At 34.7% G+C, this 72,089-nt stretch overlaps 3 protein-coding genes, 1 long non-coding RNA gene and 1 other non-coding gene across 5 annotated transcripts in view; 4 read left to right on the top strand and 1 right to left on the bottom strand.

Moving 5' to 3' along the window:
- Positions 1-25,961: 25,961 nt before the first annotated feature.
- Positions 25,962-27,977, bottom strand: LOC108488692 (S-type anion channel SLAH3-like). Its single transcript, XM_017792980.2, has 4 exons — positions 27,597-27,977; positions 26,745-27,515; positions 26,639-26,670; positions 25,962-26,567 (listed from the first exon to the last, which is right to left on the bottom strand). The coding sequence occupies exons 1-4, from the start codon at positions 27,915-27,917 to the stop codon at positions 26,213-26,215; spliced, it is 1,479 nt and encodes a 492-aa protein (XP_017648469.2). The 5' UTR covers positions 27,918-27,977; the 3' UTR covers positions 25,962-26,212.
- Positions 27,978-39,802: 11,825 nt separating this feature from the next.
- Positions 39,803-40,687, top strand: LOC128290420 (uncharacterized). Its single transcript, XR_008280258.1, has 2 exons — positions 39,803-39,854; positions 40,480-40,687. It is a non-coding gene; the product is annotated as an uncharacterized LOC128290420 (long non-coding RNA).
- Positions 40,688-57,226: 16,539 nt separating this feature from the next.
- Positions 57,227-57,333, top strand: LOC128290867 (small nucleolar RNA R71). Its single transcript, XR_008280649.1, has one exon. It is a non-coding gene; the product is annotated as a small nucleolar RNA R71 (small nucleolar RNA).
- Positions 57,334-69,927: 12,594 nt separating this feature from the next.
- LOC108489563 (small acidic protein 1) lies at positions 69,928-70,393 on the top strand. The gene has a single exon (XM_053025947.1). It carries the CDS (start codon positions 70,010-70,012, stop codon positions 70,190-70,192), a length of 183 nt encoding a protein of 60 aa, XP_052881907.1. The 5' UTR covers positions 69,928-70,009; the 3' UTR covers positions 70,193-70,393.
- Positions 70,394-71,013: 620 nt separating this feature from the next.
- The window catches only part of LOC108489562 (BI1-like protein), a 2,579-nt gene continuing 1,503 nt past the window's right edge, over positions 71,014-72,089 (top strand). The window contains exon 1 of the mRNA XM_017794201.2: positions 71,014-71,506. Within this exon, the coding sequence (XP_017649690.1) occupies positions 71,239-71,506 (268 nt within the window). The 5' untranslated portion in view covers positions 71,014-71,238. The remainder of the gene's footprint in view (positions 71,507-72,089) is intronic.

The raw sequence follows: 72,089 nt of genomic DNA, 5'->3' as shown, positions 1-72,089 counted from the left end.
ATTGCACAAGAGTAAATACTCAAAATTTGAGGGGTTAAAGTGTAAATATGAAAATTTTGAAGGACCAATAGTGTAAATATTTTAAGGGTGGAATGATCTAGAAACTAAGAAAAATGGATGAATTAGGACCAAATTGAATAGATGAAGAACTATGAGGGACTAAATTTAAATTTTACCAAATTAAATGATGACTCAAGTATGGAATTTTAAAAGATAATAAAGGGCAAAATGGTTAATTGAAAGAGAGAGAAATCTAGAAAGTAATAATGATGCTAGAGATATTTTGATATTTTATAATTATTTAATTAGATAAATATTATTTTATTAATATTTTAATAAGATATTTTATTATCATTTTATTAGTATATAAAGAAAGAAAGATGAGCAATTTTCATCCATCTTTCCCATGCACTAACGTGAGAGGAAGAGAGAAAGAAAAATTTTTGCTATCTTTTGTAGCACCCCAAACTCAGCCCAGAAGTTATGGCCGGATCCGGCATGCCACATCAAAAACGTAAAAAAAAAAAAATCCATTCTAAGTCCAGAAAATCGTACTTAATGTTCAAAAGATTAATTCATTAAGGGTTAAAGTGAATGGAAGCTGTGCACCAGGTAGGAAACCGGAAAAGAGGTGGTGAGTCCATCGGATTTCGCTAATACCAAGCTCCTTCGGATCCAATCCTAGACATGCATATCGCCATTGGCACACCTTAACGTCATGGATATTTCTAGGAAACCGATTTGATTAAGTCATTTTTAGGAAAAGTGATTAATTTTGGAAAATACTTTCATTCGGAAGCTTTGCTTGTTGTCGTGTTATTTTGAAATCAACTGTTGTTTTTGAAAACGCGCCTAAAGCTATCCAGTTTCAACAGTTAAAATAAGTAATACCTATCTTAGTAATACATATTAAAACCATCAAAATAAATAAGCGGCCTTATTACATTTAAAAGCCCAAAACCTCAAACGTAATTAAAAGGATGTCCAGTTCACGGAAGAAAATCAAACTTTCGAGCGGGTGGCCACTCAATTCCCTCACGACTCCAAGCCCACTATGGTTGGGGATTTCTGCGTGGATGAAAATAAAAGGGTGAGTTTGGGAAACTCGTGTGTAAGGAAAACCCATTCAAAGCCCAAGTCACTCAAGCTTATTGGGCCTAAGCCCATTCAGTAGCAGTGGTCTTGGGCGAGCCCTTTTCAGATTACAATAAACGGGCCTTAGCCCTTATTCAGATAATGATATGGCCCATAGGCCCATTTCAAAATACATGCAACATCAGTAAACATATGCAAGCCCATTTGGGTAAGCAGTGGTCTGGGCGAGCCCTTTTCAGATTACAATAAACCGGGCCTTAGCCCTTATTCAGATAATGAGTATGGCCCATAGGCCCATTTCAAAATACATGCAACATCGGTAAACATATGCAAGCCCATTTGGGAGACTACTCAACCCACCAACCACTACACTCCACCGTACCAGCCATACACTCCATGTGGGGAATAGCTCAACCCACCCATTTAACACTCCACATTTGACCTTTGCTGCTCGATTATCGAAGAATTGAGGCAAAGCCTCAAAGACGTGGACAAGCCACTTTCAGTACTTCCTCCGTCAATATCCCCGGTCCATGCATCGATAATAACAACATGGCATGCAGTAAATAACAACATCAAACATGCATTTAGGTCAATTTAACCCTAGGGATATTTCGGTAATTTATCTACTAGGGGTAAAGCGTAAATTTTCCACTTTTAAAGGTATTTCAATAATTTATCTATTTTAGGGTTTTTCATGCATATTCCTACTTTTCACGTACTAATGTAATCACTACCGAGGGTTCTTACGAATTGGGTGCATTGGCCCATCATTCAATTTTGGCCCATTAAGCCCAAAATATCGAGGCACGTAAATCATGCACTTTGCAGTCCAAATTTTGCAGTTTACCAAAAATATTAATCGATTTACCTTACGAGCATTCGACACTCATAAATCTACAAAATACGGTTTTCGGCATTTTGGCTTTTCGACTTTTGTCGGTCCAGACTAAGAAAGAGGGTGTTAGTTACACACACTGCTTTTGCGACGATATCTTGTGAGATCCACACACGAACCGCCTACAATTGGATTACTAACACGTTAATCTAACTATTCAAATACAAACTACGTATTAACCCCTTACAATATTCGGTCAACCACACCTACAGATCATAGTAAGCTTATAAGAAATCAATAAGCAACTCATTAACAAATTTTTGTCAATGTTTACCACATAATCATAATTTCACTGCAAGCTGTCTTTCTGAGCAACAGTCACTAAATCATTTATAACTAGACCTACGAAACTCCAAATCAAGTGCCGTTAATTTTCCCTGAAAATAAACTCATATATCTTCTATCCATAAAATTTTCAGAATTTTTGGTTTATCCAATCAATACCAGAATTTTCTCAAATTTTCCCATGTTTCACTGTTTGACTAATCTGACCACCCTTCATTACGAATCAAATTTCTCATTGTACAGAATTCGAAATATGTTCTTGTTTATTTCATTAGAAACTAGACTCAATAAGCTTTAATTAAATAATTTATTCAGCTTCTAATTCATCTCCCACAATTTATGGTGATTTTCCAAAGTCACGTTACTGCTGCTGTCCCAAGCAGATTTATTACCAAATCACTCTTTCACATCTAACTTGCATGCATGTTATTTAAACATGTATATCACCAATCAATCATCACATATCTATGATTTTACTTAAGTATAATCTCCATTTCATCATTTTAAAGCACAACATGTTAGCCGATTTTTCCTTTAGCATCTAAGGCACATGCATGTTCATTTGTTTGGCTCAACTTCACCTATCTTCCATTTTTCATCAAAAGAACATGAAACAACAACCATTTCCTTCATTTTAATTCATGACTAAATGCTCACAACACAACTAAAAATCAAAATATACTTCAAGAGTTAAGGTAGAATCAAGAAGAACTCATGAACCTCAAAATAGAAGCAAGGTACCAAGAACTTACCTTCAATTTTCCTCCTCCTAATGACCGAATACTCAAGAGCTTTCTCCTCTCCTTTCTCTTCTCTAACTTTCAGCTATGATGAACAAAGATGGACAAAACTTTGTTCTTTTCACCCCTTTTCTTTTAATAAAACTTCATATTTCATCCATTTAATTCTTTAATACAAAAGACATGATATTCTTATCATGAAACATTTACCTAACCCATTATCATGAAACATTTACCTAACCCATTATCATGGAACATTTACCTAACCTATTATCATGAAACATTTACCTAACCCATTATCAAGGAACATTTACCTAACCTATTATCAATTTGTATCAATTTGTACCATAAATTATGGATATCAAGTGTACATTTTGTCTACAACAACATGATGGTTGGCCACTTCATGTAAAATGGGAGGTTTATCATGCAAATCCTCCTATTTTGCACTCCTATTTATTTGGCCACTTCAATTTAGCCTATAGCATTTTCAAACATTTTCACATAGGTCCTATTTCATAATTTCACTCACAAATGACAAAATCAAAGCATGAAATTTTGTCAACATTCACAGAATTCCCGAAAATTGGGGCGTTACATCTTTACAATTTGGTCCTTTTATTAAAAATTCACCATTTTCACCCAAAAATCAAAAGAATTTCTCTAGCTACCAAGAGAGAAAAATGTTAAGGAGACTATGGGAAGTTAGAATATCAAGTTGGATTCAAGAAATGGAAGCTGAAGCAGAGAGAAATCAAGATGAAGATTGAAATCAATAGAACAAGGTAAGAACACAATGATTTCAATATATTTTTAAATTTGATATTATTGAAAAAGCATGGAATTAATATTAATGTAGAGTTTCCTTACATATGGTCCTATGTTCTTGATATTTTAGTGAAGAGAAAACAAGAGAAAGTGATAAGAAATAGTGTAGAGAAAGAAAATAAGGGTGTTATAAACATGGTAAATAATATCTTGCACTAAAATAGTTTTGGACGGCAGCAGTAGTCTAACTTTGAAAAATCACCAAAAATTTTAGAAATCGAATTATAGGATGTATAAAATGTGAAATTAAATATTATTGAGTCTAGTTTCTTATAGAAGAAATTATGCAAGCAATGGAATTTTAAATCATGAGATATAATAAATTTTGTGAGACAAGGTCAGAAAGATTTTGGGTTCCCCTGTTCTGACTTTGGAAAATCATAAAAAATTGGAGAAAAATAATTATGGGCTTAAATTTATATTTTTAGAATCCTGAATGAGTCTATTTTCAATAGAAATAAACAAGAACATCATTTTAATTCTGTACGAGAATATAATTAATTTTTAGTAAAGAAGGATTAGAACTATCAAACAGTAGAACAGGGGTAAATTTAAAGAATAAACTGTACTTATTGGCTAAACCAAAAATTGTGAAAATTTTATAGTAAGAAGATATATGAGTCTAGTTGCAGGGAAAATTAGAGGATCTTAATTTGGAGTTTTATATCTCCAGATATAAATAATTTAGTGACTATGACACAGATGGACAGCTTGAATATTTATAAAAGTAAATAATAAAAATTATAGATAATGTTACTTACAAGTGTGTTATATACATTAAGGATGTGGAATGGAGAGGAGGAGGAGGAGGAAAATATATATGAATATTCAGCTAGCATGGCTAATGTGAATGTTTTAGGCTTAAGGACTAAATTGAATAAAAGTAAAACTTTAGGGGGCAATTTTGTAAAAATGTCAAAAATGACCAAATTGAAGGGAGTAAATTATTTTATTATCTAAATTAATAAATTGAATGAAATTGTCAATTTAAGATCGGGTGAAACTTGGAAAAATGGTAAATTACCAGAATGCCCCTAAATTTTGATATTTCTACAATTTTGTCAGGTAAGTTCATGTAACTTGATTTATATTTTTAAATGCCTGAAATGTATGTTATTTATTTGAATATTCATTGTATGAAAATTGATGAAACATTGATATATTTGATAAAAAAGGGGAAGAAATCCCGGTTGAATGAAAGGAAAATTCGATGGATCTCTGAAAAGGAATTGATAGTAAAAAGGATCTAGCCCGGACAGGTGATCCTATCCTGATATAGCCCTCCCAAAGAATACGTGTAAAATGGATTTAGCCCGGACGGGTAATCCGAATTAGGGTCTGAATTTAGCCTGGGCTGGTAATTCAAATCCAAGCTCATTATAGTAATTGTCGTTCTAGGGGATTTAGCCTGGACTGGTAATCTCGCTGTAAGGATGAGGTTCGCGGGAGTGTGTTTTCTGAAATGAAATGTGTAAGACCATGGTTGAAAGTTACCATGGCAGCATGATATGAAATGTGTAAGACCATGGTTGAAAGATACCATGGCAACATGACAGGAAATGAATAAGACCATGGTTGAAAGATACCATGGCAGCGTGACATGAAATGAATAAGACCATGATTGAAAGATACCATGGAAACGTGATATGAAATGAACAAGATTATGGTTGAAAGACACCATGGCAACATGACAGAAAATGAGTAAGACCATAGTTGAAAGACACTATGGCATCATGTCAAAGATAAATAAGACCGTGGATGGGAGGCTATGACATCTATTGAACAATTGATTTTCAGGTAATATGTATCAGATGACGAATGGTTATATGAAATAGTTGTGTGAAATGTTTATAAGAACTGGTCATATGGAAATATATGTACAAAATAGTTGTATGAAATAATTATGAAGATAGATAAACGAAATAAGTATAAGTACATGGAATATAATTTATGTTAAGTTTGATATAAACTAATACCGGAATAAATATACATAAAATATATGGAAAAGATGGAGCACGAAATATTGATATAATGAAATGAATGATATATACTTATGAAGAAACGGTAAGAGCATGATATGTTTCAGGACATGTACATATATGATTATCTTTGATATGTTGATATAAGGAAATTATGTAAGTAAAGACAATTATTAAACTCAAGTGTGACATGTCGAGAAAATAAGTATATAAATGTTGAATTTATATGAAATATGTACTAGTGTACTAACTATGTTGTTGTTTGATGCTTATACAAGTGCCAAGCTGTTTATTGAATAGTAATATATTTATTTATATGATGCATTGAATCAGTAAGTATTTAATTGAATTTTTTTAGGTGATTTGAAAATTCTAGTAATGCTCTGAAACCCTGTTTTGACGGCGGATATGGGTTAGGGGTGTTACACTACATGTCCCAGAAATGTCACTTCCTGAAGCCAGAACTCACACTTGCTGAACTTTGCATACAACTGTTTCTCATGAAGAATTTGTAGAACCACTCTAAGATGCTCATTGTGCTCATCCTCTGTCTTAGAATATACCAAGATGTCGTCAATTAACACCACCACAAACTAATCCAGGTAGGGCTGAAATACTCTGTTCATTAAATCCATAAATGTCCCAGTGCATTAGTCAAACCAAAGGGTATAATTAGGAACTTGTAATGTCCATATCGAGTCCTAAATGTCGTCTTATGCACATCTGCCTCCTTGACTCTCAACTGATGATAACCTGAACTCAGATCAATCTTAAAAAACATAGAAGCCCCTCTAAACTGGTCGAATAAGTCGTCTATCCTCAGAAGTAGGTACTTGTTCTTAATCATTAGCTTGTTCAGCTATTGATAATCAATGCACATCCTCATTGTCCCATTTTTCTTCTTTACAAATAGAACATGTGCTCCCTACGAAGATACGCTAGGACGAATGAACCCACGGTCTAACAGCTCCTGAATCTGAGCCTTAAGTTTCGTTAGCTCTTTCGATGCCATTCGGCAAGGGGCGATAGACACCGAAACTATGCCAGGAAACAACTCAATCCCAAATTCCACCTCACCTCATATGCTAAGCCGTGTGGATAATTTTGAGTATTCTGTTTCTAAATTTTAAGATGCAGGAGACATACGGCCAGACCACACACCCATGTGCTAGGTCGTGTGTCACACACGGTTAAGACACACGCCCATGTCTCTGTCCGTGTGGATGAAAATAGGCCATTTACAAGGCCACTTTTCTCACCCCATTTGTCATCAACCTAACTCAACATATTTACACATCAACAACCTATATCATAGTATTCAAATCAAGCTAAAACCCAATTTTATACATGTATTATCATCACATATATTCTAGTATTCAAACTTATCAAATTAACCAAATTCACTTATATGCGTACTTGTACTAAGTATTAACATACTTATAAGTTTATCATCATTCAACCATAACAAACACTCACATCTAACATGATACTATATGCACAATAAAACATATCCATCATAAGCCATCCTAATGGCTAATTACTACAAAGCATTTATAAGCTAACATTGGCCAAATTAACCTATACATGCCATTATAAACAGAATCAAATCATCCAAAATTACCGATAGAATCGATGGATAGTGTGATATAGCTCTGACAAGCTTCCAACCCAATTGAGCTTCCGATAATCTATAAAGTAAATAAAAATAAACACGTAAACAATGAATGCTTAGTAAACTCGTGTAATCTTTCATCATATCAATTCATTTCAAATATGAAATATATACACATCAAGAATAATTCAATATTGATATACAATACTCATGAAGCTATATTCATCAATTCACGAGGTGAATTAATTCACAGTATCACTTGTACATATTATCCCAAGCTTAGTAGGATTTTAAATAACTTTAACTCTTCTAAATTTCTTAATTTTCATTTGCTTTTCTTTACTTTCAACACTTATTCCATATGCATGACACACAAGTCATAAACATATTATTCAACTCTAGTCACAAGCTAGTTCATTTAACTAAAGTCTTTTTCAAATTGATCACATGATAAGTCATTTCATAAAAAATTGCATAATTTAAACCTTACCACTCTTTGATGAACACTAGCATATTTTCACTTAAATACTTGCTAATTTAATGCATCATATAAATACTCATATTACCATTCAACCAATAGCTTGACACTTGCCTAAGCATCAAGCAACAACAATGGTTAGTGTACTTGCACATATTACTTATAAATTCAACATTGATAAACTTAGTTTCTCGACATGTCACACTTGAGTTTATTACTCATGTCAACATACATAATTTCCTTGAATCAACATATCAAAGATAGTAGCATATTTACATGTCATGATACATATCATTCTCTTGCCGTTTCTTCATAAACATATATCATTCATTTCATTATATCAGTATTTCATGTACCATCATTTTCATGAATTTTGTGTATATTTATTACGGTAACAGTTCATAATCATGAATATACATTATTATTAGGCAAGTTTCACATACATGTATTTTCTATGTCATGTTTCAATATATCAAATAAATAACATTTCTATGTATTTTAGGTATATACCGATAATAGTTTATTTCGAACTCATGTTATCTCATATCAAAACTTTACCCGTTGAATCATTTAAAATATCGATAGATACAAAAGTAGTACACATGAAGTGTACGAATCAAGAATCCGTCAATTCATATTCGGAGGTGCTTATTTAAGCACATAATCGGGAAGCCCTCTCTCTAACCATAGAACAGGAAGCTCATGTGAGCCATTGACGGGAAGCTTATCCAAGCTATATAACGGGTAGCTCCGAAGAGCCATTAACAGAAAGCTTCGGACAACCATATATCGGGGGGTTCTAGTGAGCCATATCGGGAAGCTTACAAAGAGCCATATATTAGGACACTCATAAAGAACTGCGGTATGTCCGCAATATATGTAGGATCAATACCGATCATATAACAAGACACTTACAAAGAGCTGCGGCATGTCCGCAACATATATAGGATCAATACCGATTGGGATGCTTGCAGGAACCATGTAACGGAAAGCTCGAGAGGGCTTAAACAAGACACTCAGAAGAGTTATAGTGTGTCTGCAATATATGAAGAATCACAATCAATCGGGAATCCTGTATCCATCGAATTCTATGTATTCAACGGGACTTAACATTTATCGGGCATTGTCAAATATGTGATTAATTTCATTTATATAGTAATTATACAATTTACATATATAACATTCAATTCAAACATATAAATATACACAATTTAGTTACACGAACTTACCTAGCTAAATTGCAGAAATACCAAGATTTAGGAGCATTTTGATAATTTTCCATTTTTCTCGATTTTTCACCCGATCTTGATCTAAATTAATAATTTCATTCAATTTATTAATTTAGACGATAAAACCATTCATTTCATGCAATTTAGTCATTTTAGACATTTTAAAAAATTTCTCATAAAGTTTAACTTTTATTCAATTTAGTTACTGAATTCAAAACATGCAAATTAACCATTGTTAATACAAATTAAAGCTAGCCAAATATTCGTGACATTCAATACAGCCCATTTTTGCAATAATTTCACAAAAAACCCTTGTATTTATATTATTTCAATAATTTAGTCCCTAATCAGAAAATTCATTAAAATTACTTAATAAAATACTTTTAAATAACAATTAATATCTTAAATTCATAATTTAATATAAAAATCACAAGTTTCATCAATGGCAACTTTCAAAATCTTTAACAATTTCAAAATCAAAGATACTGATTAATTAGACTTAATTGTAACGATATTAAAAATAGAAAAACTATTGAAAACAGGGCTAAACTAAATTTACATGTAACACCCCAAACCCGGCCTGGACGTTATGACCGGATCTGATGCGCCACATTGATGCGTTCAAAACATTCCGTATTACTTAGTTTGGAAAAGCTGAGTTGGTGTTGTAAAGACACTTTTAAAGGTAGGTTAAAGTGAATAGAAGTTGTGCACCGGTAGGAAACCGGAAAAGAGGAGGTGAGTCCGTCGGACCGCTTAAGTACCAAGCTCTTCCCGGATCCAATCCTAGACATGCACACCACCATTGCCACACTCTAACATCTCGTATAATTTTGAGAAAATCGTTTGATTATGTCCGTCTTAAGAAAATGTTTAAGTTGAAAACGTTTGTTTAAAATATTTATTTCCTTGGAAAAACATTTACTTTATGGAAACTTTGCGGCGTCATCGTGAACTTTTAAAAATCAAGTAGTTTTTATAAAACGAACCCTAGTGCTAACCAGTTTAATAATCCCCAAAATAAAAATAATTAAAAGAGCGGCCTTATTACAACTTTAAACATAATAAAAATAAAATAATCCAAATTAAATGCTAAACTTATTTAAAATTGGCAATCCATCTTCATGGCCACTCTGAATCCCGCCTAGCTCCAAGTCCACCAACTAGGGCTCACCTGCAAGGAGGGAAGAGGAAGGGGTGAGTTTGGAAAACTCGGTGTATCTGAGAAACCCATCCAAAGCCCAATTCAACTCGAGCCCATTGGGCCTAAGCCTATTCAGATAACGAAGACACAGAGGTCAAGCCCTTTTCGAATCTGAGAGCAAGGCCTTAGCCCTTTTTACATAACAGTATGGCCCATAGGCCCGTTCAAGAACATGAGTAACAACAGTAATAATGAATGCAAGCCCATCTGGGAGACTACTCAACCCACCAACCGCTACACCGCCTGCACCAGCCCTACACACCTTGTGGGAATATCTCAACCCACCCAAATTACACACCACATCAAGAAAGAACGCTGCTCAAATTTCAGTCAGTTGAGGCAAAGCCTCCAGTATGTGGATGAACCACTTTCAGTACTTCCTCCATTAATACCCCAACCCCATGCAACAGATATTAATAAAAGCATATCATGTAAAATACAACATTGATCAATCATGCAGTTCAGCCAATTTAAAACCCTAGGGGTATATCGGTAATTTTGCTCTTTAGGGGTAATTTCGGTAATTTTGCTCTTTAGGGGTAATTTCGTGATCTACGCTACTGCACAAGCTAATTCAGTAATTTTTATCAGTTTTATGCAATTTGATTCCACCATCTACCTAACAGGCTAATTTGCCCATCTCTTACCCATATTGGTCCGTAAGCCCATTGGGCCCAATTTTGGCCCATCAAGCCCCTTTTTTCGAAATACGCTAAAGCATCACGCTGAACGTGCTTACCACCTTGCGGTGCGGATCTAACAATTCCTCTATGACTTGAGAGCATTCACATACTTACATGACCATGAAATGCCTGGAATTTGGCATTTAAACTTTTTAATTGAACTAAGAAAGGGTGTTGGTACACACCGATTCATGACGATCGCTTCGAGATCCCTTTCGATGTCCTACAATTTATTAGCACAGTTCTTATTTACAAACCATAATCACTAAACCCCAAAACTTACTTATCCATGATCGAACCATATCCCTAAAACCTTTGAAACCTTACCTTTTGCCAAAATCGATAGTTAGCTCGAATCCGATTGCTCCAATGAACCACGCCTTAGATTCAACGCTTAAGAAGACTCTAGTCACCGAAAGAAAACATCGTTAAAGACTCTTAGAGCCATATGCCCAAATCGACACCTCCCTAATTTTAGGGACTTGACTTTTCTTAACTTTGCAAAATAAGAACAGATCGAGATGATACGTACTTACCCCTTACTCCCACTTGATTTCCACGCAATCTAGTGTAGATTTATCTATCAAATGACGGTAGAACTCGATTCCCCAAAGTCTTGAAGTTTCGCTATAAGCCCCAAATCTATGGTTTTTCGGCTTTTGTGTGATGAAGAAAATGATAATGTGGCGCTACAACCTTGAAGTAGAATTGCGGTCAGAGATCTAGGATTGAGAAAAGATAATTGCAAATTAATAAAAACAAAAGAACATAGGAGAACACGGCTTTGAAGAAATCGGCACAAGCAATGATCACGGATTTGGCTTTTATGGATTCGCAAAAGTATTGATGAATAGCAGGTATGATGAATAGTTTTGAAGAAGAAGAAAGAAAAATAGAAGAAGAAGAATAGGGAGGTGGTAGTTTTGGTTAGAGAGGAAAAAGAGAGGAAAAACAACCCTAAGGTGTTAAAGCAGAAGAAAAACGGCACCACTCAATACCCTAAGTGCGAAATACTAACAACATAGCCCCTGCCGATTTTTCCCTCTTCAATTCCCATAATTCGCCAACTCCTAGCCTCATCCAAATCCTTAAATCTCTCCCTTATCCCTCCTTAATCCAAGCATTTAAACCGATCCAACTCTCCTTTAGCGTAATCCACGAACTCCAACACTTACCCTCCTCGCACTAAAAAATAAATGCATCTATTTGCCAACACAGGAATTGATCCCTTGCCTTCCCAAAGCTCCACACGCCACTTTTCTAGGAGCCTAGTGGCATCACCCTTGCCACTTAACCAAGGCTCTTTTGTGATGCAATTTACCCATCACTCCACTTAAGGCCACTTAGCCGAACCCCTAACTCCTAAGTCTAAAATTCCAAAAATTCAACTGGTTTTGGCCAACTCATGGGCCTTCTATAAGCCCATTTACCTACTCAAAATACTAATTCCACATCCAAATACAAAATTTTAAAAATCTTTACAAAATATTGAAAATCGCGAATAAACCCGAAAATCGGATGTTACAACTCTACCTCCTTAAAGAAATTTCGACCTCGAAATTTTACCTTATCGAATAGTTGAGGTATTGTTTCTGCATAGCCTCCTCGCCTCCCGGTAGCTTCCTCCTTGCCATGGTTTCTCCAAAGTACTTTCACTAGTGGAATTGATTTCCTTCTCAACATCTTGACGTCACGATCAAGTATTTGCACGAGTTCCTCTTGAAGGTTAAATCTGGTCAGTACTTCAATTTCAAAGAATCGGTATGATATGAGTTGGGTCGATCGATACCGCCTCAACATGGATACATGAAAACGTCGTGGATACGATGCGATTCAGTGGCAACTCTAGTTGATAAGCCACTTGGTCCAACCCGCTTAACAACTCGGTAAGGCCCAATAAAGCGTGGGCTCGACTTACCCTTCTTACCAAATCTCAAAATTTTCTTCCAAGGGATACCTTCAAGAAAACCATATCCCCACAAATAACTCAATCTCTTTGCGCTTCAAATCGTGATACGACTTACATCTATCGGACGCCTCCTTTAACCGACCCTTATCGCCTTAACCTTGCTTTGATTATCCGCCACCAATTCGGTCCAAGCACTCGTCGTTCACCCAACTCGTCCAACACGTCGGCGTCACGACATCTTCGCCCATAAAGCGCTTCATATGGTGCCATCTGAATACTTGCTTGATAGATGTTATTGTACGCAAACTCCGCCAATGGTAAGTAGTCCTCCCAACTTCCACAAAAATCGATGATACAACCTCTCAACATATCTTCCGAACACGAATAACCCTTTTCGATTGTCCATCTGCGTGGGTGAAAAGCGGTGCTAAAATCCAATCGTGTTCCCAACGCTTCTTGCAACTTCCGCCAAAACCGAGGCGTAAACCTAGGGTCTCGATCGAGATTATTGACACGGCACCCCATGCAAATCGCACTACCTCCGCCACATATAGCTTAGCCAACTTTTGTAGTGAGTAGTCGGTGCGAACAGTATGAAATGAGCGATTTTGTTAACCTATCCACAACTACCCACACCGAATCTTTCTTGGTGGGTGTCAAAGGTAACCCACTCACAAAGTCCATTGTTACTCTTTCCCACTTCCATAGTGGAATTTTCACTTTGGTTGTAGTAATCCCGACGGCAGTTGGTGCTCACCTTAACTTGTTGCACGCCGACATTTCCCAACAAATTCAGTCACCTCTCGTTTTAATCCGCCACCAAGACACCTCTCGCAAGTCTCGGTATAACTTATTCCCTCCAGGATGCATGGCACGAGTCCACCATGAGCCTCTTTTAGAATTAATCGCCTCAATTCGGGATCCTTTGGAATACAAACCCTTCCACGAAAACACGAACTCCTTCATTGTTCAACCCAAAATCCTTGTTCTCACCACTCTTAACTTCTTGGAACCAAGAGCTAATGAATCGTCCTTCAACTGTTTTTCCTTAATCTGTTCGGTCCAAGTAGGCCTTACTTGCAGTTCTGCCAACAAGCTTCCATCATCAAATAGACTTAATCGTGCGAACAAGGCTCTCAAATCCGTAACAACCCTTCGACTCAATGCATCCGCCACCACATTAGCCTTTCCTGGGTGGTACTCTATCGAATAGTCGTAGTCTTTAAGCAACTCCACCCACCTTCGTTGCCTAAGGTTCAACTCCTTCGAGTCAACAAATACTTTAAGCTCTTATGATCCGTGTATATGATGCACTTCTCCCATATATGTAATGTCTCCAAATTTTAACGCAAAAATCACCGCTGCTAGCTCCAAATCATGCGTAGGGTAATTCACCTCATGAGCCTTAAGTCGTCGTGATGCATAGCGACCACCTTGCCCTCTTGCATCAAGACGCAACCTAACCCCACATGCGACGATCGCTATATACGGTGAAGTCCTTCCCGCACACCGGTTGAATCAACACCGGCGCTTTGGTCAATACCTTTTCAACCGATCAAAAGCTTTTTTTGTTTCTCGGTCCGCACAAATGGTACTCCTTTCCTTATGAGTTTTGTCAAGGCGCCGCCATTACCGAGAAACCCTCCACAAACCTTCTGTAGTAACCTGCCAACCCTAGGAAACTCCGAATTTCTGATACTGACCTAGGTGGCTTCCATTCCAGAATAGCTTCAATTTTACGAGGATCCACCTTAATCCCCTCGGAAGAGACCACATGCCCTAGGAAGGTTACCTCTTTCAACCAGAATTCACACTTGCTAAATTTCGCATAGAGCTCCTTCTCCTTAACACTTAAAGACAATACGGAGATGCTCATCATGCTTCGCCTCCGTTTGAGTATACCAAGATATCATCGATAAAGACGACTACAAACCGATCCAAGGAAGGTTGGAATACTCGATTCATCAGATCCATAAAAGCTGTAGGTGCGTTCGTTAGCCCAAACGGCATGACCACAAACTCATAATGTCCATATCGAGTTCAAATGTTTGTCTTATGAATATCCCTTCTTTTACCCTTAGCGATGGTATCCGAGCGAAGATCGATTTTGGAGAATACCGAAGCTCCCTAAATTGATCGAACAGTCATCAATCCTTGGTAGTGGATACTTATTCTTAATCGTCAGTTTGTTCAATGGCGATAATCGATGCACATGCGCATCGTTTCGTCCTTCTTCTTTACAAACAGGACCGGTGCTCCCCAAGGAGACACACTAGGCCTAATGAAGCCTCTATCTAATAGCTCTTGAATTTGAGCCTTCGCCCACTAACTCCTTCTTGCCATCCTATAGGGTGCAATAGAGACCGGAGTGTCCCACAGTAACAAATCGATTCCAAACTCAACTTCCGATTGGGAGGTAATCTAGGAAGCTCTTCAGGAAAACATCCGGAATTCCCTAACAGTTCTGATGGTCTCCACAGTCAGATCCTCAGTTTCAGCTTGACTTACCAAAGCCAGATATGCCTCGCATCCCTTGCGCATCAGTTTCTCAGCCCTCAACGCCGATACTACATTGGATAAGTAATCCCTTCGTTCTCCAATGATCATAACCTCTTCATCATTGACAGTTCTTAACACCATCCTCTTAGCTGCACAATCTAAAGTTGCCTTATGCTTGGTCAACCAATCTATCCCTAAGATCAGATCGAATTCTTCAAACGGTAACTCCATCAAATCCCCACAGAAAACCTTGCCTTGAATCTCCAGAGGCACCTCCTTGAAGAGTTTCTCTACCTTAATCGAATGTCCTAAAGGACTTATCACGAGACACCCACATACGGTCTCCTCGAAGTGCACGCCCAGGTGCCCGAAATGTTATATGCCACATACGAATGGGTTGATCCCACATCAATCGAGCAAATATAAGGTACACCATAGATAAAAACGCGTACAGTTATGACATCGGTCGTCACCCTCCTCATGGCGACGAAAGCAAGATATACCAAAGTCGGCCGACGAGCATCCGCGTTACCAATACCCTATTTGGGTGCCCCACGCCCACGGCCATTACCTCGCGACCTTGTCCACGACCTCTTGGCGCGGTGGTCTATCCTCACTGAGTTGAGCGGTCGCTCACCCCTTGTTCGACCACTTGAGTGGAGTGGCCCTCCTAGGACAATCCTTAATCCTATGCTCCTTAGACCCACAACGAAAACAAGCCCCGAACGCTTCCAAGACTCTCCTTGATGCATTCGCGCCAATCTCCACAAGCTTGCGGTCTACTGTGTTCACCGGAATCGCTCGAACCGGTTCCCCATCCTAGCTCTCTTAACATTTCGATTCAAAGACCCTGGTCCAAGATCCCTCCGAACCGATTCGGTCCTTATCACGATTCCTCCGTTCGGTTTGCTTCACTTCCTCGGCTATCTTAGCCTTCTCTACTAGTCAATAAATCTCGCTCCCTCTGTGAGCTATGAGCACCCTTAACTCATCTCTAAGGCCATCCTCAAAACGTGACGCTGCGCTCATATTTGAGTGGAAACGATGCCATTAGCATACCGACTCAATCGTAGAAACTCCGCCTCATATTCAGCAATGGTCTTATTTCCCTGAGTCAGATTCAGAACTCCTTTCTGCGTGCATCTACATAGCTAGCTCCAACATATTTCGCCTTAAAGGTCTGTTTGAACAGCTCCCATGTTACCCTCTCAGCTGGGGTACCTTCTCTCACAGTAATCCACCACTGATACGCTTCATCCCGCAGCAACGACACTGCCCCTTTCAACTTCTGCTCTCCTGAGCAGTCCAGGTCGTCCATGATCCGCTCTGTGGCTTCCAACCAGTACTCAGCCACATTTGGGGCCACTCCAGATACGCCCCTAAAAATCTCAGCTCCGTTGGCCCGAAGTCGTTCAGAAATGGACCCCCTATTCATGGGCCCGACGTTAGCTCCGGCCACCCTTTCCAAAACCCTCAACATGGCACGAGACAAAGCGTCATCCCCGCGGCCCGGTCATCGGCCCATTTTCATTAATCGGTGGTGGGCGTACCCCCGCCACCGGCACGTGTTCGAGATGACGCCGATCCAGCTTGAGTGCTACCTCGGCCTCGACCACGGCCTCTTCCTCGAGTAGCCCTTGTACTCATAACGATTTATCGACACGAATTTTATGACATTAGTTTCTTGGTTTCTTTGTTTAATACCGAATGTCTTATGAGCAGATAAAGTTTTAAAGTTATTTCGCATAATCATAATTTAGCTATGGTTCCGATCTTGTAGTCCTAATACTACATCATCAATAGCTCTATCTCTAAGGCTCAATACTATCTACGAGATTATTTACAAGACAAGACAAGATATATATAGAAGCGAAAGATACTTACAGACTTGGTGTCGGGATTGATGTGCCACTCATTTATCGGTCTATTTAAAATTTCAAATACCATGTTTTTGTTTACCGAAAATAAAAGATTTTATTTGAAAACACTTTTATTTTAAAACTATTGATTTAACCCGTTTAACAAATAGAAAAAAACTTGAACATCTTGAAAAACTTACCATTTCTAAAAATACCCTTCTTAGGCCCAAGTTTTTGAAAAGATTTTCGGACCGATCCACGTAGAGTTGTTGCAACCTAGGCTCGATACCACTAAATGTAACACCCCAAACCCGGCCGGACGTTATGACCGGATCGATCGCCACATTGATGCGTTCAAAACATTCCAGTATTACTTAGTTTGGAAAAGTTGAGTTGGTGTTGTAAAGACACTTTTAAAGGTAGGTTAAAGTGAATAGAAGTCATGCACCGGTAGGAAACCAGAAAAAGAGGAGGTGAGTCCGCTTGATTGCTTAAGTACCAAGCTCTTCCGGATCCAATCCTAGACATGCACACCATCATTGCCACACTCTAACATCTCGTATAATTTTGAGAAAATCGTTTGATTATGTCCGTCTTAAGAAAATGTTTAAGTTGAAAAGCGTTTGTTTAAAATATTTATTTCCTTGGAAAAACATTTACTTTATGGAAACTTTTGCGTCATCGTGATCTTTTAAAAATCAAGTAGTTTTTATAAAACGAACCCTAGTGCTAACCGGTTTAATAATCCCGAAATAAAAATAATTAAAAAGAGCGGCCTTATTACAACTTTAAACATAATAAAATAAAATAATCCAAATTAAATGCTAAACTTATTTAAAATTGGCAATCCATCTTCATGGCCACTCTGAATCCCGCCCAACTCTAAGTCCACCAACTAGGGCTCACCGCAAGGAGGGAAGAGGAAGGGGTGAGTTTGGAAAACTTCGGTGTATACAGAAACCCATCCAAAGCCCAATTCACTCGAGCTCATTGGGCCTAAGCCCTATTCAGATAACAAGACACAAGAGGTCAAGCCCTTTTCGAATCTGATAGCAAGGCCTTAGCCCCTTTTACATAACGATGTGGCCCATAGGCCCGATTCAAGAACATGAGTAACAACAAGTAATAATGAATGCAAGCCCATCCTGGGAGACTACTCAACCCACCAACCGCTACACCGCCTGCACCAGCCCTACACACCTTGTGGGGAATATCTCAACCCACCCAATTTACACACACAGTCAACAAGAAGCGGCACTCAAATTTCAGTCGATTGAGGCAAAGCCTCCAAGATGTGGATGAACCACTTTCGATACTTCCTCCATTAATACCCCAACCCCATGCAAGAGATATTAATAAAAGCATATCATGTAAAATACAACATTGATCAATCATGCAGTTCACCAATTTAAAACCCTAGGGGTATATCGGTAATTTTGCTCTTTAGGGGTAATTTGGTAATTTTGCTCTTTAGGGTAATTTCGTGATCTACGCTCATGCACAAGCTAATTCATAATTTTATCGGTTTATGCAATTTGATTCCACCATCTACCTAACGAGCTAATTTGCCCATCTCTTACCCATATTGGTCCGTAAGCCCATTGGGCCCGATTTTGGCCCATCAAGCCCCTTTTTCCGAAATACGCTAAAGCATCACGCTGAACGTGCTTACCACCTTGCGGTGCGGATCTAACAATTCCTCTATGACTTGAGAGCATTCACATACTTACATGACCATGAAATGCGGAATTTGGCATTTCGGCTTTTTGAATTGAACTAAGAAAGGGTGTTTGGTACACACCGATTCATGACGATCGCTTCGAGATCCCTTCGATGTCCTACAATTTATTAGCACAGTTCTTATTTACAAACCATAATCACTAAACCCCAAAACTTACTTATCCATGATCGAACCATATCCCTAAAACCTTTGAAACCTTACCTTTTGCCAAAATCGATAGTTAGCTCGAATCCGATTGCTCCAATGAACCACGCCTTAGATTCAACGCTTAAGAAGACTCTAGTCACCGAAAGAAAACATCGATTAAAGACTCTTAGAGCCATATGCCCAAATCGATGACCTCCCTAATTTTAGGGACTTGACTTTCTTAACTTTGCAAAATAAGAACAGATCCGAGATGATACGTACTTACCCCTTACTCCCACTTGATTTCCACGCAATCTAGTGTAGATTTATCTATCAAACGACAGAGAACTCGATTCCCCAAAGTCTTGAAGTTTCGCTATAAGCCCCAAATCTATGGTTTTTCGGCTTTTGTGTGATGAAGAAGATGATAATGTGGCGCTACAACCTTGAAGTAGAATTGCGGTCGAGATCTAGGATTGAGAAAAGATAATTGCAAATTAATAAAACAAAAGAACATAGGAGAACACGGCTTTGAAGAAATCGGCACAAGCAATGATCACGGATTTCGGCTTTTATGGATTCGGCAAAAGTATTGATGAATAGCGGTATGATGAATAGTTTTGAAGAAGAAGAAAGAAAAATAGAAGAAGAAGAATAGGGAGGTGGTAGTTTGGCTAGAGAGGAAAAAGAGAGGAAAAACAACCCTAAGGTGTTAAAAGAAGAAAAAGCGGCACCACTCAATACCCTAAATGCCGAAATACTAACAACATAGCCCCTGCCGATTTTTCCTCTTCAATTCCCATAATTGACCAACTCCTAGCCTCATCCAAATCCCTTAAATCTCTCCCTTATCCTCCTTAATCCAAGCATTTAAACCGATCCAACTCTCCTTTAGCAGAATTCACCGAACTCCAACACTTACCCTCCCGCACTAAAAAATAAATGCATCTATTTGCCAACACAGGAATCGATCCCTTGCCTTCCCAAAGCTCCACACGCCACTTTTCTAGGAGCCTAGTGGCGTCACCCTTGCCACTTAACCAAGGCTCTTTTGTGATGCAATTTACCCATCACTCCACTTAAGGCCACTTAGCCGAACCCCTAACTCCTAAGTCTAAAATTCCAAAAATTCAACTGGTTTTGGCCAACTCATGGGCCTTCTATAAGCCCATTTACCTACTCAAAATACTAATTCCACATCCAAATACAAAATTTTAAAAATCTTTACAAAATATTGAAAATCGCGAATAAACCCGAAAATCAGGATGTTACATTACATGTAAAAGAATAAAGCCAAAAACGGAAAGCTCCCCATGGCTATGGCGTTGGCTGGAATGTTGGAGAAGAAATGAAATAAAAATGTTCTACTTTCACTTTAATTTATGTTAATTTCTATTTAATTACAAAATTGCCATTGGTTTTATATTATTTTATCATTTCCATTCAAGTTGCCGTCCAACTATATTAGTTTAGGCATACCACCTAAGTACTACTTTATTTATTAATCATGCCATTTAATCACTCAATTATTATAGTTAGTAAGTTTTGCACTATTTTTAATTTAGTCCTTTTAATTAATTAACTGTCAAAATGTTAAAATTTTTTAACGAAACTTTAATACTACCTTAATGACATTCCGTAAATATTTATAAAAATATTTACGGCTCATTTTATAAAAACGAGGTCTCGTTACCTCATTTTCTAAAACTACTTTAACTAGGGTTTTATCACTCAAACGTAATAATTCATTATAAGACATAAATTATTAATTCAAAAATATTTTTAAAACCATATTTTACTCGTAAATATTAAATAATAAAATTTACGAGCTTACTTACCAGATTTGGTGGTCTCGAACCACTGTTTCTGACACCATTGAAAAATCAGGCTGTTACATGTATACTCTTTACAAAAGCAATTCATCCAATTGTTTTGTCCAATGACTTCGTCATGTGTGTGTTACCCTTATATGATATCCTTAATTCCTTTGAGTTAAATTCGTTTACTTAATATAATCCCATTTTATCTTAATGTCACCATTGTGTCTTCTTAATGATTAATATGATCACTTTCTACAATTGACTGTGATAAATTGCTTATTCGAGAACTAGAAATCCGTGGCCACATTCTATATTTTATCAATTCACATAATGCCAATGAGAGTATATCATTAACTCTTTAATTGAGCTATAAATTCCACTGTTGCTAGTAAAGCCATGCCATACATAAGTCATGTACCCAACATACCGGCTATGGGCTCGACCATCTTTAGAGCATAAGCCTCCACTTATATCAAAGCACATGAGTTACATATGCATGGGTAGTGACTAACTCTAGATTTAGGTAAATCACACCATAGACGTCACAAGTGAATTAATTCACAAACGGATTCAAAATTAATTCTTCTTGGGTCTAGTCCAATGTATCATTCTACTAATGAATACATCTATGACTCTACTTGTGGAGTCAACTGCTTCGATAGTCAAAACTAGTCATCTCCCCAATTAGAATTGTAGGCGACATAATAATCCTTTTTAGTATTTGAAACCAATACTCACTTTGTTTCTTTTACGGGATTACAGACTCATTTAGATTATCTACTGAAGTAAGTTGTCTTTCTCACAATGTAAATATTATTACAATGCCAGTTATCTTTAACTTGAACTTAGACAATCAATGAGCTAATATTTGTTTGTCACAATCTTGCTATGCATGCAAAATATGAAAGATAAAAAAATAAAAAAGACATAATACTGAAATGTGGAATTAATTTTATTTATTTATTCATATTCAAATAAATATGGGCACATTTCCCAACAATAATTGCATAAAATAATGCACTAAAAATAGTTTGGGAATCATTCAAGGACTAATATGCACAAAACATAAAATTCTAGGTAAAACTGTAAAATTTAAGAAACAGGGGCACATGGTCTTGTGGCCAGGCTGTGTGGAATGGCTCAAGCTATGTGGAAGGGTTACATGGTCGTGTAGCAAACTGAGGCCGTGTGGAAAACGCAAAAATTAAGCTACAGGAGAGACACAGCTGTGTGGCCAAGCTGTGTGAGAAGTGAAAATCCTAGGGTTTCAGTGGCACATGGTCATGTGAGAGGCCATGTGATCCACACGGGCAGCCCACATGCTCGTGTGGCCTGGGCTGGGTTTGATTTTGACTTGATTTTCTCGTAAAAAGAACACACCTGACTTCCGAGGTCTCATACTATGATCCTCACATCCAAACCTATCTTGGGATACCTACAACAAGTCTTTCAATCGATAAATTCGCAAGAATTAATATCAACTTCCAAGATTTATCGAAATTACCAAGATTTTCAGGAAAACTTGTTAAAGATTCAAAATCGATTTGAAAGATTGTCAAGAATGATGTTATTCTAGAATTCTAGGGTTCTACGAAATTAGAAACAAGAATGCTTACCGATCTTGGAATGTTAGAAATGGAATTGACGACGTTACACTTAAATCGACATGAAAAATGGATTGAACAGGGTTGATTTCTAGTTCAAGATTCAAATGTAAAATTTCCAGTAAAAAAAGATTCTTTTTGAAAAAAGAAAGGAGGAAATAAAAAAAATGTATTTAAAAAAGAGAGAGGAAAAAAAATTCTAAATAGGGTTGAAAAAATTAACCAAGATTCTATTGTGATTAGGAAAGGGGATCAAATGGCAAGTTTAGGCAAATTTTAGAGGGCTAATTTGGTAAATTACCCATTCTGCCGAAATTTAATAAAAATGGAAAGAATTTGACGTGATTTGAACCTAGGTATAGGGAGAAAATATACTAAAACCTTACTGCTAAACTAACAAATTTATTCTAAATTACTTTTTACCATATTCAATACATAGACTAACTTAAATTTATTCCCTAATTGCTGGAAAAAAAAAAGAAACTAGGAGTAATGGAATTGGATCCTTGATTCTCTAAAAAAATATCCAAAGCTCTTAATCATCAATACTCTCGGTTCTTTGGTATTCATTCCATCTATCCCCTATATTATGGGTGTTAACCCATAATTGTAATAAAATTTTTGCTTCCAATTAATAAATAACTTTCCAATTTTATTCCAACCTTTTTAACTTAATCACGATGGATTGTTGACTAATAACCAAAGCCCTAGAATTACATTGAATTTGCCACTTGCCAGCAACTTCAGTAGCAGGTATAGCTTTGTGTTTTCGGTTTGCCCACTTTTCTATCACCCCTTTTTAAGTACTCATATTATTTTGCAAGCAACGGTTTAATAATTTCAAATAAGATTGTCAATGTCCAATATGTGAAATAATATGTGATTAATGCATGAAAAGTCATTAATTATGTACTTATTAGTATATTTCTTGTTTAGTAATGAAACAAAACCAAATTTTAGTACTACAAAATTATTTTAAAGCACAAAAAGAATTGATATAATGTTACTCTATGTCTACTGCAATAAAAATATGTAAATATTTCATAATACAAAATTAATTCAATGCTCTAGAAGAGTTAATATATTATTATTCAAAGAAACAAATTGAACATGAACTATGTTCTAATCAGTCTCAAATAAATTATTAATTTTAGAATTAATTCACTATAATGGATATCATACTAAAACCGTGAATGAGAAAAATATTAATTTTGATTGGTTAAATCTATTATATTCGGTAAAAATTTTGTATTAAAAGCTATCTTTTTTCTTTAGGTACTATTATACATATATTAGTATAGTTAAATATATATATATATATATATATATATATATATTCATAATATTATTGTGTTGGTTGAAATATATTGGGTTGGACTTAGAAAGTTTAAAGGGTAAATTATTCAAATATTATAAATATTGATTGAACCAATTTTTATCATATTATTCAATTGCTAAATTAATGGCTTAAAACTTTGTTATAATATGTAAACTAGTTTCTATTTATGTATGATGTACAGGTTGAATGTATATATTAACATTTAGAATATAATATATTTGTAATATTTTGAATATATTTCGTACATAAATATTGCGAGTATAAGGTATTAAAAGAATGATATTACAATTATTATTTTGCAAAAGAATTTAAAGATGAAATTTGGAATTTTATAAATATAGGAATAATAAGAATGCAACTTTGGATTATGATATTGCAAATTTACCGTCGTAACAATCAAAACATGTGGTATTTAGTTGAGTTAATGTAAAATAAAATTATGAATTGTGGGTTAATAAAATTATTGCATGGGGTAAGCTACACAAAGAATAGAAATATAATACTAGAAAGAATAGAAATATAATTATTAGGCAAACAATATAAAAATATTAAAAGGAGAATAACACTTAAATCAATGTTAATGTTGAAGCTCGTTTTTGCATTAAATAATTTAACTAAGGCTAAAGTAGAAATGTAATTTCGTTGAATCCAACAGAAATAAGTTTGTGTACCACATTCAAACAAAGTTGATACGAAGAGAATCATCTACTCATGAGATGAGAACTTTAAAGGACATCATGAGTAATTTAGGATCTTTTGGTGGAAAAATAATAGTGTTTGGAGGAGATCTTCAACAAGTTTTACTAATAGTGCCACAAGCAATACGGCTTCAGATAGTTAATCATAGTTTGGTAATATCATATCTTTGGCAAAAAATGGAGAAACACATGTTAACAAAGAACAGAGAGCTAAAGAAGATTGTGTATTTGGTGAGTTCCTCCTTCGAGTTGGTAAAGGAACTGAAAATTCAACTTCAGCACGATACATGACAAATCATGCGATTTTGGCAACAATAAACAACTATGTGGACAAAATCAATGAGAAGATGATAAACATGTTCTCAGGTGATAGTAAAATATTCAATAGTTTCGACCAAGCTATGGATGATACAAATAATAACTATATCTAGAAGAATTCTTGAATACACTTCTACTAAATAGTTTGCCTCTACACAAATTGATCTTAAAAAGTCAATTGTCTGATAATAATTTTAAGAAATTTGGATCCATCAAATGGCTTATGCTATGGAACAAAAATGGTTTGCAAACATTTCCATAATAATGTAATACACTATGAGATAACAATTGATCAACTTGCTCAAAATCAAATCTTTTTATCAAGAATTTTACTCTCAACGATAGAAAATGAATGATATCCTTTTCAGTTCAAGCGAAAACAATTTCCAATACGTCTTTGTTTTGTTATGATTATTAACAAAGCACAAAACCAAACAGTACCGACAATAAAAGTATATTTGCCACTACATGTTTTGTCTCATGATCAATTATATGTTGCATTATCTAGAGGGGTTTTAATGTCTTCATAAAAAAATTTAGTCAAGTCAGACAAAAAAAGCACGAAAAAACATATGCAAGAAGGTGGTACAAATTTAATTTTATAAGTAAAAATTTATTAATATAACTAATTTATTTTTTCGAATTTGCAGACATCAAAACAATGAGGATTGAAAATGAAATTATGATTATACAATATTTCCTTTTAAACATTGTATGCAAATAACATTTTATAATATTGTACTATTACTGACAAAATATTATTCATTTTAAGTATTATTTACATTAAATATGTTGTTTTTCTTATTACATTAATCACAAGAATTATACTGTTGGAAATTGGGGTGGGTAAACTTTTTCCCTTAAATATTACATGCTCTAATGAATTTGCCTCTAACAGTTGACATAGTGAACTTACCAAGCTCATATGAAGTTTCCATTCGGACAACCAATCACAAGATGCTTTAAGAGCAGGCCGTTCTGCTCTTTGAAAAAAAGGGGAAAAAAACTAGAATGCGATTTTAAATTGATTGGTTTTATTTTAGCAATAATAATAATACAATATGTTTGCAATTTGCAATAATATTATTATTCCTTCACTTTTGGTGCAGAAAAGTGCCAGAAACCTCCATTTCTCTCTGCGTACATGCTCATTGGAAACCAAAAACTGATGTTCCTCACATGTATCGAGTGTTGAAGATTCTAAAAGAACAAAAATCGGCAAGATCCTGCTGCTAAAGGTTGAAACTAAGGCTGATGATGATGAAGTTTTACACTGATGTGGCTTCTGGAGTGGGAATCTTTAAGGCAGCTTCTATATCCTTGTTGTCAGAACTTGCAAATTTCAAGAAAGTTTCAATGTCTGTAAGATTGAACCACTTCTTATGAGGTTTGGGTTTTCTGTCACTAATGGCAATGGCTATGTCATTAGGGAAGAGGTCTCGTAGGACAAAGGCATGCAATATGGTGGTTACAAGTAGTGCTGTTACTGTAAGTGTAGCAACAATGGAGAGTGTGACACAAAGTGTTTGAGTTACAATATTTGTCACTTCACTTGAATATCTCATGGCTGCTGTCGCCGCCCCGGTCATCGGAAATGTGTATGCCCACCAAGCCAATGAGAACCTGCAAAAGAAGTGAAATTTAGGGACTTCCTAATAGCACTGAATTATAGGCAAACAGAGATGCATACATACTTGAATCCTCGAAAAAAGTTAACCCGAACTGCCTGCAAAGGGTACAAGTTATAAGTCAAATTGTTCATATGGAACTTTTCTTGATGTTCAAAGAGGCTAAACATACCAGTGAGAAATAAAGGAACAAGGCAATGAAGTAAGCAATTCGAGCTCCATTGTCGAAGGAGCCTTGAATCGTAGCCCATGCCATTGAAGCAACACTTGGTGCTGCAACAAATAGAAAGAATACAGGATGGAGATCTTTGGGGAGTGTGTCGTTTGTTGGAAGTCTTTGATAAAGAGTTACAAAAAGAACTACGTAATGAGCTAGACCAACAGCAAAGAAGAAAATAGGTCCTTCTTTAAGCCCCATTGATGCACCCAATAGTGCTCCCACGAAGTTCCCAACGATTGAGAGATGGTTTGAAGGATTAGCCACCTTTGAAAGCCTTCGTTGACCTCCTGACATCCATTGTCCATATATTTTAATCTCCAAACAGAAGATTGGTGTCATAAGAACGTACCATAAAGGTACAGGCAATTTTGAAACAAGTGAAGGTGGCACTCCAAGAGCTAAAAACAAAAGAGCTATCCATGGGGCAAAGAAGAAGTTGACACGGATTGGATGGTAATACTCTCGACGAACTGCTTCAAAGTAGAGAATCACTTTCAGAAGGTAAATGGAAGCAACAATGGCTACTAAAGCTACAGATATCCACCATAGGATATGATTTATAATCAAGTTGATGTGAAGAAACTTTGTAGATGGTGAAGTGGCTAGGGTTTTCCACATGATAGCTTGGCTACTAACTCCTAGACAGATACCAAATGCAGAAATGGGATATCGAAGGAGGAATGGCCAAGTTTTATTATCAGGAAGAACAATCTCCTCGGAAGCCTGTTAAAAACAAAATAATGTCAGGTTCTTCCAATAGAAACCAATGGTCTAATTATGATTTGAGGGTATTAGAAATGATACCCTTAGGGTCTCTAATTCTGGTCCTTCCAATGCATCAAAGTATCGGTCCACAGGTAGTGGCAATGGTTCAATATTCTCTGAATCTGATTCAATTTCCTGTGGCTTTCCACGTAAATTTGATAGCTGCCTTTCAAGTCTACCAGACCATGTTTTGAAGGAATCAAACCTCTTGTCTTTGAGCTTTTGATGGTTGAGATGTAGTTGTTGATTGATGTTTTTAATGTTAGCTGAAGAATCTGGAACTCCATTTTCTAAACCCTTAGCTTCATCAACATGACAATGGTTAGTAGGAGAAGAGGGCATTGAAATACAAAGCTTCATCTCATCACCATTGCTGGGTTGCCAAACCTTGATTTGGTTTGAGAAATTATTTGTTTCATTTTCCACCTGCAAATGCGCAAATATATTTCAAACAATTTCATTATGTTTAAGTGTAAGTATGACGGTAAAAGTATATGTAATTTACTACTTAAAAAAAAAGAGTAATTTAATTTTAATACGCAAATCATTTTATTAAAAATTTATCATTTATATTGTTAAAAATTAATATAATAATGGAATAATCAAGAGATGACACGTGGTGCGCCATATATATATTATGGTGATGTACAAAATTAATTTTTCAAACTAGAAATAAAAAAATTTTAACAAAATGATCAGTTTATTTTTCATATAACTACTAATTACTATTTTTAGAGTAAGAAAATAAAATATTATTTAAGTTTTAGTACAAATATATTTGTAATGATGACATACTAAATGAAAAGAAAGTGGAAGTATGACAAAATAAAAAGCTAAAATCTTAAATAAAACCCATGAAATATACTATTTTATTTAAATAAACGCTTACAATTTTGTTATACCCAAATAAGCACTTTAAACTTTAATTTATACCAAATAAGCCCTTAATCTTCAACCTGTATCAAAATCAGCCTCTAACCTTGAATTCATACCTAAATAAATTGTTAACATTAATCGACATTTCATTTGAAATCAGCACTAAATTAGATATAACTCAAAAGGTAAGAACATTAGAATACAATAAAGCATAAGAACTTATTTAATAAAGGATAAATTATAGCCCACAATTATTAAACTATTAGTAAGTTTACGTTTTGATCACTTAACTTCAAAATGTTACAAAATAATCATTAAACTATTCAAAAAAATTTATTTAAGTCACTGAACTATTCGAATATTTTTATTCAATCATTGGCTGTTATATTTTTTTCAAAAAGAAAAGTTTAGATAACGAGCTTCAAGCGACAATTTGACGATCGATACAGTAGATCAGTACCTATCAAAGAGTAAAATAACATACATTAAATTCAAATCGATCTGATGGCTAATATTGGAGATCAGATAAGAGGAATGAGAGCTTTTGATTGTTGCAGATTATGCGAACAAAAAATACCAAACAACAATGATTTTAATAACCTAGTGACTTAAATGAAAACTTTCATATAATCTAATGATCAAATTGTAACTTTTTTTATTTAAAATGACTAAAACATATCCTTATTAATAATTTAATGGGGTTAGAAAAAATTTACAAAAAAATCTGTCATATTCTTTTTAATACATCTAAATCTGACATAAATGGATTAGTTTACATATTTAAAATCATATCTGATGACAAGGACTATACATAATTTATGAAGACAAAAAGATCCCATATTAAGGCCTCGTTTGGTTTCGCTTTTATCGCCAGTGAGGTACAGTTGGGGTAGGTTTATGCTTTTAATCTCACTGATATGTTGTTTGTTTCAGCAGTTCAGTTCAGTGAAAATCAATTTCAACCTCACTGCTGTGCTGAAAAGGGGCTGGAGGTTTCAGCTGCAATTAAGGGCATTGGGGCAGTGGGTATTTTTAATAGACAAAAATACTCATAGTTTTATTTATTATTTTATCATTTTATCCTTGCAAGTTAAATTAATTTCTCTCCCAACCTCATTTGTTATCAGATTTGGGAAGAAAACAACTGTTTATTTTACCCTTATATGGGGTGTTTGTGCATACTTCATCCGGCTAAATTATGCATTTGAGTGAAAACTGTATAATTTAGCCTGATGAAGTATGTATTAACAATATACTTAAAATCTAGTTGGCACTTAAAATCATTGCAATATATGTAAAAACAATTTAAAATATAAATTTATTAATATATATATAATAAACTCAAATAAACAATGAAAAGATAATAAATTTTAAATATATATTTGTTTAATTTAAAACAGCTTTTATAAAATATTTTTGAAATCTACCAAACAACGGAAAATATTTTACATAGATTCATCCAACACTGAGAAAAGTAAATTATTTTCGAAAAGTAAATCATAATTTCGGAAAATATTTTACTCATAAATAACGAGTCTTATAATAAAATATTAGAAAATACATTTTAATATTTTATTAAATAAATTATAAATTCACATATTTTAATAATTTTAAAAAGTAAAATAATTTAAAAAACTTCTATTATAAATTAATTCTAATATGATATCTTTAATAGTCATTTTTTATTATCACCTCACCGCTACAGCTGCGTTTGAATCCAAACACACACTCCAGTATTGTTTCTAATCTCACTGCTACGGTATCTAATCTCACCACTACAATTATTTTTAACCTTATCAAAGGTAAACACACCGCCCATCGAAATTAAGTCTAAGTATTGCCACGAGAGAAACACATTTACTATAAAAAAAGGTGTAAACTTACGCAGATGCTATCAAAGCCAGATGCATGACATTCCTTCACCTCTACAGAAGCCGGAAGCTCGCCGTTATGATCCATTCTAACCTCCAAACTCGGCTGCTTCACCTGGGATAATGCGGCGTCGCTGATCTCAGATGCCGATGCTGGAAGCTCTAAAACAAATGGGAAGAACAGTGAGAAAATATAAATGGTTCCAAAACGAGTTCTGTGAGTTGAAGATGAACTCTGAAATCAGAAAAATAGCATATATATATATATATATATATATATGTAGGAGAAAGAAATCCGATGTGGTCCAAAAAAACACACTAAGAACCACAACCAATACACGTTTTCTAGAAACAGGCAGTCAGGCAGGCAGACCAGATATAAATTTGAGTCCAATGTGGGTCAGTCTTGTGCTAACCGATGTACTTTAAATTGACGCTTTTTTTGTTATTATTATTGCGGCATTATTTTCCTGGAAAAAGACAAATTGTGTTCGCTGTAGATTTTCTTTTATAAAAAATGATCCAGCTGGTTGGAAATTAAAAAAATGGTAGTTGATGAGCCATGGGAAGCATCATTAATTACCTGTACATTTGTGATGGTTATATTAATTATATTTTCAAAGACAAACACAGTTCATCTTTGCTATTATTAAGAAACCTGCGGTTGAAAAAGGTACAACTAAATCTAATGCTATGATCTATATCTGAATTCTGATATGATGTTTCGAAGAAATAAAAAAAAAAAAACTAAATAAATTAAAGCCACCATGTTTGAAAGTGACTGAAGAAAATAGTAAAGTCTTAGCACAAGTTTATCTAATTATTAAAGTATACTACCCTTGGTCAAACGGTATGCCTAATGTATGAATAATATTAAAATGATTGTATAAAAATTTTTAATAAATAAAAATATATAAATTTATTAAATATTAAAATAAAATAAATATTTTTAAAAATAATTAAAAAATAATATGGACGGGTCTAAAATGGGTTTGGGTTAATAATTTATAAATATGGATAAGTTTAGGTAAAATTTTAAGTCTAATTTTTTAGGTCGATCCGAATTTAGGCAAGCATAAAATATGTTAATATCATGCTTAGGACCAACCCATAAATACTTGTAATTACCATATAGACAGTCATGTATAAAACTTTAATATTTTAATCAATATTTTCATTAAAAATAAATTTAAATATAATTAAAATTTACTGTTTTAAAATGATTTAAGGTTGAATTTAACTCAAAAATAAAATAACAATCAAACTAACAAATATATATATATATATAAATATTGAGGAGTTAAATTTCACATTATATCTAACATTGGAAGAAAAACAAAAGCCCAAAACATGGGTTTAATGAGTGGACTTGATTTGCCTTTGATAATCTAATGAACTATAGAGGCTATTTGAAAAGTTAAATGAGTCGGTAAAGAAAAAATAATTTCCACAATAATGCTTATAAAATTATTTAACTATTGAATTTCATTGATCTAATCTGAAGGAAACTTTATTCTGTTTGTTTTTTCATCAAGCATTCAATTATTAATGAAAATTTAAGAAAACAATTTCTTAAATGCATTAAATGATGCTGAAATATTTATCATTGAAATGATAAAAATATGAAATGGAAACCAAGAAAAATTAATTTGTAGATTTGTTGATAATTTTAATAGGATTTTTCTCCCCGAATTTCTCATCTAAACGCATGTTCTTTTTGGAAATTATTTATATTTTAAAATATAAAAATAAAGGATAAATAAAGTATATTTATTTTGAAGGTTTTTTTGCTGCTTCGGCTAAGTCGGATTTCAGTAGTTTTATGATTTTACTCGCTTCTATGGAGTCTAGTCAGAATGCAGCATTGTTTGCGCCATGAATTCAAAGCGGCGGTCATGAAGATGCACCCGGACAAGGCTTTAAGTTCGGACGGTATGAACCCTGCCTTTTATCAATCTTGTTGGCATGTTGTGGGTCAGGATGTGTTCAATGAGTGTTGTCATTGGTTAAATCAAGGAGCATTCCAAGATTTTATGAATAACACTTGCTAAGGAATGGAAACGGTTATGGCAGTTAGTAGCTAGTAGTTAGATCTTAGTAGTATGGTTGTCACAGTTAGTTAACTATTAATACATTGTGTTATAAATGCAGTGCAATGTACTCTGAAAATCAAGATTATTCAATCAATTTACTTCTCTTGATTCATTTCTATAGTTCTCATTATGGTATCTAAGCAGTAAGTTTTTTTTTTCTTTGTGTTTCTTCTTTGTGCTTCTACCATGGCGATAGAAGCAGTTTCTGGCAATGATGATGATTGTACATACCTAATTTTGCCAACCCATTCCTAAATACTAACCCAAACCCCAAATACTAACAACCAAAACCCAATTACAAAAAAACCATCTAACCCACCAAACCATACCCATAACCCAATACTAAAACCCACCAAATAATACCCAAATCCAACATACATCAGCCCAAACCCAAAACAAAAAAAAAAAACACAAAAACACCTAACCCTAATCAGCCCTTAGCCGCAACCACCCTCCCCACTTGCTCCTGACTGTCAGTCTTTGCCACCACCATACCAGCCTCTGCCACCACCACATCCACCACCTGCTCCACCTGCAAAATCAAACAGAGCACGCAAGCAGCAAAATATAGAGAAACAGATTTGTACAAAGGCTATAAAAAGTCATCAAAAACAAATGTAAAGGGAGGGGGATTCGACAATTTTTTTTTTTGATAAGAAAGAAAAAGCATTCGATTCCTAGACAATACAAGAATAGCAAATTCCATTGATACAAAAGTACAAGTATAGTACCGAATCAGAGGACCAAGATATACAAAACTTGAAAAGCAAATACCAAAGGTGATTTATTTTATTTCTTTCCCATTCTTAAACCTATTGTTTTTATAAACATATATATTTAACAGATATATATTTAAAAAATAATAATAATAAATAAAAATAAAAATTTTACCTTTTAAAGCCACTGCAGACGCATTAGCGGTGCCCATGGTGGAAAAATCGCCCATGGCCAGCTCTCCTCTCCCCTCTCCCCTTTCCTTTTTTTATTTTTGTTGCTGCAAATGAGAATTTTAAAAAATTTTGGCCCTTATATAGCCTCCCAAAACGACGTCGTTTTGGAGGCTGCCCTTTAGCCCCAAAACGACGTCGTTTTGCCATAGCCCGACCCGATCCGACTCGCTCTGGCCTAGGATCCGCGTGTTTTTTAACGGAAAGGCTAATTGCACTTTTAGCCCTTCCGCTTTTTATAGCTTTATAATTCATTTTTTTATTTTTAATTTTGCCTAGAAGTTTTGTTTTTGTTTCATTTCGGTCCCTCTGCTGCTGTGGGCTTTAGGCCGAATGGTTTATTGCCCGATCTAGTCCCTCTGATTTGTTCGCGCGTGTAATTTAGTACTTTTTCCCTTTATTTCTTTTAAATTTACCCTAGAACTCCATTTTTAATTCCATTTCACCTTTTTACTGTTTCTCATTATTTTATTTTAATTTTACTATTATTTTTACTATTATTGTTATATTTATTATGTATTAGCATCAGTATTATTTTACTTAATACTTAGATATATATTATCTTGTATTATTAATAGTTTTTGTTATTATTATTTCTCTTAAATTTTATATTATATATTTACCCTTTTAATATATTAGGTATATTTTACATTCTATATTACATATGTAAATACATTTATACTATATTAGGTGTATGTCCTTAAATGTTGTTAGTCATATTTATATATATATATATATATATTAAATACTATATCAAGTATGCATATATTATATACGATTTTTGCTTAAATATTATATTATATGTATTTAAATATTAATATTATGTATATACATTTTCCATGTATGAATATATGCTTACGCACATGTAGCGTTATTAATTCTCTTTATTTGTTTTTATTTTCACCTATACATTTTGTTGTTTACATATTCTTTTGAGACTATTATTCATTAGTATTTTACTATTACTATTATTAGTATATATATATATCATGCTTTTAATACTATATTTTTAAATATCATATTATGTATATATTATTTCATTTATTTTTCCTATTATATTAGTACATATTTTATTATCCGTGTATATAATAGTATTATATAATATTATTTTCATATATCATTATATTATTTATTACACCTATTATTTTCATTATTATCACTTGTTATTTTTATTTTAATATTATTGTTTATATATTTTCATATATATCATGTACATACATTTTTTCAATGTTTATTTTATATATATATGTATATACTATGTATATATTTTAACATTACTAGTTATATTTTTACTATCTTAGGTATATACTTCAAAAACTATATATGGTATATTTCTAACATTATTACTATTTATATATATATATATATATATATATATTATGTACATACTCTTAATATCATTATTATGTATATATATTCATTGTTTCTATTTCATGTTTAATTCTAGTATTACGTCTAATATCGCATATATCTTTATCATTTTTAATATTATTGTCACACTTATATTAGCTTCAATATATTTCTAGCTTTGTCTTTTATTCATTTTTATTTCATATTAATTTGCTTTGCGTTATTTCGAAAATTTTATTCTCGTTTTCTAATTAATTTCAATACATAAGGCAATGTACCGATTTAATATCAAGTCATCGATTTCATCTCTATGTTGGGTGAAATTCGTCGGCTCGTGTTAAAAACGGGACACCCTACTAAAAAATCGAAAAACAAAAATTTCTCGTCTTTTCAATCAGATCACGATTAAATCTTACATTGAACTCGTATTTTTGAAAATCAAGACAACACGTGTTTTACAATATACCAATTTTGGGCGTTGCGAGGGTGCTAATACCTTCCTCGCGCGTAACCGACTCCCGAACCCAACTTTGCTCTATTTTTCACGTAGACCCAAATTTGGCCTTTATTTTTGTTCAAGAATAAATTTTCTTATCAAAAAAGTGATTTATTAGGTGTCCGATCACACCTAAAAAAAGGATCGGTGGCGACTCCCCTCTTTATTTTAAAATCAAATTTCAGTTTGTCAAGTTTTCACTAAATCGCCACAATTAGTGACCAAGCGAAAATTTTACGTCGCTACAATGATAATCGTCAATCAATCAACACGGCTACACATGTAGCTGGCTCCTCTTCTAATCCTGGTTGTGATTCATTGCAAAAGATTCAACAATTTCCCAAACATGATACGGTGAAACTAGGTGAGCATAACTTTATTTTATGGAAACAACAGGTTCTGTTAATTCTTGAGGGGTATGGGTTGCATGAGTTTGTTCTTGGTATTATCAATGTTCCTCTACAGTCTATTGTTGACAGAGATGGCAACCTTGTTGCTAACGCTGACTTTTTATTTCATAAGCAACAAGATAAGCTGTTAGCTTCCTGGTTATTGTCTACTATCTGTGATGATATCTTGGTGCATCTTATTGGTGCTCGATCGAGTTTTGATGTATGGAATATAGTTGTTCAGCACTTTGCTACCAAATCCACTATAACAGTTTCTACTCTAAGGCATCCTTTGTATTCCCAAAAGAAAGGGCAGTTAACCATTAAAGAGCACTTGGCCAAGATCAAAAGTTTGTGTGATACCTTGATGGCTGCAGGCAATGCTATTTCTGAGCAGGAACAAATTAGCATCATTCTTACTGGTCTGTTAGTAGAATATGAGTCAATTCGTGTTGTGGCTTCAGTAATGAGTGTTCCTCTTGATCTTCTTACTGAAATGCTAACTGATTGTGAGGCTCGACAATAAGATTTTGTTTCGAGTATGCCCTTACAGGTTAGCGTTGCTCAACAACGTGGTACTGATGATAGAAATGCATGACAGTTTGACAGAGGTTCTAGACCACCCTACAGGGGTAGTGGTTCTAAAACATTTCGAGGCAGAGGGAGGAGGTTTGCTCATAACAAACATCAATACTAGTTGTGTGGTCGAATTGGTCACACAATCCAGAAGTGTTACTATCGATTTGATGAGTATTTTGAAAGTGTTTCTAATCAGACAATGCAAGTACACTGTCATCCGTTTCAAGATTCTTCAAGATCACCATGTGAAGGCTCTCATTGTTGTTTCCAAAGGAACACTGTGCAACATCCTGGTTTGCAAGCTAATGCTGCCTCTACAAAAGGACAGTTTCCCACAAGCTATCTGAACACAAAATTCTAGTATCCAGACTCAGGAGCATCCACTCATGTTACTAATGACCTGGATAATCTGCAGGAGGCAACACAATATACAAGTAACAACAGGCTTTTCATAGGAAATGGTGTGTCTGTACCAGTAGCTCCCATTGGTTCTTCCTTCTTTGCCAGTTCAAACAGAGTTTTTCATTTGAAAAATGTATTGCATGTTCCACGAATCAGCAAAAACTTAATGTTTGTTGCCCAATTTACTAATGATAATCAAGTTTATTTTGAATTTCATCCTTTCTATTGCTTTCTGAAGGATATCAAGATAGGGTATCTTGTTGGTGGGCCGCATTCATGATGGCTTGTACTAGTTCGATCTGTCAAGCACTCAGAATTTCAACACTGCTTCAAATTCTTTAGCTACTGCTCACACCACTCATATGAAGTCTCCTACTTCTAGTGGTTCGATCTTTCATTTATGGCACAAAAGCCTTAGTCATCCTTGTAATAAAACTGTTATGACAGTTCTTCAAAAATATAATGTTGTTTTAAAAAATTGTAGGTTAAGTTCAGTTTGTTCAGCATGTCAACTTGGCAAGTTTCATAAGCTTCCATTTTCTCTCTCAACTACTGTTTATGCAGATCCTTTTGAACTCATTATATCTGATTTGTGGGGTCCTGCTCCTGTAGCATCTGAAGGTCACTTTTATTATGTCTCCTTTGTTGATGCTTATTCTAAGTACACTTGGATGTATCTTATCAAAAGCAAGTCTGAGGTATTGGACAAGTTTCTTTATCTGATGTAACACCCCTTAACCCCAACCTGTCGCCGGAACAGGGTTACGAGGCATTACCGAAATTAAACACTAATAACGAACAACACCGAGTCATAAATCTATATTTCAATTTAAAATTTCTTAAATTCCACCTTTAAGACCCTAATATTTACCTACGAGGCCCAAAATATACTTAAAAAGAGTTTTGGGATTAAACCGGGAACTTTGGAAACTTTTCCTTGAGAATAGGGGCACACGCCCGTGTAGCCTAGGACATGCCCGTGTGGCATGCCCTTGGGGCTCACATGGCCATGGGGCCAGCCTATGGGCAGATCTGACTTACTCACACGGCTGTGGGACTAACCTGTGGGCAAGTCTAACTTTGCCACACGGCCTGGGCACACGCCCGTGTGACTAGGCTGTGTGAAAACCTAATTTTTCACCATTTTTAAGCTATTTTCACATACTAAACACACCTAATTCATGCCCAAAACATTTACTTATAAATCTTGATCAAATAACATTCATCTATTCATTTCAAATACTTCTTAAAAGTTACAAATTACTTACACCCAAAACATAAATATATTAAGGTGACTAAAATAAAACCTAATACATGCCACATTTCCAAAATATAGATTCATCACCAGAAACTAAGCTGAGGTCAGGATTGACTCGGATGTTTACTGAACTTCAACTTTACCAAACCTGCGCACGGGAAATAACCGTACGCTGAGTATTGGAAATACTCAATGGTATTATCATAATTCAAATTATAACAATAATAAAATATCATAACATACATAGATAATTAGCAAATCATACATACAAATCATATATATATAAATTCATACCAAACTATTATATTTCCATCATATATTTTCCAATGATAAATCCAATAAATCATTAATGAGATTTCAAATAACTCATGAACCTATGATTCATCTCTCTGCCACATACAATTATTCAATTCACATTTCAGATATGAACACTTCATGAACTTTTGGTTTATACCTTCAATCTCTTTACAAATTTCATCTCACATTCCATCTTACAATATCACTTTCTCATTTCATTCAATAGCTCAATTAATCAAATTCATATGATTTTATTATTTCACTTATTTTCCCCTATTAACATGACTCAGACTTTGACGGATACACGGATTCAACCAAACACACTTGAATGGCAACCAATGCCTCATCGGATAGTTCGAAGCAAATAAGTGACGACCAACGTCTCATCGGCTAAACCAAAGCAAAGTGGCGACCAACGCCTTATCGAATCTATCCGAAGCAATAATGACATATCAAGTGTCTCATCGACTCGAAGTTGAAGTATCCCTGAACCTTTCCATTCCTATGGTGTGCCAACTATATCCACTAAGCCTGACTAGTTAATAGGGTATCGGATTACTTCCTCTATTTCAGTCAATTCACATCAATTGCACTTTAACCACATTTTCTCACATATTTCTCAATTCAAATTCATATGCATACCAACAATACTCAATTCAATCATACAATTCAATTTCACATACATATATTTATTCATCAAATAAATCTAATTCACATTCAACTTAAATCTTAATATGTAACATTCCGAAATAGGGCCTAAACGGAATAGTGGTTGCGAAACCACAAATCCGGGATAGAAAAAAATTTATTTTATTATTATTTTGAGGTTCATGGTATGATTACATGATTGTGCGAAAATTTCGTAATAAAATTCTATGCATAAAGTGCTTAAGTTGAGGTTAGGGACTAAATCGAATAATTTGCAAAACTTGCATTCTAGAAGTTTTTAGTATGAAATTATTTTGGAATATTAATTAGGAGATATTAAATGGTAATTTGACCAATTTTAAGTTCATGGACAAAATTAGGACAAGGAAGGAATTTTGAAAGTTTAGTAAGGAGGGCATTTTGGTCATTTGGTTATTAACATTAATAAAAGGTAAAAGATGATAAAATTGTATCATCTTCTTCAAGTTACCAGCCGAACCTTACCTCTCTCCATAGCTGGGGTTTTTCCAACTTTCAAGCTTCATAGTAAGTGATTCCAAGCCCGCTTTTAATGATCTTTACGTTTTGAAGTCCGTAGCTCGATAAAGCTTATGCTAGCAATAATTTAAGTTAGAATCAAATTTGGAAAAATACCCATAGGTAAAATTTGTGTATTTTGATGTTTTATGATGGAATATGAGGTTTTAAATTATGTTAGACAACTTGTGCTACTTGGTTTTAAGTGAAACGAGTAAAAGGCTTAATCGGTAAAAATACCTAATAGTCATAAGTACATGTTAGTGTGTGAATTTGATGTTGTCATAGAAGGAAAAATTATCAGCATGTCATAAAACATAAGAAAATAGGATGAAGTTTAATTTACGAGCCTTGGGGAAAAAGTGCAAATATGTGAAAGTTTAGGGGCAAAAATGTAATTTTGCCAAAGTTTGAGTAAAGGGTTGTTTTGATAAATGTTGATATTAAATAAGCTAAATTTTCTATTATAGATCAAGAAGAGCGAAATTGAGAGTAGATCGGGAGAAGAAAAGTAAAGGACTAAATTGTAAAGTTTAGTCACATTTTGTATCGAGGTAAGTTTACTGATAAATAAATGCAATATTCTTTTATTTTACATTATTATTGTCAATTTTCAGCATTTATATATTTATGTTATGAAAATATTTAAAGTCGAATTTAAGGTGAAGTGACAGAGGAAAAGTGTTAGAAAGCCCGATTGAACCCTAGGAATGTTAGGATATTAGGGTTGATGAGACGTAATGAAATGAGCCATGTAAGTCCATATTAGAAATATGGCTTTGGAGACAGGATTGAGCCATGTAAGTCCATATTATATATGGCATTGGAGACAGGAATAATTCATGTAAGTCCATGTCAAAGACATGGCATTGGCGAGATATTGATGAGCGAGGAACGACCCTAGTATCCTTAGTATTCGAGTGGTTCAACGGGTCAGGATACGAGTTAAATTACAGTGAATTAACAGCAAAGGAAAAGTAGATTATACTTATGAAAAAGAAAGGTCAGGTAAGAAAGAAGGTAAGGGAATAAAGAAGAAGATAGAAATTGAGAAGTAAAGAAATTTATGATGTTAGATGATATTATGCATAATTATCCATTATGTTGAATGTTGTGATTTATTTGCTTGTAAGCTTACTAAGCCTAGTGCTTAATCTCTTTATTTTCTTCTTCTTATAGTACTTATCTAGCCACTCGGGGATCGAAGGAAACGTCGGAGGCCGATCACACTATCAAAGAAATAACTCGGTATAATTAGACGTTTTGTTTTGTGTATGGCATGTATAGAAACTTAGCCACTTTTGGTATAATATGAACAATGAATGATGTGTAAATACTTGCTAGTGATTAGCTAATAAAAATGGCCGATGATATGCATGTTTATTAATATGTATGATTGAATGGTGATTATCACATGAAAATTATGAAAAATGTGAAAGTAACCTAAAAATAGATTCAAGTAACAGCAATGATGTAACTTTGAAAAATCACTAAAAATTGTAGAAACATAGTTTGAATATGAATAATATATGAAATTAAAGCTTATTATGTCTATTTTCTTATGGAATAAGAAAAATAGGTAAAGGTATTATATTTCATGATATATCTGAGTTTTAGTGAAACAGGGTCAGAGCAATTTCTGGACCCCCTGTTTCAACTTTGTAAATTCACCATAAATTGTACAAAACTAATTAGAAGGTATAATTTATATGGTTATAATCCTTGTTGAGTCTAGTTTTAAGAGAAACAAACGGCTTAGTGATATGAATTTTTTACAGGAAGAAATATGGTTCGTAGTAACAAGAGGTTAGTGCAGTCGAGTTTTGAAATAGGGGAAACTTTAACTAATAAACTGTACTAATTGGCCAAGTCAAAAATCTATGAAAAAAATTAGTAGATAGATATATGAGTCTAGTTTCGGGAAAAATTTGCGGATCTTAATTTCGAGTTTCGAAACTCAAGATATGAATTTTTAGGCGACTACGACGCAGAATGGCAGCACATTCCGAAAAGCTTAAATAAACAATTTAAACCTATTTAAGGGATAGATTAAGTTTAGTAATGCCTCGTGCTCGATTCTGGAAACAGTCTCGGGTAAGGAGTGTTACATTTATTGGTATCAGAGCAGGTTTAGTCGGTTCTCGGAACAGTTAGTGTGAGAAAAAGTCTAGCTATACATGCCATACTTGTATTTTGATAGTGTGACGACTCCTGACGATTTTTTTTAATATATTTTGTTTTATGGTAATGGATCCCGGGCGAGCTGGTGATGATGATGTAGAAAGTAATGTGCCTGCTTCCACAGAAGGGGTAGCGCCATCTGAGAATAGGCCAATAATAGTTGATCAGGGAGGAGTGACTCGAGAAGCTCTCTTCTGAGATTTGAATGATTTGTTTGCCGAGTTCGTTCGTACGAATCGGCAGTTAGACCTCCACCCCCTCATGATTTTCAGGCTACCCATGTAGCTCAAGCTTCCCCAGTCACAGGTACAGTGGTAAGAGAAAAACCACCAGTTGATAGAATCAGGAAACAAGGGGCAGAAGAGTTCCGAGCAACAAAAGATGATGATGCAGAAAGAGCAGAATTTTGGTTAGAAAATACTATCAGAGTCTTTGACGAATTATCTTGTACACCCGAGGAATGTATGAAATGTGTAGTATCACTTCTTAGAGACTCAGCCTACTACTGGTGGAAGACACTTGTATCAGTTGTACCGAAAGAGAGGGTCACTTGGGATTTCTTTCAGGAAGAATTTCGTAAAAAGTACATCAGTCAGAGCTTTATTGACCAGAAGAGAAAGGAATTCTTGGAATTGAAACAAGGCAATATGACGGTGACCGATTATGAGCGTGAATTTGTCAGGCTCAGTAAATATGCTCAAGAATGTGTGTCCACAGAGGCTATCCTGTGTAAAAGGTTTGAGGATGGGTTAAATGATGATATCCATTGTCGTGGGTGTCCTAGAAATAAAAGAGTTCGTTATTTTAGTTGAGAGAGCACTGTAAGGCGGAGGAGCTATTAAAAGAAAAGGCAAAGTTGAGACGAAACACAAGATACAAAGAAGAGACAGATGAGCAGATCATTTCGGGCTACATCCAAGAGGCCCAAAGAGTTTTCTACGGATCTAGCTTTTGGGCAGGCAATCTAGTCGAGAATAGAGGTAGCAGATTTAAGGATCCGAAGGCTCGGACCACCTCGACTACGAGTGTAGGTAATGTCGACGGGGTAGATCGAGGTGTCCACGGTGTGGTAGACTTCATTATGGTCCTTGTCGGGCAAATGAAAATGTTTGCTATAAATGTGGTGCTCTAGATCATTTTGTACGAGAATGTCCAGAAATGGCTAGCCGAGAGGTAACACAAAGTGCTAGATCCGGAAATGCTCCTACTAGAGGCGATCACCGAGGCAACCGGGAGTAGGAGCAAATAATGAGGTACCTCTAGAGATTCATTTGTGAGACCGGATGTTAGAGCCCTGCAAGGACTTATGCTATTCGTGCACGCGAAGAGGCATCCTCCCGATGTGATTACGGGTACATTTTCTCTACATGATATTAATGTCATTGCTCTGATTGATCCGGGTTCAACTCATTCTTATGTTTGTATGAAATTGATGCCTAGTATAAGTATGCCTATAGAATCTACAGAATTTATGATTAAAGTATCGAATCCATTAGGCAAGCATGTATTAGTAGATAAAGTATGTAGAAATTGTCCTTTAATGATTAGAGGCTACTGTTTTCCGGCCGATCTCATGCTATTACCATTTGATGAGTTTGATGTGATTCTTGGTATGGATTGGTTGACTACACATGATGTGATAGTGAATTGTGGAAAGAAATTCATTGAGTTGAAGTATGAAAATGGTGAAATTCTTCGGGTTAATTCAGAAGAGTTAGATAGTTCATTTCCCATAATTTCTGTTATGCCTGCTCAGAAATACTTGAGAAAAGGGTATGAAGCTTATCTTGCTTTTGTGTTGAACACTAAAGATCCAGAATTGAAAATTGAATCAGTGCCTGTGGTATGTGAGTTTCTCGATGTGTTTCCGGAAGAACTACCAGGTTTGCCTCCTGTTAGGAAAGTTGAGTTTGGTATTGAGTTGATTCCAGGTACCATGCCCATTTCTATTGCTCCTTATAGAATGGCTCTATTGGAATTGAAAGAATTGAAAGCTCGATTGCGAGAATTAACAGATAAAGGCTTTGTAAGACCCAAGAGTTCACCATGGGTGCACCAGTGCTATTTGTGAAAAAAAGACGGATCGATGAGATTGTGCATAGATTATCGGTAACTTAACAAGGTAACAGAAAAAGAACAAGTATCCATTGCCTAGAATTGATGATTTGTTTGATCAATTGAAGGAGCTCTGTGTTTTCCAAGATAGATTTGAGATCCGGATACTATCGATTCATGAGTTAAAGAGTCGATGTCCCGAAGACGCTTTCCGGACTAGGTATGGTCATTATGAGTTCCTTGTGATGCCATTTGGCTTGACTAATGCTCCCGCCATTTTCATGGACTTAATGAACCGAATTTTTAGACCATACTTAGATAAGTTTGTAGTTGTGTTCATTGATGATATTTTGATTTATTCTCATGATGAGACTGAGCATGCAGAGCATTTGAGAACAGTTTTACAAATTCTGAGAGATAATCAGTTGTATGCCAAGTTCAGCAAAAGTGAGTTCTAGTTACGAGAAGTTGGTTTTCTTGGACATATTGTCTCAGGTGAAGGTATTAAGGTTGATCTGAGTAAGATTTCAGCCATTGTTGATTGGAAGCCTCCTAGAAATGTATCAGAAGTTAGAAGTTTTCTTGGTCTTCTGGATATTATAGACGATTTGTGGAGGATTTTCCATGATAGCTACCCGTTGTGAGACTGCTACGGAAGGATGTTAAGTTTGAATGGACTGATAAGTGCCAACAAAGTTTTGACAAGTTAAAAGCATTGTTGACGGAAGCTCCTATCTTAGTACAATAGGAACAGGGTAAAGAATTTGTGATTTGATGATGCATCCTTGAATGGGCTCGGTTGTGTACTCATGCAGGAAGGAAAGGTAATTGCTTATGCCTCTAGACAATTGAAGCCAGATGAGAAAAACTATCCGACACATGATTTAGAGCTAGCTACTATTGTATTTGCATTGAAGATTTGGAGACATTATTTGTATGGTGAAAGGTGCCGGATATTTACCGATCATAAAAGCTTGAAATACTTGATGACTCAAAAAGATTTGAATTTGAGGCAAAGAAGATGGTTGGAATTGCTTAAAGATTATGAGTTAGTGATTGATTATCACCCAGGTAAGGCAGATGTAGTTGCTGAGGCTTTAAGCAGGAAACTTTTATTTACATTGCGAGCTTTGAATACCAATTTAGCCATGTCAAATGATGGTTCTATTTTAGCTGAATTTAGAGCCAAATCGGTATTTCTTGAAGAGATTTTTGAAGCTCAGAAAGATGATAATGAGTTACAAGCTAAAAGAGTTCAATGTGAGTCAGGCATAGAATCAAATTTCTGGATTGGTTCTGATGGTTGTTTGATGTTTAGAGACAGAATTTGTGTAGTAAAGAATGATGAGCTTATTCGGAAGATTTTACAGGAAGCACATAGCAGTTCTTTATCTATTCATCCAGGCAGTACAAAAATGTATAATGATTTGAAGAAATTGTATTGGTGGGTAGGAATGAAAAGAGATATTTTAGAGTTTGTTTCTAGATGCTTGATTTGTCAACAGGTAAAGGCGAACATCGGTACCCTCGGGATTATTGCAACTTTGTGCTAGTTAGGAATGGAAATGGGACGAGTTACTATGGATTTTGTGACAGGATTACCGTTAACACTGAAAAAGAAAGATGCGATATGGGTTGTGATTGATAAGCTAACTAAGTCGACTCATTTTATCCCAATCCGTATGGATTATTCACTTGACAAGTTGGCCGAAGTTATACATTTCGGAGATAGTTAGACTACATGGAGTGCCATTATCGATCATTTCGCATGAGATCCAAGATTTACTTCACGGTTCGGAAGAAGTTACAAGAGGCTTTAGGTACGAAGTTGAGTTTTAGTACGGCTTTTCACCCTCGAATCGATGGTCATCGAGAGAGTTATTCGTGTACTTGAAGATATGCTTAGATGTTGTGTATTAGAATTTCAAGGTAGTTGGGAAAATACTTACCATTGATAGAGTTTGCCTACAATAATAGTTATCAGTCAAGTTTGAAGATGGCACCTTATGAAGCTTTGTATGGACGTAAATGCCACACACCTTTATATTGGATGAGCTTAAAGAAAGCCGATTTACTGGGGTTGATCTAGTTAAAGAAGCGGAAGAAAAGTGAAAGTTATCGAAATTGTTTAAAAGCGACAGATGCATGTAAGTCGTATGCGATTTAAAAAGAAAAGAGATCGAATATCAAGTTGGTGACAAAGTTTTTTTGAAAGTATCCCCGTGGAAGAAAGTTCTCAGATTTGGCAAGAAAGGCAAACTAAGTCCACGTTTTATTGGACCGTTTGAAGTGATTGAGAGAGTCGGACCATTAGCATATCGGTTAGCTTTGCCGATTGAGTTAGAGAAGATTCATAATGTATTTCATGTGTCTATGCTACGTCATTATCGTTCAGATCCGTCACATGTGATTTCTCAAACAGAGGTTGAGATTGACCGGACATGACTTACGGTGAAGAACCCAGAAAGATTCTAGCTCGAGAGGTAAAGCAATTAAGGAACAAAAGTATTGTTCTTGTGAAAGTACTATGGAATAGACATGGGGTAGACGAGGCTACATGGGAACCCGAAGAGGCTATCAAAACAGTACCCATATCTCTTCACAGGTAAGATTTTCGGGACGAAAATCCCTAAAGGGGGGGAGAAATGTAACATTCCGAAATAGGGCCTAAACGGAATAGTGGTTGCGAAACCACAAATCCGGGGTAAAAAAAATTATTTTATTATTATTTTGAGGTTCATGGTATGATTACATGATTGTGCGAAAATTTCGTAATAAAATTCTATGCATAAAGTGCTTAAGTTGAGGTTAGGGACTAAATCGAATAATTTGCAAAACTTGCATTCTAGAAGTTTTAGTATGAAATTATTTTGGAATATTAATTAGGAGATCTTAAATGGTAATTTGACCAATTTTAAGTTCATGGACAAAATTAGGACATGGAAGGAATTTTTGAAAGTTTAGTAAGGAGGGCATTTTGGTCATTTGGTTATTAACATTAATAAAAGGTAAAAGATGATAAAATTGTATCATCTTCTTCAAGTTACCAGCCGAACCTTACCTCTCTCCATAGCTGGGGTTTTTCCAACTTTCAAGCTTCATAGTAAGTGATTCCAAGCCCGCTTTTAATGATCTTTACGTTTTGAAGTCCCTAGCTCGATAAAGCTTATGCTAGCAATAATTTAAGTTAGGAATCATATTTGGAAAAATACCCATAGGTAAAATTTGTGTATTTTGATGTTTTATGATGGAATATGAGGTTTTAAATTATGTTAGACAACTTGTGCTACTTGGTTTTAAGTGAAAACGAGTAAAAGGCTTAATCGGTAAAAATACCTAATAGTCATAAGTACATGTTAGTGTGTGAATTTGATGTTGTCATAGAAGGGAAAAATTATCAGCATGTCATAAAACATAAGAAAATAGGATGAAGTTTAATTTACGAGCCTTGGGGAAAAAGTGCAAATATGTGAAAGTTTAGGGCAAAATGTAATTTTTCCAAAGTTTGAGTAAAGGGTTGTTTTGATAAATGTTGATATTAAATAAGCTAAATTTGCTATTATAGATCAAGAAGAGCGAAATTCGAGAGTAGATCGGGGAGAAGAAAAGTAAAGGACTAAATTGTAAAGTTTAGTCACATTTTGTATCGAGGTAAGTTTACATAAATAAATGCAATATTCTTTTATTTTACATTATTATTGTCAATTTCAGCATTTATATATTTATGTTATGAAAATATTTAAAGTCGAATTTAAGGTGAAGTGACAGAGGAAAAGTGTTAGAAAGCCGGTTGAACCCTAGGAATGTTAGGATATTAGGGTTGATGTGACGTAATGAAATGAGCCATGTAAGTCCATATTAGAAATATGGCTTTGGAGACAGGATTGAGCCATGTAAGTCCATATTATATATGGCATTGGAGACAGGAATAATTCATGTAAGTCCATGTCAAAGACATGGCATTGGCAGGATATTGATAGACAGGAACGACCCTAGTATCCTTAGTATTCCGAGTGGTTCAACGGGTCAGGATACGAGTTAAATTACAGTGAATTAACAGCAAAGGAAAAGTAGATTATACTTATGAAAAGGAAAGGTCGGTAAGAAAGAAGGTAAGGAATAAAGAAGAAGATAGAAATTGAGAAGTAAAGAAATTTATGATGTTAGATGATATTATGCATAATTATCCATTATGTTGAATGTTGTGATTTATTTGCTTGTAAGCTTACTAAGCCTAGTGCTTAATCTCTTTATTTTCTTCTTCTTATAGTACTTATCTAGCCACTCGGGATCGAAGGAAACGTCGGAGGCCGATCACACTATCAAAGAAATAACTCGGTATAATTAGACGTTTTGTTTTGTGCATGGCATGTATAGAAACTTAGCCACTTTTGGTATAATATGAACAATGAATGATGTGTAAATACTTGCTAGTGATTAGCTAATAAAATGGCCGATGATATGCATGTTTATTAATATGTATGATTGAATGGTGATTATCACATGAAAATTATGAAAATGTGAAAGTAACCTAAAAACAGATTCAAGTAACAGCAATGACGTAACTTTGAAAAATCACTAAAAATTGTAGAAACATATTTTGAAGATGAATAATATATGAAATTAAATCTTATTATGTCTATTTTCTTATGGAATAAGAAAAATAGGTAAAGGTATTATATTTCATGATATATCTGAGTTTTAGTGAAACAGGGTCAGAGCGATTTCTGGACCCCCTGTTTCAAATTTGGAAATTCACCATAAATTGTAAAAAACTAATTAGAAGGTATACTTTATATGGTTATAATCCTTGTTGAGTCTAGTTTTAAGAGAAATAAACGTCTTAGAGATATGAATTTTGTACAGGAAGAAACATGGTTTGTAGTAACAAGAGATTAGTGCAGTCGAGTTTTGAAACAGGGGAAACTTTAACTAATAAACTGTACTAATTGGCCAAGTCAAAAATCTATTAAAAAAATTAGTAGATAGATATATGAGTCTAGTTTCGGGAAAAATTTGCGGATCTTAATTTCGAGTTTCGAAACTCAAGATATGAATTTTTAGGCGACTACGACGCAGAATGGCAGCACATTCCGAAAAGCTTAAATAAACAATTTAAACCTATTTAAGGGATAGATTAAGTTTAGTAATGCCTCGTGCTCGATTCTGGCAACAGTCTCGGGTAAGGAGTGTTACATAATATTTACCTCACATTCAAATTCCATACACATATATTAAAATAAAACATTTAATAAGAAATAACTTGAATTATGATAATACAAATCGATATTTTTCTCAAGCTATTCCTCGATCACTTTTTCTTTTCCCTTCGTATTCGACGTCTCAGTTTCCTTGTTTGCTATGAAAATTAGCATAAATACAATTAATTAATAACACACATATTTTATATAAATTAATAACTTTTCATGCAACTTTTATCTAAATCCCAAATTTGTCCTAACCATTTTCATCTTCTTCCTTTTTACAATTCACATCATTTTCTTATTTAATTTCCATCAAAACTTAAATATAACCATCAAATTTTCATCATTTTACCATAATTTCAAACTTCTTTCAATTTAGCCCATCAACTCAAAACTTATAGCCTAGTTTACAATTTAGTCCTCTAATCAATTCTAATAAATGATTCTATCAATTTGATCCATAATTTCATCATTTTCTCAACATAAACCCTTTTCAAAAATCTATTAATTTTCAATATTTCCACATAAACTCAAAAGTATTCAACTCTAGGACTTCAAAAACATCAAAATCACAAGAAAATGGCTTAATTAAACTTACCAATTAAAACTTTAAGCATTAAAACCCTAATTCTCTCTTTTTCTTTTCTTTCCTTTCTTTCCTTTCCCCAATTTCGTGACTTCCTTGTATCCTTTTCTATTCTTTTTCTTTTATCCTTTATTTTATTACATTATTTACTTAATTAATATTTAATTATAAATTATCTATATAATAACAAATAAAAATAATACATGTGTATTTATACACACATGTACACATGTGTTAATTTATCACCATACAATTGTCACCATTTGTAAATAATAATAATAATAATAATAATAATAATAATAAATAAATAAATAAATAAATAAATATATTTTACTTAATTTATAAGTAAATATATAACATACATTTGTATTAATAATTTAAATACACATGTATTTATTCTCTATCTTACTCATGTCACTAAATTGGTTTAATTACTAATTTAGTCCCTTATCATTTTTTTCTATTTTAAAATTAACCTTTTACGCTTGATCGCGTGATTTCGTGATAGATTTTAAATATTTATAATTACTCGTTCTTGAACTAACTATTATCGCGATGTAGGCAAGTGTACCTATCGAACAGTAGTATAGTTTTAGCAAGACCGGATTGTCGAACCCAAAGGAGCTAAAAGTACTAATAATGACTGTCTTTTTATTATCTAGCCTAAGAATAGAGAGGTTTCTGTTTTAACTAACTAATTATCTAAACTAAGAACTCACAAAGAAAAGAATTGGGGAATTGCTTTTGGGGAAAATCGATTGACTTGAGACAATACCTAAGGAAAAATCCACCTAGACTTTACTTGTTATTCTAGCTCCGAATCGGACGATTTATTCATTCAACTTGTTCCGTAGAGATCCCTAAGTTATGTTATTATCCCTATTCAAGATTAACAACGTCTAATCCCTGGATTGAATAATTGAGACTTTTCTCTAATTAACACCCTAAGGTTGCATTAACTCGATCTATGGATCCCCTTATTAGGTTTCGCCCTAATCTGGCAAAATCTTGTCACCCTATGTCTAGGCGCGCAATCAACTCCGCTTAATTATGACAAATGTACTCTTAGACAATGTCTATTCCTCCTCTGAATAAGAGCTTATCTTGAATCAGTATCCTGGGATATCAAAACAAGAATTAGTAACACATAATTAAGAACAAGTTAAATATTTATCATACGATTCAAAAAATAATAACAAAATTCGTCTTAGGTTTCATTTCCCTTAGGTATTTAGGGGTTTTAGTTCATAACTAAATAAGAAATCATCTCAGAATGATAAAGAATACAAAACATAAAGAAAACCCAAAACTTCTGAAGGGAAATTGAGGAGAGATCTTCAGTCTTGGTGATGAATTCGGCTTCTGAGATGGATCAATCGGCTTCCTTGGAGTAATTCCTTACTACCTATTCTCTATGTGTCTTTCCTTCCTCCTCTAGGGTGTATTTATAGGCTTTGGAATGCCTAAGAGCCCACAAAATTAGCCTTTTCCAAATTGGACTCAACTTGGGCTCGGCAGGGACACGTCCATGTGACACGCTTGTGTTCGATTACTTCAAGCCGTGTTCTAGCCTGCCAACTTGACACAGCCGTGTAGTCTGCTCGTGTGAGGAGGTCCAGGCCGTGTTGATTTCATACTTTGGCTCATTTTCTCCGTTTTTGGCCTGTTTCTCGTTTCTTTCGCTCTCCTACGCTCTCCTAAGTATAAAACATGAAATTAAAGCATTAGGAGTATCGAATTCACCAATTCTTATCGGAAATCATCCATAAAATACATTAAACATGGGGTAAAAATATGTATAAATTACGGTTTATCAAATACCCCCACACTTAAGCATTTTCTTATCCTCAAGCAAAATTCTCAACTCATAATCAAAATAAATTCTTCTCAACTTATAATTTCTATCGATAATATCTCAAAACAATCCATAGGTAATCATACATTGAGAATTCAACTAAAAGAACAATAAAGTTTCAAACATTCCAAGTTGAATATTTAGTCATGTAAACATAGGTGCCTCCCCTCGTCTAAGTAATTACCTTTGATTCAGAATATCACAGAGTTTTACATCCTCACTAATGATTCACTCAAATCACTCGAGGTGTTTATGGACAATAAATGAAGCACTCAATAGTCAATAATGAAAAGTCATTACCATAGGCTTGCATGAAAATCAAATCTCCACCACTATAATTTAAGATGATATATCAATCAAAAGGTCTTTAGAAGGTTGTAATGAGGCTTGGTTAGGGGGTGTGGTCACAAGTTGAAAGAAATGGTTGAAATCGAGATTGAATTAAAAAATTGCCTAACTAGAAAAAAAGTTAATCTTCACTTACGTACAACAGAGCTTCTTCTCAGAATATGGAATTACTAATATGTATACATAGTTTTTTTTTAAGAACAAGTTACATAACATAGACTAACTATTAAGAACAAGACATAGCTAAGCAATCCATTCAACTTAAATCTCGACAAAAATAGAGATTAATTTAGGGGATTTCAACAATAATGTATTAAAGGTTAAAATTAAGGATAATACAATGAATGGCTTGTTAGGCTCAAGGGGGTTTAATAGGGGTTAATCATGGAGGTAGGCTTTTCATGGCATGAGTAGGTTAATCCTAAGTGCCTTAATCATTTTGACATATCAAATCAAATGGTGTGGTCTCGACATGTATAATCAAGCAAGTTTTAGAAAAACAGTTCAATACTGACGCACTCAAAGCAATAATAAAAGTGAGCATAAAAAGAATTAGATGCTCAAAAGGCTCAAAAATCTCACAAAAAGTATGGCTTTTTGATATTTAAAAACTTGTGAATTCCAACTCAAAGTAATACCTAAACTTTGGGGAAACAACCTAAGATTTTAAATTCTTAAAAATCAACTCATCATGCTTGATTCTCTAATGTCTCAAAGTTTAAATAATCAATGCATAATTTCCTATGTTTTAATTCAAAATATATTAATCAAAATCATAAATCAATTAAAATTTATCCTAAATATGATATGAAAGCTTTTCAAGAGAACTAGGCAATAATTCAGGGATTTTTCTGATAATGAAATAAATATCCCTCACATTTGAGACGTACATTGCCCTCAATGTACAAAGATAGATATTAAAGTATAAGAAAAAGAGAGAAGAGAAGTGAGACTTCCTGTATGATGAATTCCTCGAACTGGAGTTTTGGAGAGTAATCGATTCGAGAATGGAGGTGGATATTCTGGCGGTCGTAGAGGTTCATTAGTCCATAAGTCTTGCACGAAAAGAACATTATATCTAGTGGTAGCTATGGTCGTGGTCGAACAGGACATGGTAGTCGTGGAGAACCTTTCCCGGTGGAGTTTTAGTTTCTATGTGATGATTAGCTTAAAAGCTCTATATAACTGTGATAAAATCAGGAACTTTTTAGGGGATATTAGGGAGAATAATTACTCATAAAGAAATAACCGAAATTAAGAATTAAGAATAAAATTCTAAAATCTAACAAAAATAAAAAGTAGTTTTAATAAAAATTAAAAAAACATAAAATTATAAATAAATGTTTTTAAACATCTTCATCGCTGGATGGTTCGCGAGGTGGAACTGGCGATGAGATGTGGAGGTGCTGACAAATCTATTGTAGATTAGCATCAATGTTGTTAAATCGTTGAAAACACTGCTGCTTGAATCGAGTGAGGCGCTCAGAGATGTCAGCGTATGAAGTCGCCGCATGAACTGGACGAGAGGGTGGTGGCGGCTAAGTCGGTGGGTCCTCGTGCTGTAGAGGGACATCATCAGGAATGTCCTCGTAGGCCTCCTCCTCGGTGGATTAGGCGAAACGATACTAGGGAGGGTAGGTTCCTTGGCACCTCTCGATCATCCTTATGCTAAGCGTGCTCGAGATGCCTTGTGGAGACATCTGGCCAATGAAGGTGAGGGCTGATTCTTGAGCCGCGGTGTTGAAGAGCCCAAAATGTAGCGCCAGTCAAGTTACGTAGGGGCCAATAGAGATGACCCATTTCCGATGCTGCTCCGTCTGGTGCTGAATCGTGAGGGCGATGAAATAGGTAAGGTCGAACACTATAAAAAGTAGGCGTCGTGAGTGTTGACGACGCCCGTACTCTCTCACCTTCCTGTAATCGTGTGAGCCAAAATAGCATGTAGACATCTCAAGGAAGGTGGGAGAACTGATGCCTTGGAGTGGCTAGGATTTAGGAGGCTGCGTCAGGGGCCAAAGTGTGCCAGCACTTCGAGGGAGAGAAATGTATGTGGCGAGTGAGAGCATCTAAGTCATTCTCTTTCTTGAAATCCTCCGTATATAAACCCAGTGCAGCACCGAACTTTGGGACGCTTAGCTGGCGGATTAATCTGCCTAGGTGAAATTAGACTGTGCCAGGATCATCGTAGTTCGTCATTATAGTCTGAAGATGGAATATTAAGCATAGTTCCATCGTGAGCTCAGGGTATGTTGGCTCGATGATCCCAAAAAATAGTTCTCAAAGGTCGGTGGTTAGGAGGGCTCGAATCGCATCAGCCAACTGAACTTGTTCTACGGCAGCCCAGTCGATGCAGCGGCCCGTAATTAAAGGTCAGGCCTGAAGTATTTGGAAAAGTTCTTCCTAGGGCCCACGGGGGAACTGTAGGAGAGGGTGACAAATTTTTGCGGTTGGACCCGCGGAAGAGGACGCTCCCTTCCTCTTCTTTGAAGCAGGTACAGCGGTTTCTTTTCCTCTTGAAAACGACATTGTATACCTGAAAGTAGAAACATCAATTCGTCTTTGATGAGTAGAAAATTAATAATATATAAAAGGAATGCGACTAAATTCGAAAAGGAAAATGCATAAATATATTTAGCCACAACAACTAAATTCAATTAAAACAATAAGTTCAATGACCCATGTCTTTGTGTCATTAGCATGGTTTTATAAGTAAAAATGGTAAAGAATGGAATGCAAAATACTAGATGAATGAAAAGAGATGTCAACACAATATGCATGATTATTTCCAATATCCTAGCCATGAATATTCAATTCTAACTACTTAAATGAAGTGTAGGAATCATGTAATGAGTAAGATTTTAAACTTGAGAAAGATGATAGCTTGACTGATAAATGAAATTTATATGATTATCAATATGGAAATAACATGAAAAATATAGATTAATATGATAACTAGCATTATAAATCAGTGAAATAAAAGAAAAAGGCGTAAACAAACGCTAAGGGAAGAGATTGGGCGTCGAGAACGGTGTTGGAGGCTGCGCACGGGCGTGGCAGAGAGTCCGTGTGAACTTGCAGCGGCTAGGGTTAGGGTTTTTAAATGGGGAAGAAAGTGAATAGTACAGGGTATTTATAGATTTTAGGCCACACGGCCAGGGTACACGTCTGTGTTCTCCAATTTTTACCCGTGTGTATCGTGTTGTTCCTATTTGGGCCCGTCTGAAATTCATCCCACGCCCGTGTACCTTAGGCGTGTGGGTTCACACGGCCGTGTCGCACGATCGTGTCTAGCTTCATTCGCTTCTTCTACCCCCGTGTGTGCGAGCCCCACGCCCGTGTCAATCTAACAGGTTTGACCACAAGTGTTAGACATGGGCGTGTCACACGCCCGTGCTAGTTTCTCAGTTTCAACCACTGGTCTTTCATACGGACGTGTCGCACACCCGTGTTGTTTTGGCAGGTTCGACCACAGCCATGTCGCACAGCCGTGACATTTTATCGTAGCCCGTGTTTGGAAAAATCCTTGCCCTGTTTTCACACGGCCATAAGTACGCCCGTGTGCTTGGCCGTGTCTCTATGGAAAACCTGTATTCGAGAGCTCTGTTAGTAAGTTAGATGTTGAAGACTAAATTTTTAAAGAAGTTAATACAGTTACTGCTCGGGTTGCCTCCTGAGAAGCGCTTATTTATAGTTTAAGCTCGACTTACCTCTCCGTTGAATGATCATGGTGGTTCGAGGAGTTTATACTCCTCATTCCTACTATCAATCTTAAAATAAGGTTTTAAACGGGTGTTGTTTACCTTAAAAGTGCCGAACTTGAGATGATTCACCTCTACTGTACCGAATGGAAAAATGCTGAGTACCGTAAGAGGGATTTCTTCATTTGATGTGGTAGTGACAATGTGGGGATCTGTGGCATCTAATAAGACTTTATCTCTAACTTTAAGTTGATTTGGAGAGGTGTCAAGATTATTCTGGTGTAGTTTCGGTTTATCGTGTGTTCTTTATTTATGTGTTCACCATTCATTTAGCTCCTCTATTTGCAGCCTTCGTTCTTCATGAATAGATGTTTTACTATTGTTTGAGAGTGGCTCATGTGCTTCTTTCAGACTTATCTTCTACAAAGTGGGTTATATCATGTGGTCAGTTTTAATAGAATGGTTTAGACGATTACCTTCAATTTCCGATGTGTTGTCAGAATTGCGAGCTTGAAGGGTGATTGTTTCGTCTCCTACGCGAAGCGTGAGCTCACCTGTGCCAACATCAATAATTGTTTTAGCAGTTGCTAAAAAGGGCCTTCCTAAAATTAAAGGAGTGTTGCTATCCTTCTCTATGTCTAAAACAATGAAGTCAACGGAAAATACAAATTTATCGATTTTTACTAGCAAATCTTCAATAATACCCCTAGAAAATCTTATAGTTTTATCTGTTAATTGAATGCTCATCCTAGTCTGTTTGGGTTTCCCGAGACCTAGTTGTTTAAACATTTTATAAGGTATGACGTTGATACTAGCCTCTAAATCAGCTAATGCATTATTAACATCTAAACTACCAATTAAGCAAGGAATCGTAAAACTCCCTGGATCTTTTAGTTTATTCGGTAGTTTATTTTTCAGAATAGCTGAGCACACTGCGTTTAGCTCCACATGCGACGCCTCGTCCAATTTTCACTTATTTGCTAAAAGCTCTTTTAATAATTTTATTGCGTTTGGCATCTGCGATAGGGCTTCAATAAAAGGTAAGTTAATATGTAATTTTTTTAAGAGTTTAAGAAATTTACCAAATTGTTCATCTGAGCGGTCTTTTCTTGTTGCGTTGGGGTATGACACACGAGGTTTATATTCGACATTCACCAATTTGTTTGTATTTTGATCTACCTCACATTGACCTTTGCTTACTATAGTTTCTTGCCTCGGTTCTGGTTCAGGCTCCACAAATCCTTTTTCATTTTGAGCATTAATCGCGTTGAGCTGTTCCCTTGGGTTGGGTTCAGTATTACTTGGCAAACTACCTTGTGGTCGTTCGGAGATTAGTTTGGAAAGCTGGCCTATCTGAGTTTCGAGCCCTTGGATTGACGCTTGTTGATTTCTAAGTGTTGTCTCTGTATTTTAGAAACGGGTTTCTGATACCGATATAAACTTTGAGAGCATCTCTTTAAGGTTCGGCTTTTTTTCTTGTTGGTAGGGTGGTTGCTGAAAACCCGAAGGATGTTGTGGTCCTTGATTTCCTTGACCGCCCCACGAGAAATTGGGATGGTTCCTCCAACCTGCATTGTAAGTGTTATTATATGGATTGTTTTAAGGTCGAGGATTATTACCCATGTAATTTAATTGCTCGTTATCCATATTGTGGCCATAAGGTTGGTATTCCGAATGGCTTGTTCCACTTCCACTTGCTTCGCACTGCATCACTGGGTGAACCTGTGAAGAACTAAGAAAACCATCAATCTTTTTATTTAAGAGTTCTACCTGATTAGAGAGCATGGTGACCGAATTGACGTTATACACGCCGGCTATTTTCGTTGACTTTGTCCTCATGACTTGCCACTAATAGTTATTCAGTAACATCTCCTCTATAAACTCAGAAGCATCTTCAGGTGTTTTATTATTGATGGTACCTCCAGCAGTTGCATCAACCATTTGCCGAGTCGAAGGATTCAGACCATTGTGGAATATTTGAACTTGGAGCCAAAGCGGTAACCCATGGTGAGGGCACCTTCTCAAAAGATCATTGTCTCTCTCCCATGCATCGTAGAGTGTTTCTAAATCCATCTGCACAAAAGAACAGATATCATTACGTAATTTAGCCGTTTTAGCCGGCAGAAAATATTTTAGTAAAAAAAATTTCAGTCATTTGTTTCCAAGTAGTAATTAACCCTCGTGGTAACGAGTTCAACCACTGTTTAGCTTTGTTGCTCAATGAAAAAGGGAATAGCCGAAGACGAATGGCATCATCAGAAACACCATTAATTTTAAATGTATCGCATATTTCCAAGAAATTGGCTAAATTAGTGTTAGGATCATCATCCTGCAAACCATCAAACTGAACAAATTGCTGTATCATTTGAATAGTTTTAGGTTTTAATTCAAAAGTATTTGCAGCTACAGCAGGTCTAACTATGCTTGATTCAATTCCTGTTAAAGAAGGTTTATCATAATCATACATAGTCCGTGGAGTAGGATTTTGATTACCCGCAATCCGTGGAGTAGAATTTTGATTAGCCGCAATTGCAGAAGGTAGCTGATTGCCTTGGTTTTCAGCCATCTCTTCTGTTGGGGGTTGAGTATCATCTTATTGCTCGTTCTCTGTGTATTGTAAGCTTCATCTTATTTCTCTTTGATTTCTGTGAACAGTATGATCGATTTCTTCTTCAAAAAGTAGTAGTCCTGACGGGTTTCTTCTAGTCATAAACTATAAAAACCTACCAAGAGAAGGAAAAAGTAAATTAATAAATAATAATAATAATAATAATAATAATAAAATTAAATTGTAAGAAAAATAAATGGCTAAAGTAATAAAAATTGAGCGTTCCTAATATCTTAGTTCCCCAGCAACGGCGCCAAAAACTTGATCCGTGATTTCGTGATAGGTTTTAAATATTTATAATTATTCGTTCTTGAACTAACTATTACTGCGATGTAGGGAAGTGTACCTATCAAACAGTAGTATAGTTTTAGCAAGACCGGATTGTCGAACCCAAAGGAACTAAAAATACTAGTAATGACTGTCTTTTTATTATCTGGCCTAAGAATAGAGAGGTTTCTGTTTTTACTAACTAATTATCTAAACTAAGAACTCACAAAGAAAAGAATTGGGGAATTGCTTTTGGGGAAAATCGATTGACTTAAGACAATACCTAAAGAAAAATCCACCTAGACTTTACTTGTTATTCTGGCTCCGAATCGGACGATTTATTCATTCAACTTGTTCCGTAGAGATCCCTAAGTTATGTTATTATCCCTACTCAAGATTAACAACGTCTAATCCCTAGATTGAATAATTGAGACTTTTCTCTAATTAATACTCTAGGGTTGCATTAACTCGATCTATGGATCCCCTTATTAAGTTTCACCCTAATCTGGCAAAATCTTGTCACTCTATGTCTAGGCGCGCAATCAACTCCGCTTAATTATGACAAATGTACTCTTAGACAGGGTCTATTCCTTCTCTAAATAAGAGCTTATCTTGAATCAGTATCCTGGGATATCAAACAAGAATTAAGAACACATAATTAAGAACAAGTTAAATATTTATCATACGATTTAGAAAATAATAACAAGATTGGTCTTAGGTTTCATTCCCCTTAGGTATTTAGGGGTTTTAGTTCATATCTAAATAAGAAATCATATCAGAATGATAAAGAATACAAAACATAAAGAAAACCCAAAACTCCTGAAAGGAAATTTAGGAGAGATCTTCAGTCTTGGTAATGAATTCGGCTTCTGAGATGGATCAATCAGCTTCCTTGAAGTAATTCCTTACTCCCTATTCTCTGTGTGCCTTTCCTTCCTTCTCTAGGGTGTATTTATAGGCTTTGGAATGCCTAAGAGCCCTCAAAATTAGCCTTTTTCCGAATTGGACTTAACTTGGGCTCAGCAGGGACACGCCCGTGTGACACGCCCCTGTTCAATTACTTCAGGTCATGTTCGAGCCTACCAACTTGACACGGCCGTGTGGTCGGCCCGTGTGAGGTGGTCCAAGCCGTGTTGATTTCGTACCTTGGCCTATTTTCTCCTTTTTGGGCCTGTTTCTCGTTCCTTTCGCTCTTCTATACTCTCCTAAATATAAAACATGAAATTAAAGCATTAAAAGCATCGAATTAACCAATTCTAATGGGAAATCATCCATAAAATGCATTAAACATGGGGTAAAAATATGTATAAATTACGGTTTATCAACGCTCTATTCAATTTAGCCCTTTTTAATAATTACTTCTAATTAAACTAAATTCACCTAATCAAAATCTAATTCTACCCATAACTAACTTCGTAAATATTTTTAATAAATATTTACGGACTTGTTTTCCTAAGACGGAGGCCTTAAATTCACTTTTCCGGTGCCCGTGAAATATGGGTCGTTACATCTATAGAAATTTGTTGAAGTTGAATTTGGATGTAAAATAAATGTTTTTCAAACTGATGGGGTGGAAAATTTCATTCTTTTCCAAATTTCTTATTTCAGTTGGGGATTCATCATCGACTCTCTTTTCCTCATACCTCTGAACAAAATAGCTTGGTAGAGAGGAAACATAGGCATATAATTGATACTGGTCTGACTTTGCTGGCTCAGGCTAATATGCCTATGCATCTTTGGTCTCAAGCTTTCATTAGTGACGTGTATCTTATCAACAGACTTCTCACATCAGTGCTCACTGGCACGTCACCCTATGAGGTGTTGCATAAGACTGTGCCTAGCTACATGTATTTAAAAGTGTTTGGCTGTAGGTGCTATCCTTATCTAAGACTTTTTAATACTCATAAGCTCCAATATCGTTCTAGGCCTTGCGTGTTCCTTGGCTACAATCTTGTTCACAAAGGATACAAATGTCCTGATGATACTAGTAGGATCTTTGTCTCTAGGCATGTGGTGTTTGATGAAGTCTGATTTCTTTTTACCAGTTCTATTGGCTCAAGTGGTGGTTCTGTCACTTCTTGCACTTAGCCTAGGTTCTAGCATTAGCAGTTTCAAGTTCCAATTATCGTCTCTTCTGTGGATCAGCCTCGATTTGGTGTTCCAAATTTGTCTGTTACTTCAGCTCAGAAAATTTCATAAGCTGTGTTAGGGTCTGCTGCTCCTCCTTGTGGTCATTTTCCCTTAGAATCTACTGACTTCATATTAAGGCTAGATGATAGCCTCTCACTAGGGAATGAAACTTGCAGTAGCCATTCTGCTAATTCTTCAATTTAATCTACTCCTGTTGTAATTCCCCCAGTGCCTTCAAGTTAGGATCCTTCCTCAGGCTTACCTGCCAACTTTCATTCTATGTAAACCAGGTCCAAAAGTGGCATTTTTAAGCCCAAGTTATTCCCTACTGAGTTAAGTGAGACTGAGCCTGTCACAATTGAAGAAGCCTTTGCTAGCAAAGAGTGGAAACTAGTAGCTCAGCAAAAGTATGACGCTCTGTTGAAAAATAACACATGGGATTTGATTCCTTTACCTGTAAAACGAAGTGTCGTGGGCTATAAGTGGGTGTTCAAACTCAAACATCGTTCAGATGGCACTATTTCTCGCTACAAGGGTTGATTGGTAGTTAAGGGTTATCTTCAGTAGGCAAGTATTGACTTTCAAGACACTTTTAGTCTAGTTGCGAAGCCAACAACAATTCAAGTTATTTTGACATTGGCTGTCAAGTTTGGCTGGTAGCTAAAACAGTTGGATATCAACAACGTGTTCCTCAATGATGACTTGTTTGAGGAGATTTATATGGTTCAACCTCCTAGCTTTGAGTAGAACCATAATGACCGATCGTTGGTGTGCAAGTTGAAGAAAGCATTGTATGATATTAAACAGGCTCCTAGGGCTTGGTTTGCCAAGCTACTAGATTTTTTGCTCTATTTCCACTTTATTTTGGCTAAGTCAAATGGTTCTCTCTTTGTTAGGAAAACTGAGGGGGCGCTTTTGTATGTTCTAGTATTAGATGACATAATTGTCACTGGAAATTATCAAGACAGCACCAATAGCTTTGTTTCAACCTTGGATATTCAGTTTTCCTTGAAGGATTTAGGGCCTCAGTTATTTCCTTGGTATTGAAGTAACTTCCACTACTGATGGATTGTTTTTAAACAAGCACAAATATGTTCTTGATCTTCTAATAAAGGCTCGAATAAATCATGCAAATGGCTCACCTACACCCATGGTCACTTCATCCAACTTGTCTCAATATATTGGCTGTGCAATTAGGAATAAGTCTGAGTATAGAAGCATTGTGGGAGCTCACCAGTATGTGGTCATCACCAGACCAGATATTACTTTTGCTATGAATAAAGTGTATTAGTTCATGCATCGACCTTTTGATCAGCATTTCAAGGCTATCAAATGCACCCTTAGGTATCTTCAAAGTGCTATAGACTATGGTCTTCACTTTACTACAGCTGCTAACTTGGATTTTTTTAGCTATTCTGATGCAAATTGGGGAACTGATGTTGATGATCAAAGGTCTACTATAGGGTTTTGTGTGTTCCTTGGGGGTATCCTTATAGCTTGGGGATCAAAGAAGCAACAGATTGTCTCCAGGTCAACAGTAGAAGCTGAATATAGAAGGCTAGCTCATACAATTACAGAGGTGGTTTGGCTTGAGTCTCTTTTGTTTGAACTGCATGTTTCAACCTCAAGAAAAACCACAGTATTGTAACACCCCCAAACCCTTATCCGGTACCGAAATAGGGTTATAGAGAATTACCAGTCATTTTAGTTCAAATATAAACATTACGCAATTAAATAACATATATTTCATAAATTAATCAATCTAATGACCTGACCTATTTATTTATATAAATACTTTAACCATAATATCCAAATTAATTCGAAAACCACCATTTGAACTAAAAATAAGATTATACTAATTTTAACCAAAATATACCATTTAATAGCTATAACCCAAAACATATTTATATAATTACCAATATTAACTTATATTTCATTTACAAACATGTGGTAACGAGTTACCAGTTATGTGGGTATAGTGTACAAATGACTTTTGATGAAAAATTTCTAATTGAATCTGATTATTGTCTGTTATTTAGAAACATAAGATGTACTGAAGAATTCAGAACTACTACAATCACTGATGATATCAAAGTGGAAATGGATAGAATTTCTACAGAATTTGAACTGGAATTATCTCTGTCCGTGAAAAAGAAAGATGATATTTGAATAATCGTCGAAGGTAAGGCGAAGTCTGTATATTTTATTCTAGTATGAATAAGTTTCTTATTTAGTAATTATCTGAAATATGGGTTTCTAAGATTGTCAGATTATATGGTATGGTAGTTTCTATTATTTCTGACTGAGCTAAATGGTTTATATTCAGATTCTAGAATGAATATAAGAAGTTCTGGGTACGCGATAATAGTTTTCAGCACTGTATGAAGCTCTGTATGATTGTGAATGTAAAACTTCATAGTATTTGACTGGATGTAGCGAGAAAGGGAATATGTGGAGTTGTTTTGATTTGTGAAACTGAAGAAGAGTGAAAGAGATTGAAATAGATCGATAGCAGCTTTTGAAAGATGGAAATTATGTATATCAAATATTCTGCTAGTGATAAAGTATTTCTTAAGTTGCATGTTGGAAGAAAATCTGAGATTTGATTAAAAAGGTGAAATTGAGCTCACAATCTGTTTGGCTATGTGAAATCACAGAAAAGTCAAACCGACAACATATTGACTGGTTTTACGTCTGAAGTTATAGAAAATTTATGAGATTTTTCAAGATTTAGTGCTCAGAAGATATAGATCAGATTTTCCACATGTTACTTCGACAAAGGATAATGAAAGTTGAACTAAATCATGGTATGAAGAAAAATAATTGATTGAGGTATTACCTTGAAAAGTGAAGTCATAATACTGAAGAAATCACACGGGAACCGAGAGAAACAGTGAGATTTATGTACCCCCAACTCTTTTCAGGAAAATTTCGAGGACAAAATTTATTAAGGGAGGAGAATTGTAATGACCCGAATTTTACTGTTACCGAAAAATGTATTTTCGGGTCTCCGTTTCTGAAAAATTGATTCGTAAATATTTATTAAAAATATTTACGAGAGTGGTTAATTAGAGTTTAATTAAGTGAATTAGCTTAAATTAAGGATAATTGGATAAAAGGATTAAATTGAATGAAGTGTGAAAGTTTAATTATAAAATAAAGAAAATTGAAAGGACTAAATAAGTAAATAAGCCAAAAGAGAGTGCCAAGTGTATGGCAAAAAAACAAAATACAAGTGTAATAAATATAATACACACATTTGTAATACATGTATGTATTTGCTTATTATTTAAGTAAATATTAATGTATTTATTATTACTAAATTGATATTATATGATAAATAAATAAAAGTAAGACAAATGTGTGGTAATGATTGGGTACAAGTGTATTAATAAAAATACGTGAGACTTGTAATACTTGTATTTAAGTATTAATAGATATTTATTATTTATAAAAGGTATTTATTAATTAAATAATTATATTATAAGATTTTTATGTGAAAAATAAATAAAAGTTGACAAATGTATGGTATCTATAGTGACATGTGTAATATTAATATATGTACATTTGTAAAATACATGTAGATTTACTTATTATATAAGTATATTATTATTATTATTATTATTATTATTATTATTATTATTATTATTATATATAAAATAAAAGAAAGTAAAAGAAAAGAAAAGAATAGAAAGAAACAGAGAAGAAATGAAACAGGGGAGAAAGAAGGAGAAAAAGAAAGGAAAGAAAAGAAAAGAAAAAGGGGAAATAAGGATTTTGAAGCTTGGAAGTTTATGGAATCCTAGAGAAGAGTACTACATGAATTATATCAAAAGTTAGGAAGTTAATGAATTTTTATGTGTTGATTAAGTTGAACAAATTAAAGAATTATGAGTTTTATTGATAGGAATTTAAGTTAGAAGTGGGAAATGATTAAATTATAAAGACAAAGTTAAGTTTTAACATAGTAAGGACTAAGTTGAAAGAAATTCAGAATTTAAGTTTTATGTTGAATATGAAAAGCTGGAATTTATTTTAAGCAAGTATAAAGATGAAAACTTAAGTTAATTTTGAAGAAAAAGAATGGTTATGGTGGAAGGACTAAATTGGAATTTATGGAAAAGTTACATGGAAATCTTAAGAATGTGATATTAATGACTTTGAAAGAATGTAAATTTTTCTGTAGCTAACGTAGCACTGAAAATGTCATCGAAGAAGGGGAAAGAGAAAGTGGACGAGGATATCGAGTAAACTCGAGAATTACGGTTTGTATTTCTATAAACTGAACTTAATAGTTAATTGTTATGTTAATATTTGAATTGCTTGAGAATGGAAATGCTAAGATAAGAATTATAATGTTTTATAATTTATTGAATATGATTATTAATTGTTGTATGATGATTGATATGTGACAAGTAAGTATGAAATATTTGAATGTGTGATTATTGGAAAATGAATTAAAAGGTATGTTGTATTAAAATTAAATTACATGTGAATTGATATGGAAAGGTATTGAAATGAAGTGAAAGTAAATTAAGAATGGAAAGTGGAAATTGAAAGTTGACTGAATACCCTATTAACAATGTCGGGCTAGTCGGATATAGTTGGCATGCCATAGGACCAGAGGAGTTAGGGATATTTCGACTGTGTGTCGATGAGACACTATATGTGTCGACTCATCGTGGATCGCTCCGGATTTGTTCAAGAGGTACTGTACTCTGACTGATCATTATTATTATTGCTTTGGATTTGTTCCGATGAGGTACTTTGTGTACCGCCATCTTTATCTTATCTTATATCATTACCCTTACGGTGTATTTCGGCTTCAATCGATGAAACACTGTGACATATCCCTGGTGTGTGGGTTGGATTTGAGTTCGTGTATCCGTCAGGTCCGAGTCATGTTAATAGGGATAATCAAGGATATCAAAGAATGAATATTATTAATTTATTATTTATTAACTATTATGTCTATAAAGACTGCTTGATTGCATGACAGATGAAGATTACTGTATAGTAATGAAAGTATACTGAAGACCGATTAATAAGATTTTAAGGCTAAATAATGAAGAGTAAATGGTTGAAGTATTAAGATTCTAAAGTTAATGCTTAAAGTCTAAGAATACATGAATGTTAACTGCTAATGAAAGTAAATGTTATATTGATTGATGAATGATGAAATGGAAGGTACAAATGGATAATGAGGGTAGACCGAATCAAATGGTAAGGTATATATGTTATGAGATTAAGTTAAATGACTGAACTATAGAGACTATGAAGTTAAAGTTTAAAGCTCGAATGTATATATGAATGACGAGTATTATTATTTAATCATTTACAAGTTTACTAAGATTATTATATGACTTAAGTAAATGTTAAATTCCTTATACTATTCAGTAATTCTGTTTATAGAAATACCACTGAGCTTATACTTAGCGTACGGTTTGTTTCCGTGCGCAGGTTAAGTTATGGTTAAGCCGTCAAATCAGCATCCCAAGCCGATCCCAGACTCGATAAAGTAAACCACGTTAATTGTTGATAATGGCATGTACATAGGTTCATAAGTGTGGTATTGTAAAAGATAGTAAATATTTTAAAACATGCATGTTTGGAAAGTTAATTTAGGTAAGTTATTATGATTGTATAAAAAGAGTTTAAGCCGATTTTTACTGTGGTGCCACTGAGGGTACATTGGTTGAATGTCTCGTTATTAAACTGGACAAGTACTAAGTATGTTTAATCTAGCTTTAACTATGTTAATAGTCGATATAAAAAGAAATAAATAAATATTAGCTTGAGGTTTAAGTCTTGCAGGATTGGTAAATCTGAAATAAAAGCTCATTATAGGTCCACACGGCCAGATCATACAAGCGTGTGATTGAATCGTGAGAGACGCACGGTTTATACACGGGCGTGTTATCAGGACATGTGTCCCTAACAGAATACTTGGATTGCCACACGGGCAAGAGACACGGACGTGTGTCTCAGCCGTGTGAAGGACACGGCCATGCACCACGGGCATGTGCTTTGGCTGTGTGAAAACTGCAGTAAGTTCGAATTGAAAATAAATCCACACGGGCTAAGTACACGAACGTGTGCCTTAACCGTGTGAAATTGGCAGATTCTAAAATGAAGCAACACGGAATGCCCACACGGGCGTGGTAAAGGGACACACGGACGTGTCCCATAAGCCACACGGGCGTGTGGTATTGTTCAAAAAGGGGAATATTAAAGTTTTACGAAAAATTTTATAAGCCTCTGATCGAACCCTGGTTGGATTTAAATGTTTATAGTAAGCATTGTGGGCCTATTAAGGATATAATAAGATTCATATCAAGAAACATTACTCAAACATTACTCAAATGTTAATGGACTGTAAAGACCCGTAATGCTCTGTAATCCTGTTCCGGCGATGGGACAGGGTTAGGGGGTGTTACAACAATAGTCATAAATCATCATAATCTTAATTCAATATAAATATAATAATAAATAATACACAATTCAATTCCATTTTATTCAATTCAACACCATAATTATCCAATATTCAAATATCATATTAATCACAAATTCAAATACATTCAATTCAATATCAAAACACTAATACTTACCTTAATATCTTTTCATACACATATAATCAAAATTCAACAATTAATAATTAAATTCGACTTATAGAAATACAAATCGTATTTTTTTCGAGTCACTCGTCGTTGACTTTCTCTTTCTCCTTTTTAGTCGATGTCTCCGGTTCAACGTTAGCAATCAAGCTTTAAACCTTGAAATCCATATTTCCCCTTTCTTTCTTTCTTTTCTTTCTTCTCACCTATTTTTTGTTTTGCTGTTCTGTTTCTTCTCTAACTTTGTTTCTTTATTTCTTTATTTAAATTATGTTTTTTATATTATATTCTATTATATTAACTAAATAATTATTTCTTAAATTATAAGTAAATACATGTATTTATTACAAGTGTATGTATATTATTTAATACACATGTATTTTATTTTTACCACACACTTGGCATCTATGGCTTAATTGCTAATTTAGTCTTTCATCTTTTCTTTATTCTACAATTAAACTTTTACACTTTATTCAATTTAATCCAACACTAAATTAACATTAATTCAAGCTAATTCGCCTAGCCAAAACCTAATTAACCTCACAATTAACTTCATAAATATTTTTAATAAATATTTACGAACATGTTTTAATAGAACAATGACTCGAAAATACACTTTTCCAATAACCGTAAATTTCAGATCATTGCAAGTATGGTGTGATAACTCAGGCGTCATTGCTGTATCTGCAAATCTAGTGTTGCATTTAAAGTTTAAGCACGTTGAGTTAAACCTGTTATTTGTTCGAGAAAAGATTGCAGCTGGAAAGTTTAGTGTGGGGTATATTCCAACACATGAGCAAGTTGCAGATGTGTTTACCAAAACCTTGTTAGCCCCTTGTTTACAAAATTTAGATCATGTCTTTAAGTGGTTGCAAAAGTTTGACAAATCAGTAAAAATCGAGAAGATGGAGGCATGTTAAGGAATGGAAACTGTTATGGCAGTTAGTAGTTAGTAGTTAGAGCTTAGTAGTTATGGTTGTTATAGTTAGTTAACTATTAATACATTGTGTTATAAATGCTGTGCAATGTACTCTAAAAATTAAAATTATTCAATCAGTTTACTTCTCTTGATTCGTTTCTATAGTTCTCATTAACACTACAATTTTTTTGATTTGTAATATGAATAAGCCTGACTGTATGAAGGATCTGAGGCCTATCGCTTTGTGCAACGTCTTGTATAAAATTTTGTTGAAGGTGCTTGCTAATAGACTGAAGGTTACCTTGCCTGGTGTTATTTCTCGGATGCAATCTGCCTCTATGCCAGGTTGGCTTATAACAGATAATGTTTTGTCGCTTTTAAGTTGATCCAATATGCGAAATATGGGTCGAAGGAGGGTGGGAGAGGTAGCGTTGAAGGTTGATATTAGAAAAACTTACGACAGTTTCGGTTGGGGCTTCTTTGAGTTTATTATACAAAGAATGAGTTTTGGCAGACAGTAGATATCGTGGCCGAGAGGTGGGGCTAATTGTGCCAAGCAGGGTTTAAGTCAAGGGGACCAGTTACCCTCTTATTCATTTATCTTGTGCATAGAAGGTCTGAGTCATCTTCTTCGCAAAGCTATAACTCGAGGGGATTTGCATGGAATACCGGTAAGCTGTTGGAACCATTCTGTATCCCATTTGTTGTTTGCAGATGATAGCTTCTTCTTTTTCCAGGCTACAAGTTTGGACTATACTACTATGAAGAGCATATTATCTTGTTATGAAGTTACTTTTAGGCAGACAGTTAACTTACAGAAGTCTAAAATTTTGTTCTGCTCAAATACCAAGTTACAAGATCGGAATGCTGCTACGTCAGTATTAGGGGTCTCAACACCATTTAACCATGGTCGATATCTTGGGTTGCCATTGTTGGTAGGTCAAAACAAGAGGAAATTTTTTTCTTTTATTAAGGAGCGGTTTAGCAGGTGTCTTTTCTCTTAAAAGAATAAATTGTTGTCCAAATCGGGTAAGGAAGTTGTGATTAAAACTATGGCTCAAGCTATTGCTATGTTCTGTATGGGTGCTTTCTTGATACCTGCTAGTATGTGTGAGAAGCTATAGAGGATGATTAATTTTATTTGGTAGGGTCAGGAAACAATGATAGGCAAATGATTCATTGGGCACTATAGGATACGCTCTGCTTTCCCAAGGAGCATGAGGGTATGGAGTTTCGGAGCCTTTATTGCTTTACTTTAGCTATGCTTTGTAAATAAGCGGTGCGCTTGGTTACTCACCCAGATTCTCTTATTAATTGTGTTATCAAAGCCAAATATTTCTCTGATGGGGATGTTTTTACAATGAGTTAGGGTTTATGCCCATCGTACACTTGGAGGAGCATATGCAGCAAAGGACTTACTTACTAGTGCACCCGGTGGTTTTAGAGGGGGAGGGATTGAGTATGAAGCTTTCAACCATTCTTGGTTGGGAGATTATAGTAGCTTCTTTGTTGAGTCCCTACCTTTTCCGGGCATGGAGAATTTACGGGTAAGTGAGCTTTTTTCAGTTGACTGTCTGTAGTGGAATATGGATTTGCTCAGATGCATTTTTGCTCCCATTGATGTGCATCGTAGCTTAAAGGTCCCTATAAGATACCATAAGCAATTGGACAGGCTTGTTTGACACCATAGTAAGGACGACTAGTATAGTGTCAAGACCGACTATCGAGTAATAGTGAACTTAGCTACCACGGTGCATCATTATGTTGTGGAGGGACCATTTTCGCGCCTTTGGAATTGCATGGTCCTTGAAAAGGTCAAAAACTTTACTTGGAGAACACTTCTAGCTTCTTGTCAATTCCTCGTTATCTATATAACAATTCAAGTATATGTGACATTAGTAAAATTAAAAAATATAATTTTTTTATTTATTTAAGATAATTTAAAAATAATATAAGTTCACTAATTAAAAAAGACATTTAATTAAATAAATGATTAATATATATATATATATATATATATATATATTATTTTAAATTAGAGCGACAAAAACGTCATTATGCCGAAAGGAAAAAAATTCTCTTCTCAATTAAAAGCTGAAACGCTGCGTTTTCTGAAAGGACCTATAAGCGGCATCGTTTCGGGGTTAACATCCTCTATATAACCTCAGCGTGATATTTCAATTAACATAATTAAAATTAAACCAACGAAAGAAATCCCTAGAAGCTTAAAGAAAGGGGGGAAAGATGAGGCCGATGCCGATGGAATTCGTGACGGACCCAGACGACCAAGGTTCAGCCATGGAAGTCGACGATGTTGACACACCGGAGATCTTCGGCGAAGGCGTCATCGCTTCCGACAACAAGCTCGCCGATGCCGATTTCTTCAACAACTTCGAAGACGATTTTGATGACTCCGATATCAACTAAAAAAACAAAGAAGAATCGTTTCAAGTACTCATCTATCTTTTTTTTCCCTTTTTACTTTCGCTTTTTAGGGTCTGAAATTTCTTAAAACTTTGTTCAATTTAGTTTAATCTGAACTGCACTATGGATGCTTATCTGTATGCAAATCAAAATAGTGTAGTTTATAAGTATAAATCGGTTTAAATAAATATAATTTTCCTTTTAGTTCGTTTCTCTTTTACTTGCTTCTTTCTTTAATAAAATCTCTTCTTCTTCTTCTTCTTCTTCTTCTTCTTCTTCTTCTTCTTCTTTTGCTGTTTGTTTTGACTGAGGTAAAATAAAAACAACGTAATACAAATATATATATATATATATATATATATATAGAAAGTGGACAGGTTTTACATGATTATTTGTTAACACCACTAACATCCCAATTTTGTAGAAAAATATATAATCAATTTTTAATATCCTGGTTGAGTGTTTGTATAATAATGTCATTTTGTATGATTTTGATTTTATGTAATAATATATATGGAAAATTGATTTTGATGAAATTTTCATTTAAAAAAACAAATATATTTATATTAGAACTTATCTTAATTCAATAATAATCATAAATTAAATTTCTTATTATTTGAGTTTATTTGACATTTCAATTTTAAATTTTACAATATATTGATTGTGTAGTGACACCATTTCCATGAATTCCATCGAAAATCCGTTTGTGTTGTTTATTTATTTGACTAAATAACATTTACACTTATAAATTAAATATAAAAATGAATTTTCTTTTTTTTCTTTATTTTAAAATTACCAAAAAGTCATTTTTATTACGAGGTTAAATTAATTTTTTTAGTTAAAACGACCGATAAAATTTATTGTTATAATCAAATTGAAAAATATATATAATCAGTTTATTAAGCTCTTAATAACGCGTGGATCCAACATTACCAATCATTTTGATTGGTTATCGATATTTATATTTACATTTACTATTAATAATTTATTAGTATAAATAAATCCCGACGATTTTTTTCCGAACGGGTTTTCCCGCGGAAATAAAAACGATGTACGGATACGAGAGCCTGAGTCGCACGGACGCCCGCAAGGCGGAGCAGATAGATCTAGAGTCAGGGGAGACTCTTTACCCGGGACTCGGCTATGGCGAGAATGAGCTCCGATGGGGCTTTATCCGCAAGGTCTACGGCATCCTGGCGGTGCAGCTATTGCTTACCACCGTGGTCTCCGCCTTTGTGGTTTCGTCGCCGTCGATCATCGACCTCCTACGTGGAAACTCAGGCCTCTTGCTCCTCTTCTGTTTAGTCCCTCTCATCTGTAATGTCCTCTCTCTTTTCTTTTACCTATTTTTTTGTCCTTCGTACGATAGCATTTCACCTGCTATTCTTTTTATTTCAACCATGTGATTATCCGATCGAAACACAAAATTATGGGGTATTTGTTCAAATTTATTTTGATATGGATCAAAATATATTCAAGTTTTCAAATCGATCATAATTATTAGAATTATTAATTCTAATAATTCTAGTAATAGTTTTTCAAATGTGTATTATTTGCACTTATAATAATCATGTGCTTCAAGAGCTTTCCTATAACTCTTTACCATTTTTTCTTTCTCTTCAGTTGGTTAATTATCGGTTATAATTAGAGGTACTCGTAGGTTAGATTGGGCAGTATTCAGATCAGGTTTAAGAATGATATTAACATATTTTATAATTGTCCAAACTTTGTTTGGCCCAAAATTTGAATCTAAAACTTGCCTAAACCGCCTATATTTGTAAAAGGTTTACCAAGTCCATTTTAAGTTCGTCCATATTATTTTATAATTTTTTAAAAATATTTATATTATATTATTTTAATATTTAATAATTTTATACATTGAAAAAAAAGTATATAATCA

The sequence above is a fragment of the Gossypium arboreum genome, chromosome 3, assembly GCF_025698485.1.
Source record: "Gossypium arboreum isolate Shixiya-1 chromosome 3, ASM2569848v2, whole genome shotgun sequence".
NCBI lineage: Eukaryota > Viridiplantae > Streptophyta > Magnoliopsida > Malvales > Malvaceae > Gossypium > Gossypium arboreum.
Note: the sequence above shows the minus strand (reverse complement) of the source record. Positions and strands in the feature narration are given on the sequence as shown.

What these genes read in the sequence shown, in the direction of transcription:
- LOC108488692 (XM_017792980.2), bottom strand. Translation starts at nt 27,917, where the DNA reads ATGAAGCTTTGTATTTCAATGCCCTCTTCTCCTACTAACCATTGTCAT. An exon ending in TGTTCCTTTATTTCTCACTG is followed by an intron (nt 26,671 to 26,744) that starts GTATGTTTAGCC and finishes TACCCTTTGCAG; the next exon opens with GCAGTTCGGGTTAACTTTTT. An exon ending in AACTTTTTTCGAGGATTCAA is followed by an intron (nt 26,568 to 26,638) that starts GTATGTATGCAT and finishes CTTCTTTTGCAG; the next exon opens with GTTCTCATTGGCTTGGTGGG.
- LOC108489563 (XM_053025947.1), top strand. Translation starts at nt 70,010, where the DNA reads ATGAGGCCGATGCCGATGGAATTCGTGACGGACCCAGACGACCAAGGT.